The 72089-nt window shown below is 39.6% G+C and overlaps 1 protein-coding gene across 1 annotated transcript; it reads right to left on the minus strand.

Moving 5' to 3' along the window:
• Window positions 1-3151: 3151 nt before the first annotated feature.
• Window positions 3152-13545, minus strand: LOC139740779 (histamine N-methyltransferase-like). The gene is made up of 3 exons (XM_071651353.1): window positions 13341-13545; window positions 4069-4398; window positions 3152-3516 (listed from the first exon to the last, which is right to left on the minus strand). The coding sequence occupies exons 1-3, from the start codon at window positions 13543-13545 to the stop codon at window positions 3152-3154; spliced, it is 900 nt and encodes a 299-aa protein (XP_071507454.1).
• Window positions 13546-72089: the final 58544 nt, after the last annotated feature.

Genomic DNA, 72089 nt, shown 5'->3' on the forward strand with positions numbered 1-72089 from the left:
ATGCCAGGTTTCTTGTGGATACCTCCAACGGTTCATGAGTTACGCTGTCGACAAATCGATTACGCACGGAAGAACGAACGGACAGAAGAACGGACAACCCGAAAACATAGTGCCTCCGGCGACACATCGTGGCGAACGCATAATCATCAGAGGTAATAATCTAAAAAAGGTAAAATTGACATGGGTTAAAATTGTCACAGGTCAAATGGGCCTATACTAAAAAAACAAAAAACAAAACTGAAATAATAGTTTGATCTAAAGATTTGCATTAAGATGTGAATTCAGACATGACAGAAAACCCAGTCATATAGGCCGGGGGGGGGGGGGGGGCCTCCGAGGGCCCCCCCCCCCCCCGACGTTCCGCGCGATGTATCGCAATCACAAAAAGATATCGCCGCGACGTTTCATGACTTTTTTCTTTCGAGTCTCCGGCATCTTTTGACACCAAATTTGCGACGCCCGGGCGCGCGGTTCCGAAGTTACGCATGTCAGACCAAAAATTGCTCAAAAACGTGAATTCGTGTACAATTTCAATGCAAACTGTGCTTGCAGGCAAATTTCATAAAAGCATGATTATTTTGGTGTTTTATTGATTAAAATCAATGAATAACATATTTTCTTGTTCAGAGCGATGTTGCGAACAAATTTCATTGAAAAAACAATGAAAAACATAAAGTCGAAAAAAAACAAAGAAATACATAAGAAATTCAAAAAACAATAAAATACTGATATCACAATTTTTTAAATTACATTTGCTAAGGACACTAAAAAGAATATTTTAAAAAAAATGTGCCTGTTTTGAGCTTTATTTTGTGATTTATACCAAATAGTCTGATTTCATGCATCATTAGGCATAAATTAGCATAATTTAGCATAAATGATAATTTTTTGAAAAATTAACTTCATGGTATTTTAGATTACATCATAGGCAATGTGTGTGCCAATTTTCGTCGCGATCGCACGGTCGACGGCCGAGATCTGGAGGGGGGCCTGGGAGGCCCCCCCCCCCCCCCGGCTCTATTAACTACCAAAATAGCCCGGCCTAGTTAGGGTTAAGTGAGTTTTTCATGATGGATACATGTAAATAAAAAAATTGCATTGAATTGAAATGAGTTTGAAGTGTTCGATGAAATAACGATAAAAATCAGACGTAGAAGGGCATGACTATTGCTCGTATGGGAATTCGACATTTGAATTCTATTATCAGATTATGTCCATCAATGACGATGTGATTTTTGATGAAGATTATCATGTTAGGTTACTGGTGGATTACTGAACTCATTTTTAAAATCCCATCTTCGATTTCCTTCAATAGTACAGATGATATTTTCATCAACCCCGCCCCTCAAAACAACATATTATGCAATGTATGCATATCTGCATGAACATCGAATGATTCTCCGGCGTGAAGTGAAAAGGCAAGTTACTTATGAGCTACATAGTCTTATTACTAATTGCCTATTAGAAAAACGAAACAAAGTATCATAGGGTTATCTTACACTGCAAACGCGTGCAAATATCATTGCCATTTGTTTCTATATAGTTGAAAAGACAGGGTAAAAGAAGAAGAAGAAAAAAAAGAGTAGTCTTTTCGTACTCTATAAAAGATTATATGCTTAACTGACATGCATTCCGATTAATCATTTGGTGCAGAATAAAATTCCAACTTACAAGGTACCTGCAATATGATTGGAATTTGTAATCTCCCATCGAACGTTACTCTTCCTTGACTGAAAAATTAAGAAAACGTGAAAAATCGATTCATCGATTCATCTTTGGGCGGTCGAACACCTCATTTGAAAATCGGTAACATTTACCATTTCCAAATCCTTGCACTCCGATACACTGTTCCAATCACCGACTTTCCTTTGGCTTATTTCGTAAAGGTGCCCTTCTCATAAGATGTCGCCACGCCTGGCAAGAATTCCATAAAACGCTTTATGGATACCATGGCTCTGCTTGGATACGCATATTCAAGATAGTATTTGTATAACATTGAAAACCTTGGTGAGGCGACACACGAACTGTGTCAGTGCAATCAATTTGTGCTATTCAACACAATATTCATGTGTACACTCGTACCACTCTCTCTCATGCGTCAACTCCACTGGCTGCCATGCAGTCAAGTCGAGGACATCCTTCAAACTTCTCGAATTTTGGTTTACAAAGCAGTACATTGGGGAGTGTCTGCTACGACATTTTCACTCTAGGCGCAGTCGTTTTTCTTCATCTCAGTTATTCACTCATCCATGCTCCAACAAACTAAAGCTAGCGATGCAGCCTTGTCATCTACTGGGATAGGCTCCCTCTTCTTCTGAAATCATCACCAACACTTGATCACTAATTCTAACAAAATTTGATGCCTATTGTTTGTATGCACTGGACTCGTACTGTCGCTGCCTGGTAATTCGTATATATTTGAACTTCTATGGCGACCAGAGATGACATCTCATAGCGCTTTGTGTCCAGTGGAAAAGGCGCTCTAAAAATATCAATTATTATCATTATCATTATATTAATAACGATAACAACGAAAAAAGAACCCGATAGTGCTGATACAAAAGTGTTATGGTATTTCAAGCCCCGTAAAAGATATACACTTATTAAACTAACATGCTACCAGCTGAGTCGACATCATTGTGTACAGTGGTGATAATAATACGCAAATGAGTGAGCTATGTCATAACCTCACAATTTTCCATTGATTGTGCAGGAAAAATGACAAAAATTCTATGTCTCTGTCATCGAGGTCTGAGACATGATGTTATTTCTTGTTGAATAGCTTTAGAATAGTGATCAGTTGGATATACCAGGATTTGAGCCCCGGGCATAATTGCGTTTGAATGAAAAAAAGAAATGGAAATTTCAAAATTTTATGTACCAACTATATCGCAAGTTGTGAGGGGATAACATGCTCACTTTGCCTTTTGCATGTTCATTTGACCGTTAAAGAACTGTTTCCTGAAAAAATAAATAGTGAAATATTAAAATGTCGTAACTTCCTTATTTTTCACCCGATTTCAATCAAAATGTTACCGTTGTACTCGTACAAGATTTTATTCTCTCTTATCAGACTAACTAATATTTCGTCTGGATTCCCCCTTTAAAGGCAAACAAGAACCCCCACTTCAGAACAACAAAAATAGTGACTTTAGATATGCCCTGTCCCCTTCTGCGCAATAAAGGCGTTCCAGTCATTGTCGAAAAGCACGGTGCCGTCTCCTTTCCTCTCTGAGCACTCAGCGGAACCCATGTAATTCAGGACTTCCCGACAGAGCTCCGGGGCCGCACAGCCGCGGAAGTCGCAGACATGAGAAAGGAAATCAACCAGGAGGTTGCCCTCGTCGGACTCGGGATCGAAGCAGCTGGTGACATCAACACGCGACTCCTGTCTCACGACTGTGAACGGGATGGCGTTGGCGGTGAAGGCGTCGCGCAGGTTCTGCCTACACATTTTGCTGTTACCATCCTGGAAATGGGAGTAGCGTTGCCACAGTTGCCACAACCCACTCGAATCTATAACAGTGTAAGCCAATTTACAGCAATTGAAATAGATTATATGCAGAAAATCAATATTCATTCAAAACGACGGAAACGGTTATTCACACCTACGTAGAGAAATTGAATCACAGGCACCTGTAGTGGTGATTACGTGTATGTTTGGGTCGAAATCGTTTCTAGGAGTCCTGCTGAAAGTGGTAGGGCCTTCAAATTACACACACATGAGAAAATGCATTGTTTAACATTGATACATGCACTATAATTGCATAACTTGAGCAAAGATTTATTCATGTTCAACATTCTGTTTTAGATACAGATAGTTATTTTTTTTCATTTATATTTCATGAGATTTTACGTTAATAACATGAAGAACATGTACAATTACGCATCTTTTGTGCTATTTTCTACCTCGCTACCTTTACGTCAGTTTGGGATGCAAATATTTGTGGCCTACTCATCACATAATGGCGTTATATCTATGTACCTCTCTCTCTCAGTCAGTTCATCTGTTAATCTATCTATCCAATGCATTCTAAATGGCTATCTTATGTTCCTCCGCGTTTTTACCTGCCAGAGCAATGACCAACAGGATTCCACCCTCCTCCAGACAGTCGTGTAGATATCGAATAGTATCGTTCAAATCGTCCACGTAGTAAAGTGAGTGAATGGCACTGATGAAGTGGTACTTCGGATGCACTCCCATTTCACTCTGCTTCTGTCGATAAACCTCTAGCGTCTCCTGGCGAAGATCGAAGTCGATCCCGGCGAATCCTTCCTTTCCGTTGGCAATCAGCTCACGATACATATCAAGCTGGCTGGCAGCGGGTTCGATCACGACGTTTCGAACGGACTGGAAACAATCTCGGATCTTGGCGGCCATTTGGCTATCCATCTCTCCTAAATAGGATTGTTAGATATGTCACGTGATTGATGTTGGTATAGGAAACTAAACAAAACTGTGAAAGCAAGATATTATTCAGAACACTCAAAAAGAAAAACAAACTTAGGAAGAAAGACAAACGTATCCACACAAGACGTGCTATAGCCGGATTCCCGCACTTTTGTCAGGAGCCCTGTAAACCGCCACCCTGCGGAAACACGCTGGACAAAAACAAGGCATGAAAACTTTAATTTTGTATGATACCCTGTTTAGAGTCCCACTGTCTAGGAGGACCACAGGAGGACTTCCGGAGGACATGTCAGACGAAAAAAAAGACATTTTTTTTTTTATACTAACTCAGCGAGCGGGGGGGGGGGGGGGGGGACCTTCCGTTTATTTAGATAGAGTCCCCTGGCCGTCTACCATGTTGTAATAGTGGACAGATTCAATGCTGAACAAAACAAAAAGTTGCAACTGATTGACAAATTGCCCTGCATCGACGTGAGTAAGCACTGAATTGATCAGTGTTTTAGTAGTAGCCATGATAAAAAAAAAAAAAAATCATGGGTGTACATACTCGAGCGGGATTCGAACCCACGACCTCCTGATCACCGGACAGGCGTCATCTCCACTAGACCACCGAGCTTTCGCCCGACAGCAAGTGTTGGTTTTAATCCTTACAGCATGCAGCGGGTACTGCGTAATGTATTATTCAAATTCATGAAATTCTTCCGTCGAGATGCTTTCACTGCAACCGATTGACAAATTGCCCTGCATTGACGTAAATAAGCACTGAATTGATCAGTGTTTTAGTAGTAGCCATGACAAAAAAAAAAAAAAAAATCATGGGCGTACATAATACTCGAGCGGGATTCGAACCCACGACCTCCTGATCACCGGACAGGCGTCATCTCCACTAGACCACCGAACTTTCGCCCGACAGCAAGTGTTGGTTCTCATCCTTACAGCATGCAGCGGTTACTGCGTAATTATTAAAAAAAAGTCGTTTAAAGATTAATTTGTAACAACTTTTATTCACAAGTACAAACACTGACCGTATCACTCAACAATAGAATACGTGCGATAAATGTAGCGCGCTCAGGATACAACACCCCCTCCTTCTGAAAAGATATAATGGCGAATATATTTTAACTACATAATACTGTATGGGCACGTTGTTCACATTGATCCTCCAATTATTATGAATGTGAATCTCTGACACAGAATACTGAAAATGTAAAAATCTTGTGTGAGACCTGCATAGAGACGTTGAATTAGACATTTTATAAACAGGCAGGTACATGAAATCTGTTCTACATGAAACAGCTGGTGTCATTAATGTAACGACTCAAAAACTCCTTTCATCAGTACGATACAGATTTTACATTTATGATGTATGATATATATTCTGAACAAATCTCGACATATCTCGCATCGAAAGATAAGACGAATAAATCAACAATCTTTTTTCTCTTTTTTCCTTTTTTTCCCCTTCCCAAGTATATTGATTTCATGTGAGTTGACATCGGTTCGTTTTATCTTGTTTTGTATTGCTGTCTTGTGTATTTTTTGAGGGTCCCATATCGTACAAGCTTTGCTTCTGACCCTCCATTTCCATCCCCATCCATAGTTAACTTGTATTATACGCTTTATGTATATATTAACAAAGATATAACTGCGTTGTTGTTTTTTTTATCTGTCACTCATTTTCATAATTTAGATATGTACACTGTAAAATAACATTCTGCAATTATTACAAATATCCTGTACATATGCATTGTATAGAATTTCTTATTTGATGGAAGTGAAGACAAATTTGAATCTTGAATCTTAAAAACCTATTTAAATTAATTGTCAGAAATGCATGCAGTTTAACACTAGCATATTTACAACTAGAGAGGGGCCGTCAAAGGCGGCAGACCCACGCCTAAGTACAAAGTCGGGGTAAACATAATGTGCATTCGGTCATCTACCAGAATTCGGCCACTTAATTGCCAGTGTGCTTTATCACCAGCCAGTGAGTTCTACCAAAGATCGTACACTGAAGTGTACGATCTTTGGTTCTACAGTCACATCACACGCAAATCACATCATTACACATACGGTATTAACACTCATTCACGTACAGGAAAGTCTTTAAGTCTCCTCCAAAAATCCATCGAAAATCCCAAATTCCACCGTCAAAAGTGCAGAATCGGAACTTTTCCAAGCGCGCGCGAATTAAGTCCAGTTTTAAGAGTATTGTCTACGCGACGGGTCGCGGAAAAAGCGCTAAAAATCGAGAAATACGCCGTTTTCTTGCGGGATATTTTGATTATAGCAAGCCGAGAGTGTGATGATATCAAAGGTCGTATGAGTGTACGATCTTTGATGGTATCCACAAAAGCAAAAAAGAAAAACAAAATTTACGTACCCACTAGGCAATTACCCCTATGATTAGTGTCTACGGGAATTATTCAATGCAAGGGTTGAATGCAAATGTCTACTGCACCAGTATTCGGCCACCAACGAGCGCCGCAACGTCCCCGGTGCAATTTTGCACCAACAGTGTAGAGCGCGATGCATTTTCAGCGGCCTTGCACACGCATTGACATTGAGCACGCATATCGTGCAGTGTGACTGCGACCGAGCAAAATGCTCCTCCAACGAAAAAAACAATCAATGTTAATTTGAAAAATCATCAAATATCAAAGGTCGTATGAGTGTACGATCTTTGATGGTATCCACAAAAGCAAAAAAGAAAAACAAAATTTACGTACCCCCTAGGCAATTACCCCTATGATTAGTGTCTACGGGAATTATTCAATGCAAGGGTTGAATGCAAATGTCTACTGCACCAGTATTCGGCCACCAACGAGCGCCGCAACGTCCCTGGTGCAATTTTGCACCAACAGTGTAGAGCGCGATGCATTTTCAGCGGCCTTGCACACGCATTGACATTGAGCACGCATATCGTGCAGTGTGACTGCGACCGAGCAAAATGCTCCTCCAACGAAAAAAACAATCAATGTTAGTTTGAAAAATCATCAAAATACGGGCCAGTTTGTGATGACGGAGAACGAACTTTCATAAATCTAGAAGGACATAGTCCCTCAAATAGGCCTAAACGTAAATTTCGGAATTCTTACGAACATTTGAGCAGCGAAGTCGGATCGTTGGGGAGTTTATGTGTTCGTATGGTAGCGGAAAATCGCAAAGTGAGAAACGGGAAATTTTCGGAATGGTCACTATACCATGGGGTCAAAACTTCAAGGTCACACAGAATTTGCAAGGGTCAACCGATTATCACCAAAATCTAATCGATTCTTTCCTGTCATTATCCAAACATTCCCTGAACATTTCGTGCAAATCCGTTTACCCGTTCTCTTGTTATCTTGTACACAAACAAACAAACAAACAAACAAACAAACAAACAAACTAGAGAGGGGCCGTCAAAGGCGGCAGACCCACGCCTAAGTACAAAGTCGGGGTAAACATAATGTGCATTCGGTCATCTACCAGAATTCGGCCACTTAATTGCCAGTGTGCTTTATCACCAGCCACTGAGTTCTACCAAAGATCGTACACTGAAGTGTACGATCTTTGGTTCTACAGTCACATCACACGCAAATCACATAATTACACATACGGTATTAACACTCATTCACGTACAGGAAAGTCCTTAAGTCTCCTCCAAAAATCCATCGAAAATCCCAAATTCCACCGTCAAAAGTGCAGAATCGGAACTTTTCCAAGCGCGCGCGAATTAAGTCCAGTTTTAAGAGTATTGTCTACGCGACGGGTCGCGGAAAAAGCGCTAAAAATCGAGAAATACGCCGTTTTCTTGCGGGATATTTTGATTATATCAAGCCGAGAGTGTGATGATATCAAAGGTCGTATGAGTGTACGATCTTTGATGGTATCCACAAAAGCAAAAAAGAAAAACAAAATTTACGTACCCCCTAGGCAATTACCCCTATGATTAGTGTCTACGGGAATTATTCAATGAAAGGGTTGAATGCAAATGTCTACTGCACCAGTATTCGGCCACCAACGAGCGCCGCAACGTCCCCGGTGCAATTTTGCACCAACAGTGTAGAGCGCGATGCATTTTCAGCGGCCTTGCACACGCATTGACATTGAGCACGCATATCGTGCAGTGTGACTGCGACCGAGCAAAATGCTCCTCCAACGAAAAAAACAATCAATGTTAATTTGAAAAATCATCAAAATACGGGCCAGTTTGTGATGACGGAGAACGAAGTTTCATAAATCTAGAAGGACATAGTCCCTCAAATAGGCCTAAACGTAAATTTCGGAATTCTTACGAACATTTGAGCAGCGAAGTCGGATCGTTGGGGAGTTTATGTCTTCGTATGGTAGCGGAAAATCGCAAAGTGAGAAACGGGAAATTTTCGGAATGGTCACTATACCATGGGGTCAAAACTTCAAGGTCACACAGAATTTGCAAGGGTCAACCGATTATCACCAAAATCTAATCGATTCTTTCCTGTCATTATCCAAACATTCCCTGAACATTTCGTGCAAATCCGTTTACCCGTTCTCTTGTTATCTTGTACACAAACAAACAAACAAACAAACAAACAAACAAACAAACATACGGAACCCTTTACATAACCCCCTGCCGATTTTCATCGGCGTGGGTAACAAACAAACAAACAAACAAAAAAACAAACAAACAAACAAACAAACAAACAAACTAGAGAGGGGCCGTCAAAGGCGGCAGACCCACGCCTAAGTACAAAGTCGGGGTAAACATAATGTGCATTCGGTCATCTACCAGAATTCGGCCACTTAATTGCCAGTGTGCTTTATCACCAGCCAGTGAGTTCTACCAAAGATCGTACACTGAAGTGTACGATCTTTGGTTCTACAGTCACATCACACGCAAATCACATAATTACACATACGGTATTAACACTCATTCACGTACAGGAAAGTCCTTAAGTCTCCTCCAAAAATCCATCGAAAATCCCAAATTCCACCGTCAAAAGTGCAGAATCGGAACTTTTCCAAGCGCGCGCGAATTAAGTCCAGTTTAGTAAGAGTATTGTCTACGCGACGGGTCGCGGAAAAAGCGCTAAAAATCGAGAAATACGCCGTTTTCTTGCGGGATATTTTGATTATAGCAAGCCGAGAGTGTGATGATATCAAAGGTCGTATGAGTGTACGATCTTTGATGGTATCCACAAAAGCGCAAAAGAAAAACAAAATTTACGTACCCCCCTAGGCAATTACCCCTATGATTAGTGTCTACGGGAATTATTCAATGCAAGGGTTGAATGCAAATGTCTACTGCACCAGTATTCGGCCACCAACGAGCGCCGCAACGTCCCCGGTGCAATTTTGCACCAACAGTGTAGAGCGCGATGCATTTTCAGCGGCCTTGCACACGCATTGACATTGAGCACGCATATCGTGCAGTGTGACTGCGACCGAGCAAAATGCTCCTCCAACGAAAAAAACAATCAATGTTAATTTGAAAAATCATCAAATATCAAAGGTCGTATGAGTGTACGATCTTTGATGGTATCCACAAAAGCAAAAAAGAAAAACAAAATTTACGTACCCCCTAGGCAATTACCCCTATGATTAGTGTCTACGGGAATTATTCAATGCAAGGGTTGAATGCAAATGTCTACTGCACCAGTATTCGGCCACCAACGAGCGCCGCAACGTCCCCGGTGCAATTTTGCACCAACAGTGTAGAGCGCGATGCATTTTCAGCGGCCTTGCACACGCATTGACATTGAGCACGCATATCGTGCAGTGTGACTGCGACCGAGCAAAATGCTCCTCCAACGAAAAAAACAATCAATGTTAATTTGAAAAATCATCAAATATCAAAGGTCGTATGAGTGTACGATATTTGATGGTATCCACAAAAGCAAAAAAGAAAAACAAAATTTACGTACCCCCTAGGCAATTACCCCTATGATTAGTATCTACGGGAATTATTCAATGCAAGGGTTGAATGCAAATGTCTACTGCACCAGTATTCGGCCACCAACGAGCGCCGCAACGTCCCATGTGCAATTTTGCACCAACAGTGTAGAGCGCGATGCATTTTCAGCGGCCTTGCACACGCATTGACATTGAGCACGCATATCGTGCAGTGTGACTGCGACCGAGCAAAATGCTCCTCCAACGAAAAAAACAATCAATGTTAATTTGAAAAATCATCAAAATACGGGCCAGTTTGTGATGACGGAGAACGAACTTTCATAAATCTAGAAGGACATAGTCCCTCAAATAGGCCTAAACGTAAATTTCGGAATTCTTACGAATTCTTACGAACATTTGAGCAGCGAAGTCGGATCGTTGGGGAGTTTATGTCTTCGTATGGTAGCGGAAAATCGCAAAGTGAGAAACGGGAAATTTTCGGAATGGTCACTATACCATGGGGTCAAAACTTCAAGGTCACACAGAATTTGCAAGGGTCAACCGATTATCACCAAAATCTAATCGATTCTTTCCTGTCATTATCCAAACATTCCCTGAACATTTCGTGCAAATCCGTTTACCCGTTCTCTTGTTATCTTGTACACAAACAAACAAACAAACAAAAAAACAAAAAAACAAAAAAACAAACAAACAAACAAACAAACAAACAAACAAACATACGGAACCCTTTACATAACCCCCTGCCGATTTTCATCGGCGTGGGTAACAAACAAACATACGGAACCCTTAACATAACCCCCTGCCGATTTTCATCGGCGTGGGTAATAACTTTACGTACGTCTTAATGACAGCTTTAGAAATATAAGGCAGGAACAATTATATTTATACGAAATACTATACAAACATAGCAATTTAGCCTTTGAGTTTGTACTCAGATTATCATAAACACAGGTAACAATCTATATGCTTGTCTTTTTAGTGAACAACTACATCATAGTTTCACTGCACAAGTGTGATTAACAGTTATACATGTATAAAAATATAGCATGCAGTAAACATTTTGATAATGCAGCATAATTATAATCATTATGGTTCCTAACTTAAATTTCAAATATTGTCTTGAGAAATAAAACGATGTACGTATCACTTGGTTACACAAATGATTTGCATTAAGGAAATATAATGACAGTAAACATAATGAATGAACATATATCTTTTAAATCAACTGTCGACAAATACATTTACAAGAACTATTATTTACACTGGCAATGCTGCTAGTTTACCATCCAGCATGGTATTATTCTTATTACCGCGATGGGGGACTGGCTTCACGTCCATATCGCGTTATGTACCGGGTAGTGTCTGATTTCCTATCAGATTGTCCTTGTCTTCTGTTTTGACGTTTTTTTCCTTTCTTCACTCCTGCCGTCGTCTTCGAAATGTTCTTGTTTTAGAACTATTGGCTTGGTTCCATTTGGCATCTCTCTCAGGTGAGATCTATTTCTCCTCAAGGTGCTACTGCTAGGAGTTGCTACTTCGTAGGATCTTTCCTGATGCACTTTGCTCTAAGAGATTGTTATCGTGAAAATTACTCGATGTTACATATCATATTAAAAAGTTGGTGGTTTGTATATTTTTTGTTCACCAAACTTGTGATAAATTGGTAAAGACAATAACGTTTTTGCTGCAATTGTACAATAAGGAGGGTCATCAGTTGATGCACGTTTGCTTTAAACAGTGCACTCGAGGAGGACTTGATTCTTAAGAGGGGGCAGACTAGTGTAACGGGTTGGTGGTTTGCTGTCGCCTCACGTTGGGAGATTGCTGATGGGCAAGGGCAAGCGAATGAAGCAGAGATTCCCCAGTAGTAATCCGAATATATAAATCTACAGGAATTTGTTTTATGCATAGAGAGCTGATTGTGACGATTGAATGATTTAGTACATGGCATAAATGGTGATCATTGGCCTGCATTGAATCATTGCATGTAAATCCCGTGAATGACTGGGGACGGCATGCTTCGCATGTTCTGACTGGTGGTGTACGGTGAAGAGAGGTGTGGTGTGATCAACGGTCGTGACAATACACTGGAGTACCCGGCCTGCGTATCAACGGTCTTTTTAAGCACCGCCACGAGGGCTGATGAACGGCGACGCCGCGATTTCGACGCGGCATGTGATCTTCTAATGTGCCTTATACACACTCGTATGAATACACACAGACAGATCCCATTCTGAGAGTGAATGTATGAGTGTACAAAACACGTTGTTAAGTACACACCAATGAAAAAAAAATAGAAGAATGATTAGAAAAAAGAAAGAAAGAAGAGAAACCAGAGTTTGAAAGAGCATGGAGCAAAATTCACGAAACCTGCTGTGTGATTGGGTTACTCCAAGAACGAGAGAAGGGCCCAAAAGAAGCAAACACACAAACATAAACACTCAATAACGGTTATAAGACTAATTTTCAGGTATCTTTTGCTTATTTTGTTCCTGTTAGGCTTATGATATGCGCTACTATATCAGTGCTTCAACTCACTGTTTCTTTTTTTAAAAGTTACTTGGTTTCTGTAAAAAGGGGGCACAAAAGATCAATACAGTGCACAGAGTTCACTTTCTATGGAAGTTAGATGTACACTACAGAAGCACATAATTTCCATTACTGTAAATATTATAGTATACAGTACTATACTGATGTTTTGGTTACGGGTTTTGATTAATGGTTGTCTCCGAGTATATTGCATTTCAATTTATGTGCGGGCTTCTGAATATACTTAACACTTAAATGAATTTGCCAGCTGCCGTGATTTTTGCCATGTCGGATAGGAGTTTAGCAAGCTTCTGGTTGTCGCAGAGAATGTAAGAAAAAAAAAAGTATAGGAACGTAGAATATGCTTAAAAAGCGATGATTGAGTGCACCATTTTTCTCACAAATTACAAATTACGACAATGTGTTCGTGCTTTTCGTTGAATGAAAGCTTAGCTGAATATTTCAAACACATTTAGAACTAACTTGCATGAGAAAGATCATAGTAACTGGAGGTTAAAGTTCTCACCCGAGCCGCTGCCGATTCCCAGCATTGATATTGTGGAGTCTGTGGGAAAGCGCTCTACGAGCCTTTCAACCACATGTTGAGGAAAAACTGTATCTCTCCATTTGGCTAGGACCTGGAACTTGGCGGATCGCTTGGCGAAAACATGGAAAGTCTTTGCGTAGTAGTCCGGGTCGTACATAAGGGGTTTCAACTTGGCTTGCTCCATCGTCGGTCTCGATGCAAATTGACAGTGAGACTAATGCCTAACACCTAACGCATGTGCTGAACACGTACTTTTGACGTGATGTGGATCACAGTGACACGACCGCCAAATTTAGCTTTTGAAGTCATGATCACCGAGTTATTTGTGTAGCACTCACGCATAGACAACCAAACAAGAAAAATGAATAATGTACTTTTATTCTATGAATTCGTTTGAAATATACAAGCAAAAATGTGAAGTAATGCCTCGTTAGCCTCACGTTAGTCCAACGTTATGCTCATCGGGTAGGCCAACTTGAAAAAACATGATGTTGGCCCAACATCAGTTTGGCTGTTGGACAAACATTGGCGCCACACTGAAAGCCTGAAGTTGGAGCGACGTTGGTAAATTTTGTCAGACCAACGTTATATCAGCTATTTTCATCTTGAATACTACGTTGCACCAACGTTAATCCATCGTCATGCGCGTGCGTTCTAGGCCAAGCATCAGAAACATAACGTTGCCGAACGTCATATGGCCGTCGAGCTAACATTGGCTCAAAGTGAAAGCTTGACGTAATTACACCAACTTTTTATCAACCACTCTTCTACCCAAATTGCATTGATGGCTGATCATGATCTGCAACCAATATTGCCAATGATATATGAGATGGTCGTTAATTGCCACAAATATGCGACTTTTGTGTACATTACAGAGCTGAGAAAACAGAGACAGAAAGAGAGAGAGAGAGAGAGGAAGAACATTGAATGATTGGTTTCGAATGGAAGGACAGGGAGATGACGGGTTGGAAAAGTGGGAAAATAATTTCCGCTTACCAACAAAGCTCTTAAGGATGGATTATGATTGAATCGAAGATAGATATACACTGCAAAAAGTCCGGTGTTAAATAGTGAACACCGAGCTGGTGTTAAATTTTCGGTGCTCATTTCTGGTGTTAAATTAACACCTCCGGGTGTCATTTCCAAATTTTAAACTGTTTTTTGAAGAGTTTCTTAGTAACTGCACTTCTTGTTGATTTTTAATTTAAACAAGACGATCAAGAATTTTACATTAAAATACTAGATTTTTGAAAACATGTGAAAATAAATTTACACCAAAGTAACACCAGCCGGTGTGGTCTCTTATTGAAGCTGGACGGGTGTTAAACCATTGATATTAACACCAACAAAGATCAAATCAACACCATGTGGTGTCATTTTTGAATTAACACCAGCACAGTGTCAAAATAACACCAGGTACAGTGTCAAATTAACACCACGAAGTGTCAGGTGAACACTTTTCAACACCATCACAGTGCATTTTTAACACCTGTGGGTGTGGTCCTTTATTGAAGTTTGATCGGTGTTAGATTTAACACCCGTGGTGTTAAATCTAACACCGATGTTTTCACAGTGTATTTTTATAGACACATGCACACAAACACACACACACACACAACACACACACACAATATATACTCGAGATGAATAATTTGACAGCCAATATCATGAATGTAGTCTCAACTTACTCAAAGGTTGTTGAATTAATGCAAATGGTGATCATAATAGACAGGCTCATTGATAACAACGCTTAAAACAGGACGCCTTTTAATGACACTTAGATTTTAAATTGATTAGCTTTTCACACTAAAAACATTTCCATGATAATTGTGTTCAAATAAGAAAAAGCATGGACAGAATTATGATATCTTGTACTCGTTTCCGTACATTTTACTGAAGTGCAACCACATGCCAAAATTATTCATGAGTCCTAAACTGATCTTGAAGTGCCACAAACATACTCTCACTCGCAAAGATTTTAACCGAGCTAACATTTGGACGTTTTCTAAACGTTCTTGAAACGTTCCAAGTTCGTTATTTGAACGTTCTATCAAAACTTTTTCAGAACGTCATGTTGTGGAAGGTTTTCGACGTATTTAGAACTTTTCAAATGGACGTTATAAAAAACCTTTTTAAACGTTTAAAAAAAACCAATAAAAACCTTTCGGAATTTTTAAGGACCTGTAGAAAACCTTTTTGGACGTTATAGACGTTATAGACGTTAGTGATAGGCCTAAAAGTCTGAATGACGTATATGTATCCCTGGGTTGTTATATAAAAGACTGCGGTAATTAATGTTAAGACATGCACATCTTGTGGCAAAAATCTTTCAAAAAAATCATCATAAAAGTTGAAGCTTCCCTTTCCAGGGTTTAGTTACACATCTGCTCTTTTGTTTGAGACGGAGACAGATTTGCAAATGCGCATTTCTGGACATGTTGTCATATAGTCGATTGAGTAACTTTAACTGCAACGAAACTGATTATTGTTCGGTGTGTTGTACCATCCATTAGCTCGTGGTACATGCTATGAATAAACTCACACGTATATACAGAAACGTTGATCCATTAGTATGTGCATACATACAGGGTCGGCAGAGCGTTATAAAAAGTAGGGGGGGGGGAGGGAGGGCACTTCCGGATTTCATGAGCCAACAATCAAAACAAAAAATATATAAGGTAGCAACTCGTTTTGATGAAAGCAGTTTTTTGCGTGGACGCTATGAGGGGAAAACTTGAAGGAGAAAATGAATTCCACTCTAGTACCAGGTTCGATGCTCAGTATGGGGACAAATTCGTGGATTAATGCTGACGATTCTCTATCAGTATCCCGTTTAATCCTTGTGTTCTTCATTCTCGTGATTAAATGTGCTTTGAACACGACAATCGTAGTTGTTCTGTCCTGTTCCGATGAACAAGGGACCACCGAGATCGATATATTTCTTTACAAGACACTCGTCATACACGACTTTATGTCCTCGTTTATGTTTACATCGTTCTTCGTCTGTATCATACTGTCCGGTCGGATATCTCTGGGCATGATTCGAGTAAGTTGTCAACTTTCTGCTTGTGTGATGAGCGTCATGTTTAATACTTCTGGATGGCTGCTAAGTGGAATTGCGATCAACAAATACGTGTATGTGTCGTCGCCCCTGAAGTACTTCCAGCGGGTCACACTGCCGAGGGTGAAAGGGTGCATGTGCCTCGCCCTTGTCGTGTCTCTCAACGCCCTCGTCATGCTGCCAGTGGAAAATTTTCCGTTTTCCAGCCCAGCGGAATGTTCAATCCAAGGGCTTTTGCAGCAAACCCACACTGACCCAAAGCCGTACCTCCTGATGATGCTGATTTTCATTACATTTCCTATCACCGTCGCTGTCTACTTCAACGTCGCTCTAATCCGCCTCGCGGCCAGGCAGTCTCGAGCAATTAATGCAGCCGCGCTCAACCCTCCTCGCGCATTTATCCATCGGGACAAAGAACATGTCAACTTCTGCATTCGACCAGTGAATGGTGGAGTGAGGAATGTTATCGCTGTGAGTTCTGTGGCCATTATCACACTAGCAATTGTGAGCTCAGTAATAATATCTTCTGCTCTCTTACCGAACACTCCCAAACTGGACGAACTGTATGTCCTCCTTGATGTCGCAATGCTCTTGTGGGACTGCAAGATGATAATACTAGTTGCGAGCGACCCACATCTAAGAAAAGAATTTTGGAAGCTTTATCAAAGATCGTGTTTGAAAGCGCGTGCAAAATATTAGTGCTTTACAAGCATATACATATCAATTCGACCATAATATTCATAGAAGGACTTGGCATACAAGTAGATATTTAATTCATTTCCACTAAGAGACAGTTTGTCATTTCCAAAAAAAAAAAAGTATTAACAAGATTATCTTTGGACCTGCCATCTCACGAGTCCTGCACATAAAATCATTGCAAACCCATGTTCAAATCACCCAGGATACGTCCTTTATCCGTGTTATTATTTGTGCGCAATTATGGAAATTCAATACATTTTCATCCGAAGTTCTCCGTTAGCCTGATTGGAAAAATATTATATTCCTTTGATTCCGTGCTTTTCATTGAATTAAAAATAAATTGTACAGCCACTTCTCACTTCCTTTTATAATCTAGTTCTACTGGGGTAATGATACTTACTTTAATTTCGAAAGTAACGTTTCATTTAGTTGTACTATACCCATCAAAATTAATCCTTTTGTTCACACCATGACACAGTCTTTCATATTTCACGCGATATCCATGTAATCAATACTTCAACGTCTGATGAAACGGTTATATATACGCCTACAATATACGAGTACGTGTATTCTAAAAACCTCAACTAACATATCAAAAGGCGTTTTCCCCCTTTTCCTAGGAAGGGGGCTCAGCAATTCTATGAGAGCTTTGCCTCTATAAATTTTCAAAGCGGATAATTGTACTAAAGATTAAAACTACTTTTCTATGTATAGATTATTAATTGATGCGGTATCGTTGAAGTAAAAGGATCATATCACATATAAAAAGGCACCGGTTTTTACCTCGTCAATTTACAAACTTATGAATTACAAAGGCAAAAATCTCCTTGTCTTAAGTCTTTCTCAGTATGCAAAATACCCGGCAGATTTACCCTTATTGAAAACAAAACTAAAAAACGTTATTCCGTCATATGTTTAGATACTGATACATCTACAAAATGATAGGCAAAATGATAGGAACGCAATACTTTTAGCAGAAAAAAAAAAAACCCGGCAAAAAACAAGAAACACGGAATCCAAAGTCTATTGACATTGACAAACCAGAAATACAATTTGTTGATGATGGTGTCAAACGTTGACATATAATCTAGAAACGTATTTGAGATATGATTTATTTCAAAGTGAATTATCATGGCATAAGGTCATATTGCAAGATTTGTGTAAATCGGTAATTTATTCATATGTATTTTTTTATAACTTAATCTAATACTTTTTCAAGCCTTTTACCTGGAAACGAGTCCATTATCGTAAAGTCGAGCAACAAATATATTATGTATATATATATATACATATATATTAATATATGTATATATATATACATATATATTAATATATGGATTATATATATGTCTATATAATATGATATATATATGTATATATATAAGAAGCAAAACTGGAAGAAAGTACATGCTTTTTTGCACCAACGGTTTATTTCTTCTCACAAATTTTACAGCGCCTCACCGCCCTTTCTCAAGTGTTGGTACTGAGAGAACAATAACCAAATTAAGCCATAGCAATATTGCAACCGTGTTACCAAGGATGCGCGATTTTGTAAAGCACGCATCCTTGGTAACACGGTTGCAATATTGTTATGGCTTGTACCAAGCCGTATAACATCGTAGTATCGTACTGCTTTGATGAATAATGACCAGAATCTAAAGCGTGATTCTTCGAATGTTGATCTGTCACAAAGGTCCCTCATAAAGATTATGTATACTTATAATGTATGTATGATTATGTATGTATAAGTAAATGAAGAGCTTGCTTCCAAAAGGCGCTAAATCCCTTGAAAATAATGGATTTAGCGCCTTTTGAAGCAAATACTTATATATATATGTATATATACATATAAATGTATATGTGTATATAGATATACGTGTCTGTGTGTGTGTGTGTGTGTGTGTGTGTGTGTGTGTGTGTCTGTGTGTGTATGTGACTGAACATCATGTTGTAATGTACGATGTATATCTCGGGTTTTATTATTAGAGAGATAATGTAAGCAATTAAATCCGTCATCACGACTAGACCTTAAAGCAGCTGTCGGAGTATTTCATCTCTCTGATTAATTTTAGTCTTCGAATGGACTTAGCACGCATAAACACCCACGCACCCCCCCCCTCCCCTTACAGACACATACACGCAAACACCCCAGCGGTATTTACTATTCGATTGCCCATATTTCCAATCCAGGCATAATACGGCCTCTTTTCATGACCAATTGCACTCGGATATCATTTACTGCATAGTACAATAACAACACAAATAGACTAGAGTATATTTTTCTTCTAGAATAGAAATTTATATGCAATGATAAGAATACAACGCACTTTCATTTACCGAGCAGAAGTACAAAGCCCTTTATGTAAATGAGCAAGAAGACAGAAATTGATCTAAAATAACGAGAGTGCTAATTAACTAAGATTACGTGCTGATTTAAGCAGTTAAGAGAATTGGTGGGTGAATTTCCTGCTAAAGGGGCAAATATCTACTAATATGATAGGCTTCTAAATACGCATTTCAGAAATCTGGTGAAATACTCTTTTACGTCTTCATTCTTTATGAATTTCATTCTCATGTTGCCTCACACGAAGTCTACGAAGATATTAGTTCCGTAATTACTACTGTTGTGAATATATTTCATTTCATTTCAATTTATTTTCATATTTCTCACATATATCACAATAAAGTATATAAATACGAAAATTATACAAAACATAATTCAGATGAGACTTCATCAGAATGTACAGAAGTTTGATTTGGTATAAACACGAGGTCTGTATGCATGCGAATTACACTGTGGTCATAATGCGAAAAAAATATGATGGGGCCTGCGTAAAAGCATTAGCTTGTACAGCCGCAGGTCCCGTGAGTAATCAGATTAGGGGAAGTTTAAAGTACGGATGTTTTTTAAGACCAACTATATCTGGGGAAACCGATTAAAACAAACAAAACAAAAAATCCAATTAAATATATATCACTAAATAAAAATACAGAAAAACAGAAAGCTGAAAGCTGAAAGGTCACATGTTGCAGCAGTGAACAACAACTGCAGAGATTCAAGGGGTGTGTTGCAGAGTATAGAAAATGGCGTAACTGTATGTCATAAATACATAAGTAGAAGGTGGGATAATGAGATTTGTCGTGAATGTAAACAATACCGAAAGCTCAGGAGTAACATTCCAGCATGGGTCCTAAAACCAAGCATTCCGTGTGACCATAGTAACCGACAGCTGTCACGCGCGAGAGTTTCGATAACCGAGTGGAACAATAGGTGCATGAACAGCGCAATAGGCAGACTGTTCAAAAATAGTGTTCATGGTTAGGATCCCGCCGGACTAAGGTGGGATAAACAAGGGGTAACAGTAAAGAGCAACAAAAACTATACACTATGCATGCCGTACAATGTAGCTGCTAAGAAGATATTGCTTCAGTTTTCGTTTGAATGAGGTTACAGTGGTACAACTTACAAGTTCCATAGGGAGTTCGTTCCAATATTTGGGCCCAGCGGACATAATGGTTTTTTTCGCGAAAATTGTTCGGGTACGTGGAAGGTGATATGCGTAACGTTGACGAGTTGGATAATCATGAACTGTATAATTTCTTGTAAACATTTGGGAAAATACGTCTGGTAATTGGCCAGTTGAAAATTGAAACATAAACAGGCCGACGTTGTAATAAAATAACTCGGGAATTTTCAAAATTTTATTACTTACAAAAAGTTCGTTCGTGTGGGATAAATATCCAGTGTGGTTAACAATTCTAACAGCTCGTTTTTGTACAAGAAATAACGAATCGATAAGGTTTTTAGAAGCATTTCCCCACGCCAGAATCCCATAGTTGAGATAGGGAGATATCAAAGTTGAATATATGCTCTGTAGAATATTACTTGGAAAATAATAGCTAAGTTTGTTAAGAACCCCGGTATTTCTAGCAATAATTCTGCTTACATAATTAACATGGGTTCTCCAAGATAAATCACTATCGATATGAAGACCCAAAAATTTTGTATTGTTGACCTGTGACAGATCAATGTTGTTTATCTTGACAGAGAGAGGTAACACAGGTAGCGAATTACTGAATAACATATACTGAGTTTTATCAATGTTTAAGGATAATTTGTTCGCAAAAATCCAAGATTGGACAGAAACAAGTTCTTTATTTATTATGTTTATAAGCGCATCAGGATTTTGATGAGAGAAGAACAAATTTGTATCATCTGCAAAGCAAACGAAGGAGAGAATCTTAGAGGAGTTCTGGATATCATTAATATATAAAATAAAAAGAAGTGGGCCTAACAAGGAACCCTGTGGAACACCACAAGAAATCAGTTTTGGTTGGGAATCGTGACCGTGAATACTTACAAATTGTTTTCTATTCGTTAAATAATCAGTGAACCATTCTAGCGCCCTTCCCCGAATTCCGTAATGATTTAACTTATAAAGTAAAATGTCATGGTCTATTGTATCAAATGCCTTGGAGAAGTCAAGGAAAACACCGACAGTGTGAGAAACATCATCTATAGCATGAGCTATCTTATCAATAAACTTGAGTAATGCGTGAGTTGTACTATGTTTTTTCCGAAATCCAAATTGAGATTCAGTAAATATTTTTGCCTGAAGAAAAAAATTAAGGGTGCGTTTATACACAAGTCTTTCGAGTATCTTTGAAAAAGAAGTTAAAAGAGAAATGGGGCGATAATTATTGACACGGTCTTTTCGCCCTTTTTTAAAAATGGGAACAACTCTGGCTACTTTCATTTTTTGAGGAACTTTACCAGTAGACAAAGATTGATTGAAAATATAAGTAAGAGGCGAGATTATTTCATGAATCACATTTTTTACCAAGAAGTTTGTGATTCCATCATATCCCGAACTTTTTTTATTATTTAACTTATCAACAATCTTTATTATTTCATCTTCGACAATTGGGACAAAAAATAAAGATTCCATTTTCCTACTACCCAGGAAAGAGTGAAATTCTCGCTGTGCTTCAGGAATTCTATCAGCCAGATTTGGCCCAATGTTTACAAAAAAATCATTAAAAACTTCAGCTATATCTATGGGGTCATCAATACGAACATCATCCTCTTGAATATAACTAGGCACGTTATTATCAGTATTACGTTTCAACGCTCGGTTTATCACCCTCCACGTACCCTTCATATCAAATTTACATTTGTCGAATTGATTCATAAAATACATCCGTTTGGCTGACCGTAATGCAGAAGTGAGGATATTACGATACTGAGTATATCTGGACTTGTTTGTAACTGTGGGTACTTTGCGATATTTATGATAAAGTTTATTTTTCTTATTGATTGATTTTAAAAGTGATTTTGTAACCCATGGCTGCCGGGGTACTTTTTTATGATTTGAGTTAGAGAATTTACGACAAGGGATAGCAATATTAAGCTGAGTTATCAAAATATCTATAAAAATATCAAAAGATAGATTTACGTCATTTTGATTATATACAATCGACCAATCAACGAGTTTCAACCTTTCTCTAAAACTATTCAGGTTCGAGTCTGACATAACACGAAAACCGGATTTTTTTTGCACACTGTCAGCAAGAGGGTGGATACTACCAATAAGTGCATACACAGGAAAATGATCAGAGATATCCGTAACAACAATACCAGATGAAATATCAGAAAATGACTTGTTAACAAATATATTATCTATTAAAGTAGAAGAGAGGTCGGTGATTCTTGTAGGTCTCCTTATGAGAGGAATAAAAGACTTAGACAACAGTTGATTAAGAAACTCTTGGCAATTATGATTATCATAATTTAAAAGATTTAAATTAAAATCACCCATAAGAAAACATAATTTATTCTTGACATAGTTATTCGACAAAATACCGTGTATTAATTCACCGAATTCAGTAAAATTAGAGTTTGGTGGCCTATAAATTTCTCCAACAATTACATTTCCTTTATTTGGTACTTTTATCTCAATGAAAATACTTTCAAAAAATTCTGTCATAAAACTGAACTCTTCTAATAACCGATGGTTTAAATTTTCTGTTACATAAAAACCAACTCCACCCCCTTTCTTGCACGGTCTATTATTTGTAATCAGTTTGAATCTATCAATATGAAACAATGAAGAAGGAGACACCTCCTGTAACCATGTTTCACTGAGGCCGATGACACCAAATGTGAATCGTAATTCATCAATGAATGAGCGAAGTTGATCAAAATGTTGGTTTAAACTCCTAATATTAAAATGAGAAAAAAAGATTTGATTTGGGTCCGAATTGGATAATGTAATGACATCTTTTTCTAAGCAGTAACTTGTAGAAAACATGTGAGGTGGAATATCATTAGGATCAAAATCAAGTTTTAATTCATCGGTTTCTGTGATTGAAAAAAATTTTAAGTCAGAATTATCACCGTTCTCATTATTTGTAATGGTTACAGAACTTTCACCTTCCAATGACCGAACATCTACAAAAGCATTACTCATATTCATTGTGATAAAACTCAAAGCAATTCATCCTATTTTCGTTGGGAAATGTAACAGAATGTACAGCAATGTTGGGCAAGCCATATTGCCGTTGACCTGGACACAAAATGGTAGAAGACACGTAAACATGTTTGTCTTTGAGACATACATGCACCTGGACAGTTGATGCCGACATTGGAAAAACATGTTTATGCAAGAAGGAGGAAAAATACACCAGCGTGAATGCATGGAATTCGGAAATGCGAATAACAAGTGAACAATTAAGAAGTACTGGGGCACTGCAAATGCGAATGGAATGTGACACTAGGTGGGATAATGTATGAAACAATTTTCCATAGGTAAATATGAGAACATAGGGATGCATAGGTTCAACCTGTGCGGGTGACACTTCGGTACGTTCAATTAAAAATTGTAAACATGTGACCTTCCTTAAGGGCAAATGTGCACATTTGGCGTTGCCAATGAATACAAGGATGAAACATTTAAACATCAATGCAGAGACAAACGAAAAAATAAGCATGTACATCACTAGCTCTACCTTAGAGCACTTCACTAATGATAGTAGAGTGACAAAAAATATCAAACTACACATTTCTTTCGAAGATATCGACAGCCAACCCACCCTCCTCTCTTAATCCATTATATAAAATAAATTTTTAAAATCTAATTATCCAGGTTTATGGTAAGATTCATTATGTAGTACATAGCGGTATCAAAAGAAATATCACAACCCCCTCCAAAAGAGGGACTCATGTGAATACATTATACCTTGTGCATGTCACACGAGTTTAAAACAAGGAGGGAATATACTCCGGTAGCCGTGGAAGAAAAATGTACTATACCAATGCATGCCTTGAACATGCAAGTTATGGGAGACTTTCCTTTCCAAAAGGAGCAAAAACAGACAACGAATCACCCGAAAGGCTCCCGAAAGGCTCCTGACCTACACACACAATACATGGAGTCGCAGCTAGGCCGCCAAACTCGCAACCCCCGCAAGCAAAGCCTGGTTCTAAAACAACATGGCGGTCGGTCTACTTCTCCGACCCGTAACCGATGCACATATCGGTAAAATATCAAAATACAATTTATCAATACAAAGTTGTGAGTCATTTCTTTTCACTATTGTAACAGTAATAATGTGGGTATCATCATCACCTTTGTATACAATTATAGCCAGAAAGCATAAAACACTAATACGGTGTATTGTTAAGAACTCAGAAATGGCAGAGGTTAAGTGCAAAATGCGTGAATGAAAAAGACGAAATAAATGAAAGGATATCACTCATGATATAAATTCCAGTCCGACGCAGCTTTTTCTTTCCATTTTAACACAACCTTGATTCATTATGTAGTACATAGCGGTATCAAAAAGAAATATCACAACCCCCTCCAGAAAAGGGACTCATTACATTATACCTTGTGCATGTCACATGAGTTTAAAACATGGAGGGAATATACTCCGGTAGGCGTGGAAGAAAAATGTACTATACAAATGCATGCCTTGAACATGTAAGTTATGGGAGTCTTTCCTTTCTAAGAGGAGCAAAAACAGACAACGAATACATAATGCAAATAACTTGAAGTTATTAAACCTTCAGTTAATCGTTGCTTAAATCACCCGAAGGCTCCAGCTAGAGTTAATGTAGGTTTAAAACATGGAGGGAATATACTCCGGTAGGCGTGAAAGAAAAATGTACTATACAAATGCATGCCTTGAACATGCAAGTTATGGGAGTCTTTCCTTTCTAAGAGGAGTAAAAACAGACAACGAATAGATAATGCTAATAACTTGCAGTTATTAAACCTTCAGTTAATCGTTGCTTAAATCACCCGAAAGGCTCCAGACCTACACACACAATACATGGAGTCTTCTCCGACCCGTAACCGATGCACATATCGGTAAAATATCAAAATACAATTTATCAATACAAAGTTGTGAGTCATTTCTTTTCCCTATTGTAACAGTAATAATGTGGGTATCATCATCACCTTTGTATACAATTATAGCCAGAGAGTATAAAACACTAACACGGTGTATTGTTATAAGAACTCAGAACTGGCAGAGTTTAAGTGCAGAATGCATGAATGAAAAAGACGAAATAAATGAAAGGATATTACTCATGATATAGATTCCAGTCCGACGCAGCTTTTTCTTTCCATTTTAGCACAACCTTGGTTCCAGCGAGAAGTATTTTTGTAGAGACACCTTTCTGCTTTCGTAGGTCGTAGGCAATCTTCGCGAGCTCACCTCTCCGAGCTTTTAGACTGGGAGGCAGGTCGGTACGCACGGTAATTCTGCGGTTGGAGAGTCCTGGGTCATCGCCAGCCCGCGGTTGACGCTGCCGTGTCTCGAACGCGTTGAGAACGAGGTTCCTGTCACGCATGAACACAAATCTGGCGATGATAGCTCTCGGGGGAGGGTCGCGGGATGGGCCTCCAGAGGCCTGGTTGGAACCAAAGTCGCGGCGAGGAAGCCGGTGGGCATTGGCTAGCTGGATGCCATCAGCATCGGTCGCGCTGAACCCAAGATGAATGAAGGCGTCACGAAGAACCCGGTCAATTTGTTCGTTCGGTGTTTCCGTTACTCCGTAGAATAGGAGGTTACTCCGTCGGCCATGAATTTCCATGGCGGTCAGCTTATCGTTGAGTTTGGAGATCTCGTCCGCCATCTTGTTCACGATATCTGGAAGCTTCCTCTGTTCAATTTCGATTATTTTATCGGAGTTCATTGAAACCGAGGCTTCCAGTTCCGTGAGCTTGCCATTAATTGCAGTAACTTCTAGCTTTAGGGCGTCCAGTTTTTCGCAGACTGAAGCGGATGAGCGGGAAATAGACCGTTGAATGTCAGCTAGAGTTAGGTTAGAAGCGTCACATGGCGTTTCAGTGGTATCATTGTGAGAGCTGCTATCACTTGCGGGCGGGGCGGGTTGGTTGGCATGTGGTGCCCTAGACTTCTCCTTCGGGCGTGTAGAACGGGTAGGCATGCGGTCTGGGCGGTCAGCCATGTTGGGAGTAAACGTAACAAAATGTTCAAATAAATGAACGAAAATTTGCAGAAGTGATGAGTTCTTCGTTATATGGACTATCAAAATCAGCAGATGACAGAAATGCAGTTCTGTTAATCCATGTTACGTTGCCAGTAGAGTAGTGCCTGCATTCCAAGCGTAAAACGAAGGGCGGTGGCCGTCGGTCGGAGAGCGCTACGAATAAACGTCCTCCCCCATTGGAGTCGATGAATGAAAATGAGTGCGTGTGTGTGTGTGTGTGTGTGTGAGTAGCGAGTGTGGCGACAGTCAGCGCTTGACAATAAGCAGAAATCTTTGTGTAACAAAAAAAAGTTCCTTTAATCTCCGTCGAAGAAATGCGTTCTCTTTAAACATCTTTTTTAAAAACATTTAGCATAACAAAGAATGATTACAAAGTCAAAGATTTTGGGAAAAGTTGTGTACTTATAACAAAAAGAAATTTCCGCGGTTTAATTGCCCCGTTTTCATCAAAGGGTATATATATATCTAAAGAGTATAGGCTTGATTGAAAATGAGAAAACATAATTTTATTTTTCCTCGATGGATTATTCTTCACCTTTCACTGGTGAATTTAAACTATTGAAACTTGGCGACAGACATGATTCAAAATTCAGGTCTTAGAGTTCTTCTTTCGACGCTCTATTCTTTGTATTTTGGAACGAAGAGTGACCACACAAAGGGGATGCCACGTCTTTTATTAAATAATGTCGAAATTTCATTTTTCCCGGGTAGATATGCAATGTGTTTCTGTCATTAAAAAGAACTTCTTATGTTTATCGTCAATTCACATTATCTTTTCGAAATATCTTGGTCATGTTAGTGGCATGAGTGGTGGTTATACAAACTGACTCAAATTTAATGAATGAGGCATTTTTAAGATAACGCCCGCCTTCTGTTCGTTAGAAATTGAAACTTCGCCAACAGTTGCGTTTTTATTTGATTAATTCTAGGATACTACCACAGAGCGCCTGAACACAATCCATGATATTTATGTGAGATTTCTCATACAGAGGGCACTTTTTCCTGGCTACATACACAAACTTTCGTCGTCAAGGTATTTGAACCCGCCACTTAGATTTAATCTAAAATGTATGAGAAGCGTGATCATTCACAATAGGGCATTTTTTCATTCATGAATAAATGACATCCTTTAATTGATGCTGCAGAATGGCAGCCACGGGCTCTGTTGGAGGTTCTGGTCAGGTACGTGACAATGTCCGTCATGTATTTTTTTTCACCTTGCAAAGATAGAACGTTTTGTATTTTGGTATTACAACAATGACCACCTTTCGAGAATTCTTTGCCGGTGATGTCCAAATAACAAATTGAGTCTCACCTAGGGTAGTTATCAACGTTTACGTGTTTCCATATTGAGTGACACCTATAGTAATATTACTGATAACAGAAGTGGGAGGCTCCCGTTTTCAATAATCTATGTGGTTGGGCACCTGCTATTTTGTTTGAGCTGGAAACAGATTTCTGAACACCGTTTCCAAGAGTGATTAATACGCTGTAGTTCACTGTCGTTGGCAGCTTACGTTATAGAGTAAGATCCATTACCTTGTCTTATAAAGGTTTTGGCACCACGCTATAAGGCACCAACTCTTGTTTGATGCAAGCATTGGAAATAAAGTCGAGAGGATACCCGTGTCGCACAAAATGAATATCACCATGCTACAAGGTTCAACGATTGATCCGGTGACAGATTCGTGGACTACTTCTGATGGTTCACTGTCAGTCAGTACTATGATCATAGTGGTTTTTAATCTTGTGATTAAATGTTCTTTGAACTCATTAATTGCGGTCGTGCTATCCAGAGTCGATGTAAACGGAGTCACCGAGATCGATACATTCCTTTACAAGTCACTGGTCGCACAAGATATTACGTCGTCCTGTATGTTCACATCGTTTTTCGTCTGTGTCATCTTGTCCGAACGGATACCTCTCGGAACGATTCGAGTGAGTTGTCAACTTTCTGCCTGTTTGATATGCATATTGTTCAACGTTTCTGGATGGTTGCTAAGTGCAGTCGCGATCAACAAATACGTGTATGTGTCGTCACCTCTGAAGTACTTCCAGCGGGTCACACTGCCGAGGGTGAAAGGATGCATCTGCCTCGCCCTTGTCGTGTCTCTCAACGCGCTCGTCATGCTGCCGGTGGAAGATTTTCCGTTTTCCAGCCCAGCAGAATGTTCAATCCAAGGGCTTTTGCAGCAAACACACACTAATCCGAAGCCATATATTACAATGATTCTGATTTTCATTGCATTTCCTATCATCGTCGCTGTCTACTTTAATGTCGCTCTAATCCGCATCGCGGTTAGGCAGTCACGAGCAATTGGCGCTGCTTTGATCGATCCTCCTAGTGGCAGTATCCGTCGAAATCACGAACAGAACAAACAATCGGCGAACAGTGGTGTGAGAAATGTCATCGTTGTGATTTCTGTGGCCCTTGTCACACTAACAATTGTAAGCACGATAACAATAACCTCTGCTCTCTTGCCAAAGTCCCGTAATCTGGAAGCAGTCGATCTCCTCCTCGATATAACGATGCTCTTGTGGGACTGCAAGATGATAATTCTAGTTGCAAGCGACTCGAACTTCAGAAAAGAATTCCGCAAGCTCTTTCAAAATTGCGGTTTGAAGGCTCGTGCTACATTCTAGTCCATTTCTTACCAAACAGCGACAAGCTTTGCACACAGTTCGTCTGCTTCTTCTCCCAATGTGGCACCAAATTCACGCTTGATAACTTACCGTTGCTTGCCATCTATGGTCGACCACGAGGGGTCGTTTTCTCCCGACATTTTTTTTTTTTTCCGGCGCGTTTTTGGCCTAACACTCCACAAGGTTGACTCATTTCTCTTAGCGATGAATTAAGGGACACACAGGAAACAATATCCTTCAGGCGTGTGGGTTTTGTCTCTGTCACATGCAAGGATGTCCAATTGATGCCTTATCAGAGAGACAGACTGCTTTGCTCTTAGAATACTAGAAGGAACGGCATGATACTCCCCTTCATTGTTTAGTAATGGACAGTGAGACACGAACCCGAGACACTTGATTGCAAACCTCGCCGCCCAATCGTTAACGATTAGCATCTATTTCTACTGATTAATTCAATGATTACTAAACGTCGATTTAGGGCAATTTGTCATTGAGTTACGCTGGCATCTGTTTTTTTTTCTTCTTCCAAGACGTGAAACGTTCAAAAATGGCATTTAATAATGTCACACATATAGATATGAAGCACGTGCTCGGATGGCGAAATATGAGATATGTAAACAAATGAATCAACTTTCGTAGTCACTTTTGACAATAAAGTTTATCATGAAAGAAGTTATAGCCGACTTAACTGTAGGATATAGGCCTATACCAGTTAAAGTTCATTTTGTCTGCAGTGCCGCTATTTATGCATGCCATAAGTTTTGTTCTGGATAGAAAGGGAAATCGAAGAGAGGCGCCTTGTTATTTGCTGATCGGATACCTTTTTTTCCTTCCAAGGTCGAAGAAAATTGATTGGACAGTATAAAGATATTGGTACCTGTAAAGTCACGAAGATGCTGATCATGGTTTGACGATGAGCACCAAGGCAGCACCTTAGGAATGAAAGCCAATTATTGAGGTGTGGGAACTTAGGTCGATCAATCTTCAAGTGGTTGTGCCGCGGCAAAGCACACCGAGCCTTCGTTTCGCAGCGCTCTTAAATTTGGTGCTCCAAGAAATGAGAATGAGCGATTTCACGTGCCAGATCATATGGAAGATAGCAGTCGTGAAGAGCACGAGCATTGCGTCCGGAGCGTTTTGAAGGGAAACGACAAGTATCGCGGTCCCTGTAATCAGAATCAGCATAAAAACGAGCACCGTCAGGCGAACAATCGGGGATATCACATTAGGTCCGAAACGATGTCTTTGGTCACCGCCGTTTTCCAGGCGTCTTTCTTGGGCGCGTTGTACTGGCTGTACGGCTGCTTTCCGGTACCTTCGACCTTGCGTGACCCCAACAAAGATGACATAGCAGTTCAAGAATATAGTGACAGCACCTGGCGCTCCTAGGCTAAGTCCTATCACGGGTAGAAGTCGGATAATGTCCTCAGAAGAAAACGTGACGGCAATGGCGTTGACCGAGCAATCGTCGAGGTCGTGAAATGGAAAATTAGGAATGGGCAAGAATAAAATACTGCTCAGTGACACAATGTAACCAAAAAGGAGAAGGAACTGCAGTCTTTTCCGAGTGACTATTGCGTAGTACCTTAGTGGCTTGGTGATGTATATAAATTTGTTAACACTGAGAGTCAGTGTCATCCACAAAGAACAAATGAAAGCGAAAGCGTTAAAAAACATGATAGATAAGCAAAACTTGACGTTTAGATGCACAGATAAGCTGGTGGAAAAATAGGCGACACCCAAGTTCAAGAAAAACGCAGCTATCGTGTCTTGAACTGCAAGAAGTTTGTAGAGATACATGTCTGCGTCGGGAAAATCGAAGTCGTATTTCGAAGAGAGCGTAGAATACACGAATAAGTTAACCACAGCTGCTACAACGAAAGCAGCAAGTGAAATCGCCATTGCAGCGTAAGCACGAGAATCTATGAGCACGTTCTTATTTTCGTTTGATGGTAACAAAGTAGTCCCGTTGAATGCCATATTTTCTTCAAAAAAAAGGAAACCCGTACCTCTCAAAATAAGCTTTTCTGAATAGAGTCAGTGACATACGTGAATTTTTATGATGAAAACTGTGAATTGTGCACTGATGAAAAGATGCACTTCTTGTCCTGTTTGGTGCTATATTAGGCCATGTCATTGCGGTCAGTCTTGTACCGTTGTCTGAGCTGCCCGTAGCAACTAATTCATGTCTTTGCTCTCAGATATGTCTCCAGGTGCCACTTTGTCAGCTATTGTAGTTCAGTTTCGTTTTATGACTACTTAATGAACCATCAAGCAGCATGAAGTTCGGTGATGTTTTAAGTGTAATTATCCATGCTAATTCGTATACTTTCAAAGAGCAGGAGGTTCCAATAACGTTTTAACCGAAATGAGTCCGTAATGCTTCAGTGTGACTGTCTTCAGGCCTTGATGGTTTTTATCTCGAGATGTTCGGGGATGCTTCTCTTCTGATGGTCGGTAGAATCAATTGCACAAAGAAGAGCTGAAGATGATTTATCACGATCATCAATCTAGGTGATATTACTTCCAATCTTATACTGAAATCGCCTCTGAATGGTGGCTGTCGCTTATTGAAATAGAACTGCTCATTTTCTAGCGTTATCAACAGCGACATGAAGGCTCCCTGACTTCGATTTATAGCGCAAACCTTGAGGCGAAAGAGAAATAGAGGTAGAGAGCAAACATATTGTTGTAAATGATTGGTTTTGGAAGAGAAAGAGAGAGAGAGAGATGGAGGGAGAGACAGGGGCTTAATATCCCCTTTCCAGCAAAACTGCCAAGACTGGATTACGACTAAATCAACGAAGATGTACATTAATGTACATCTATGTCGACAAACTGATTAGTTAATAATGATGTCTAAGAGCTTTTCATTATCAAATCTCTTGATCATTTTCTATGCTGTGCAGGTGACATAGTTTGACGGCCGATTCAATAATCTAAATTTACTCGTATGCCATCAGCTTTGCACAAATGCTGATCATCATGACAGGTAGAGGTCAGCAACGTTTAACGTACCAGAAGCTCATCAGGAAGCTAAGTTCTCGTCGTTACCAATGCCATTCGCCTCTGAAAGTTGGTTGTCGGTTATTGCAATGGAACTGCTCATTTTCTAGCGTTGTCAACAGTGACATGAAGTAGGCTACCTGATGACTTCGATTTATGGCGCAGAGCTTAAGGAGAAAGAGAAATAGAGGAAGAGAGCAAACATATGGTTTTGAACGATGGGGTTTGAAAGAGAAAGAAAGAGAGAGAGAGAGAGAGAAGGGGGGGGGGGGGAGACGGAGCCCCTTTCCAGCAAAGCTGCCAAGAACTGATTACGACTATACAAAATCAACGAAGACATATACATTTGTACCACATACATTAGATAATAATGAGGTCTAAAAGTTTTTCATTATAAAACCTCTAAATCATTTCCCATGTTGTGCTAATGACATAGTTTGACGGCCGACTAAACTTTAATAATCATATGCCATGCATCAGCTTTGTACAAATGTTGACTATCATGACAGGTACGACTGCAACGTTTAGCGTAACAAGTACCCATCAGGAAGCTAGGTTCTCGTCGTTACCATGGCAATTGCCATTCCAGCAAGAATTACTATCCTTGCAACTTTTTTTTTTTTTTAATTGGGCCCTGGATATCACAGACTATTATAATTTTGCTCAATTAACGGACGCTCCGCAAAGAATTACATATACAGTAGTACTGCTAAAACTTTTGGCTTGATGATTACAAATGGAATGAAAAGATTGATCAATCAGACATTTTACTTTTAAGTTTCTGTGATGGCATACGATATATTGCACATGGGGTAAAGAGTGTGTCGCTGTCAGAAGAATTTTAATGAATTAAAATTGATACACAATTAAAGATTAGGTTCTCGTCGTTACCGTGGAAACTGCCATTGCCGCGAGAATTGCTATCGTGGAAAAGTTGTTTGAAATGGGACTCTGGATATCACAGATAATTACACTTGGCTCAATTAGTGGACACTCCGCCAAGAATTACATATGCTGCTAAAACTTTTGGCTTGATCATTACAAATGGAATGATAAGATTAATCAATTAGGCATCTTACTTTTAAGTTTCTGTGATTCCATCTAATATATTGCATACTGGGTAAAGTGTGTGGCGCCATCAGAAGAATTTTTATGAATGAAAATTGATACACAAAGATTAGGTTCTCGTCGCTACCATGGAAACTGTCCTTACAGCGAGAATTGCTATCCTAGCATTTTTTTTTTTTTTTTTTGTAATGGGACCCTGGATATCACAGATAATTACACTTTGGCTCAATTAATGGACACTCCGCCAAGAATTACATATAGTACCGCTAAAACTTTTGGCTTGATAATTACAAATGAAACGAAAAGATTGATCAATCAGACATTTTACTTTTAAAGGACAAGTTCACCTTCATAAACATAAGGATTGAGAGAATGTAGCAATATTAGTAGAACACATCATTGAAAGTTTGAGGAAAATCGGACAATCCGTTCAAAAGTTATGAATTTTTGAAGTTTTTGTGCAGTAACTGCTGGATGAGAAGACTACTGCAGTGTGTGAATAACTTAGATGTCACATGCGTACAACAATATAAGGAAAATATAAAGAGAATTTCACAAAATTTCATCTTATGAAAAAAGTTCACAGTCCCCCGACTCGTTACCGACAAATGTTATGGGTAATATTATTCCCCCTGCCTTTAGAAAGAGTCAAGTCAAGTGCTCTTTTATCATGTGAAAAAAGTGAAAATATGTTGAATTTTCTTTATATTTTCTTTATACTGTTGTACGCATATTATGACTCACAAGCTGTAGTAGTCTCCTCATCCAGCGGTTCCAACACAAAAATTTTAAAAATTCATAACTTTTGCATCGATTGTCCAATTTTCCTCAAACTTTCACTGATGTGTTCTACTAACATTGTTGCATTCTCTCAATCCTTATGTTTATGAAGGTGAACTTGTCCTTTAAGTTTCTGTGATGGCATCCGGTATATTGCACATGGGGCGAAGAGTGTGCCGCTATCAGAAAAATTTTCATAAATAAAAATGAATACACAATTAAAGATTACATTAATGTATACATTTTATATAAATACAGTCTCAGTGGAATGCTAAAGATTAATGATGATATACATAGTGCATACCGTTACGAAATAGTCGATTGAAATAATACTTACAACAGAAGCACACCTAAAGGCCAAACAAAAAGAGACATTAGAGAAAACGCCTCAACTTAGATGACAAAAGATATTTTTGACTTGATTCAAATAACAAATTCAAATGAAGACAAATGAAATTAAAACAAGCTATACCCTGATCAACTGGAATGCAGCCGTTTGAAATACGCGTTATGTTCATTGTGCCAAAGGTCCGAAAATGAAATAAGGTTCGTTATTCTGAACGTTAGTTAATCCAAAGTGTATGTGGAAACACGTGTGGAAACGATATCTTGTCTGTACCATTATCAAAACATGCAGTTTATTAAGTACTATTGGAAAATCTTTATTGCTAATGATAAATCTGTCAATTAAAACATTTGAAGTGTCATTCAAATGATAATCATCATGAGAACAGTTGAAATTGGAAAAACGGGCAGAAAACACCAAGTACATAAATTGTGGATAACAATATACATACTACCGCACACAGCGAAAAAAAAACATTAAAAAAAGAAAATCTTTAAACACATTGACTTTAAAACCGAGAATGGAGACCTCATTCTCTCTTTCCAAAGGAGAACTAAAACACTTTCTTTTTTATCCAGTGTTTTAGTTTTTTTTTTTTCAATCGTTGCTCTTTCCAAAGGAATCAATGTAAACGGACGCGTCACCTTTCTGCGCCAGGAGTGTCAGTGTGTGACAGACATGGCGCATTTTCTACTGTTCATGGGGAGCGCCACTGACAGGGGTCGAACCTAGGATCGTTATTGTTCATTCTTCATATTATAGACATCCTCAGGGATTGTCTTTAGAAATGTGTTACGTAATTATACGCAAATGATGCTTGCAATGCTTGCATACATCATTCAGGTAAACATTAGGGACATATAGAGTAGAGTAAATAATGATTTGATAAATATGTCTCGGTGTCTTGTCATATAATTGCTTGTCAATAACCGCAAAGAAACATGAAGCTATGGGATAAGTTCTCAAAAAAAGGAGGAAAACGTAAAACTAGTAATGTTATGTTGATAATGATAGAATGAAACATGTAACTAATTGTAAATATCTTGGTGTATATACTCCCAGTTATCTAAGCTGCGATAAACATGTTGAACATATCGGTAACTTTGTTGTGAAGAAACCCACATTACATCAAAAGCAGGCATTCCTCATTTATAATTGCACTACAGCCAAACTGGATTATTGCGATGTGGTGTGGAATAATGAAAATAAAATGAAAATGCCCCCAAATTGCAGTTTTCACGAAAAAGATTACGTAGTGTCCTAGCAGTACAAACCAGATATCCAATTAATACAATTCTTAAAACTTTGTCTTTGAGACAATGTCATAAAGACGAGAGAAACGCAAAATTACATTTAAGGGATACACACACACACACACACGCACACACAAATTTATCAAGGCAGTAGAGGAGTTTTATACCTCCCCACATTTGACAAAGAAAGTATGGTGAGTACAATGATTGAAGATGCCTTTTGTCAACATGTCAGTTACTATAAGAAAGTCAACTGAAACATTTAGCAGTGTTTAGGTGCGGTTTCGTTTGTCAACCATTTGTATTTTAGATGGATCCTGTTAAGACCCTATTAACAGTGAGAATTTTGATTTCAAAGCGTTTAAAACTACTTTAGTCTCTCTCCGGCTTAGATATGATCACACTTTCCACCAGATCTCGGGATGATTCTTGGGTTTTTACGAAATTGAACCTGACATTAATATTGATTTTTCCTAAAATATCTCAACTGATGGATGCTGAGCTGACACACTTCCATAAACTCCCAGTTTTTATTTCAAATTATCGGTACACGTGGATCGTACTATACAAGACAGAGAGCACGTAACTTCTTTGATGTCGTCAGCTGATGACGGTGATCTGTTTCCTAGACTAAAACATCGGGTAAGGCCACAAGCAAAGGTGCCCGTTTGTAACAAAATTTTACTATTCTAGTATATCTCATTACAGTTTCATTACAGATACAGTATATATCTATATCTATCTAAACAATGATCTATACATGTATATATATATATGTAGATATATATATATAGATTGATATAGATATATATATATATGCATGTATATATATATATATATATATATAAAGATAAGTAACAAAGCTGCAACAAAGTTCATGCTGTATTCACCAACGGTTTATTTCTTCACACACATTTTCGAGCGTCTCGCCGCCCTTTCTCAAGTGTTGATACTGAGAGAACAATGACAAAATTAAAGTGAAAACTAAGTTTCGGTTAGTGCCTGAGAACCCGTCTAGCAACATTTCATTTTTTCTTGCAATATGTCGAAAGAGTCCACTAAGAAACTTACCTGGCTGACGCGGTTTGCCGGAATGATGAGTCAGTTTGTAGTATTTTGAGAAAAATAATAGTAGGAAAACCGACTTTTATTCCAGAAGGCTCCAGACTAACTCGGTCTCGGGAAAAAATCGACCCTACTTCAGACAACTCACACGCAGTTCGTGATCGCCACATTCTACTGGCCACTGCATAATACCAAATGAGGCCTATAACTGAATGGACAGGAAAGTGCGTGCTAACGTAATCCTGTACAAAACAAAACAAAAATGACAGCGCGCGGTCCTCAGTTGCTGAGACGCGCGGTCTTTGGAGTTTTTGTTGTTGTTTATCATGCGCCTTTGATTGTTTTAGAGGTGCTTGATAGGCGCACACTAATTTTGCATGCGCGCAAAAGAGGTTTTTGATGCGCGCGTTGTAACAACTCGGACCATTACTGCGAGTAGCCAGAACACGAAGCGCTAGTTTATACAGGCCGCTCCCATAGGACAACACTGTACAATCAGAGGGACAACCATTACAACTCATTATCCCGCCGTCAGAGCGAAGCCGAGTTATCCCCGAGTCCGAGTCTAGGCCCATTCTCAGTAAAAGCGTTCAAATACGGAATTTTGGTGTCGCCGACATTCCATGACAGTTTGCGGTTCCCTGAAACCTATTAGATACTATTTAAATGTTTATAATATATCACGAGGACTTTATTTGTTAAAAATAAACGCGATCAAATGCGGTTGTCTGCCTTTTTGTATAAAATTTTGCTGTTAAACTTCGTTAAGACCCCCAAAACGCAGTGTCGCCGGCTATTTCAGAATTATGTTTTATTGCTCCTCTCCGTCCACAAACATACTTTCCAAATATCATCTTCATGGACGATGAGCATATCATATGTGCTAATCACAATACTCAAAAAGTTCCAAAATTTTATTGACTTCTTTTTTTATAGCCTTTTGAAACCTGTCGCCAAATTCACCGCCAGATACGTTACCAGTTTCTTTAATGTTACAGCATTGCGAAAATAACAAGACATGCAATGACCCTGTGTATATGAAACCCTGAGGATATACTTCATACACTGCAAGTACTTAGATTTTTTGTGCAACAGCTCTTTATTGAGAATACGGTACAATGTTTGAAATATCGGTTTTCTACACTTTTATTTGGACAGATACGTTACATACTTTTCACGCCACCCACTGCGACAGATATTGCAATGTCAGACAAATTGTATATTATACATTACTTCTCGGAATGACGCATCGATTCAACATTAAAGTTTAGTACAAGTGAGAAATATTTGGTAGATATCGCTCTCATAATAATATGATCGACCATATACGTTACCACAGATACGTTACCCCAGATACGTTACCGAATTTTGCTTGTTGGTCTTGTGCTTTCTGGGGATCAAATCTGGTCAAAATTCATCCCTACACATTACATGCTTCGTTTTGTTGGATCTCAGGATTATATTCTTACACCAAAAGGACAGAGAGGTGAAAAAGAGCAACACTTCCACATGATTTTTCTTTGTGCGTCAGTGTCTCACAACTTAATGCCAAGTTTTTCGACAGATACGTTACCACATAATCAAAATGCTGAAGAGAAATTGTAAATGTTTTTACAAACAAATCGTTGTGTGTTCATAAACTCCAAAGTTCTATTCTATAAAACCCAGCCACTTTCATATTCTATGCAACAACTTTGAACGTTTATTTTACATGACGAAGCTAAGATTCAGCATATCAGTTTTTTGCTTTTCAGATTTAGCAGATACGTTACGTATAATTCAGGGCACCCACGGTGACAAATAATGTTATGTAAAATAAAGTGTTCATAAAACAATTCTGCATAGAATGACGCTTCCATGAAAAATTAAAGTTATGTTCAAATGAAGAATATTCAGTAGAAATTGCTCTGTAACTTCACCGACAGATTCATTTACGGTACGCCAGATACGTTACCAAACTTTGAAAGAGTGAAAAGTAGTTTATGAAACGCTTCCGAGAAAAGTTTCATTGCTTTGTTGCATATTTATTCTAGTGTTTTTCAACATATGAAGAAGTGCTCAAGATTCATTGATAAGTTGAACAATTATTTATTCATTTTCATTAAAAGGGATGAGCCAGATACGTTACCATAGGTCAAACAACTGTTTAGCATATCGAGTTCATAGAGACTGTACCTACTTCCTTCTAAGTGCCTGCAAAAATATATTTTTTAAACCTTGTTTGCATTATCCATCAAAACTTAATGAATATTTATAGTCAGATGGATAAATACATTCAGACGTAAGATGAGAATATTCTGTGAATGAAGAACTCAGCTTTCACATTTAGGGCTCTTTTCCACTACATTTCATAGTTTAAATATTACGTACAATGTTTAAAATGGTTAATTTGGGCTTACATCATTCATTTTTACATCAATTCATGAGGTAAATGATTAAACAGGTGATATTTATTAATTCATACACAACTAAAATTATTAATTATATTTTACCAGATACGTTACCAAAGGTGATTCAATGTTTTTCAATGGTTATTTCCCCAGGAAAGCAATTCATATTTGTTTCCTGTGGAAATTCCAGATCGGATCGTTCCCTTTGCATGATTTGTGGGATTCGAAACTTTATTTGTAAGCGAAATTTACTAAAAATACAAAGTGAATCTTAAGGTTATATTTCATTTCAGCAAAAAACATATTTCAACCTACCACACAGAAATAATTTCTATCAATTAGCAAGGGATGACAACATCTTTACCTCTTGAAAAACCCCAATATCTTTAGAGGGGACAGATGTCTTTTCCTGAACAGAAATTGGATCAAAACAATAAATTTAATTTAGAGTTAGGAGTCCATTACAACATGTAAATTTGCGGTAACGTATCTGATTGGTGATCAAAAATCATATATGATGCTCTATTTCAATTCATTTTTACTCAATGAATGGCCATCATTTAGAATGTTCCACTTTTTGTTTCGTATTTGACCGGTTTTGAAGTTTCCGAAAACACATCTTTGAATGTATTACTTTGTGGTTGATTTTTCGGTTTTACTCACATGGAATTGAACACTTAATCTGAGAATGGCCCTCTAGCCAGACCCCGTTCGGGTAAGTTCTGAGACTGAACGTTTTTGGTTAATATTTCGCATTTTCGTCGTTACCCATCGAATATGTTGTTATAACATCGTTATCCTGCACATTTCCTTAGCATACGTTCACATTTGGGAGCGAAAGTTGACAACTTTTGCTGGCGTACCAGGTGGGCGTTTCATAAAGCTGTTCGTAAAGTTACGAACGACTTACGAGCGACTGGTGATCAGTTCTTGTGCTGAATTATGGAAATTCTGATAAGTATAGCACATCAGAACTGATCACCAGTCGCTCGTAAGTTGTTCGTAACTTTACGAACAGCTTCATGAAACACCCCCCAGAACTTTGTTTGGGCTTTAAGCCATAACAATATATTGCAACCGTGTTACCAAGGATGCGCGCTTTAACGCATCAATGCTAGGCATCCTAACACCCAGTGCGCATCCTGGCAACAGTGCAATGTTACGTCATAATGAAATGACAATGAGTATAAACATTAAAAAACTTGGCACGACTGGAGAAGTAATTCCTCTAAATATGCAGCTGCGGTGGTAATGTAAAAGCAGTGCATTATTTCTTTCAAAATGAACTTTAATTCTAGTGTATAGATAATCTTTCCATAATCTGAAATTATCATGATTAATATAAACATTCGATTTTTTAAATCAAACTGAATCGTCACACTGATGGTTATGCAAAATTGTCCACCAAATTGTCAAGCTGACCAATGACATCGAAGACAGCTTTGAGAAAAATCACAAAGCTGGCGCCATCTTTGTCGACCTTACTGCAGCCTACGACACTGTGTGGCACCAGGGTCTGACTCTGAAATTATTAAAGACAATCCCTGATCGCCACATGGTGAGGTTCCTCTGCAACATTCTAGCCAACAGGAGGTTCGTTCTGAAGACTAGTGATGGACAGTCCAGCAGACCACGCCAACTGCGGAATGGAGTTCCTCAAGGCTCTGTACTATCCCCCTTGCTCTTCAACATATACATCAGTGACATCCCCTTCACAACCTCACGACAGTATGGCTATGCAGATGACCTTGCCCTTCTTCACTCTGACAGAGCCTGGTCAAATGTAGAGAATACCCTCACTGCAGATATGTCGCAAATCGCGAAGTACTTCAGGATCTGGAGACTCAAGATTAGCATGTCCAAGACAACGGTAACAGCCTTCCAACTGAACACCAAGGAGGCTAATCGGCAACTCAGTGTCATTCTTGATGGAACACCTCTTCCATACAATGCTACACCAACCTACCTTGGAGTGAAGTTGGATAGGCAGCTGACCTACAAGGAACAACTCAAGGCCATATTTAGTGCAAAAGTGTCTTCAAGGAACAACCTCCTTCACCGACTTGCAGGCTCAAAATGGGGTGCCAGTGCAACCACTCTCCGCACTAGTGCGCTAGCACTGGTATACAGTGCCGCGGAATACGCCTCCCCTGCGTGGTGTAGGAGCTCTCACACAAAGAAACTTGACTCAGTTCTGAATGACACCATGAGATTGATAACAGAATGTCTCCGGCCTACACCAACATAATTCCTACCTGTTCTCTCAGGCATCGCCCCTGCCCCCATGCGCCGAGAACATCACACACATAGGCTGGTAACCAAGGCCTCCAGCAACCCGGACGACCTCCTCCACGACGTAGTTGAGGGCTCTGTAACTCTGGGTCAGCGGCATCAGCGACTGAAGTCTCGCCGCCCTTTCTCTCGCCATGCAGCAACGCTGAGAGGATCAGACTTCAACATCTGCCAGACACGGAGAACAAGCTGGGAAGACACCCAACGACCTGCCCAACTCGTTGTCACGCCCAATACATCTGTCCCCACAGGAGCAAACCTCCCAAGGAGGGAGTGGGTGTCTCTAAATCGGATTCGAACGGGAGTTGGGCGTTTCAATGCAGCCATGCATCGTTGGGGGCTACGCCCGTCCTCAGCTTGCCAGTGTGGTGCACCAGAACAGACTGCTCAACACATCTTGAGTGAGTGCCCTGATCTCCGCCCTCCTGACAACATGGACCTGACACACCCTACTCCACAGACTGTAACTTGGCTACAACATTTGAGGGACATTACCTAGCTGCTGCTGCCCCATAAGCAAGAAGATGCGCAAAATATGTGCAAGTAGTTTACTATTCCTTTCAAACTTCAGCATACGCATACATTAACTTCCAAATTCTGGTGAGTAGATAGTCTTTAAATAATCTGAGACTATAGCATGACTATGAAATATGTGAAAAATCATATTTTTCTTCTTTTGATTAAACAGATACGTCACAATACGTCTCGGAGTGAAAACAAGACTGGTTCCAAGAAATGGTTAAAAAGAGAGCGTCAGCATTATATCACTCAAGCAATATAATGATAAGACCTATTGCAGCGGGGTAAACGGGAGAACATACAACAGTAAGCGGCGCACCTACTTGTAAAAAGTGTAGTTCGCGAGCCATGATAGATCTACGTTCATGCCCTGTCCTTGGAAGCTCCGTGTGCGGATGATTGTTTTTAGTTCTTTCACGTGTCTTTCTTCAAATGCTTCCATGTCCTTGTATAAAATGCAACATTGCAGATCTGTTAGTGTGTGATTTGTTTTGTTGAAGTGTTGTGCGACTGGATGTTGTGTTTGACTTCTAATTATGGTGCTTTTGTGATTGTTGAATCGTTGTCTGAAGTTTGTAGTTTCTCCGATGTAGACAGCCAGGGGTACAAAATTTCCGGGTTGGAGGCCTTGGTTACCAGCCTATGTGTGTGATGTTCTCGGGCACGTCACCTGAGACGCGCTGTCTTGACACTTCATAAACAACAGCAGCGGCTTCAGGGACAGCGCGTCTCAGGTGATGGGCGTCTTTGCCTGAGACGCGCTGTCTTTGAAGATGTTGTTGTTTATCAAGCGTCTTTGATCGTGAGATCATGTTGTTGCCAAATTTTTACCTCCACGAAATAATCCTTATTACGTTAAAATCCCGTTCTTCAAAATAATACCCCTAATCGAAAAAAAGCTACGACTATAATTTTTAAATCTTTTTAAGATAATAAAAATACAACTACCTTCGGAAATAATTGATGTTTCTGGATAGGTGTACTGAGTTTGTACTTAGCTCTCTTTTGTATCGTCATGTAGGGTAGCCATTTTGTGTCCATTGTTATCGCGCGCCTTCGTATCTTGTTATCTCTACTATCTTTGATGCCTAGCATTGATGCGTTAAAGCGCGCATCCTTGGTAACACGGATGCAATATATTGTCATGGCTTAATTTTGTTATTGTTCTCTCAGTATCAACACTTGAGAAAGGGCGGCGAGACGCTAGAAAATTTGTGTGAAGAAATAAACCGTTGGTGAATACAGCATGAACTTTGTTGCAGGTTTGTTACTTATCTTTTTATCTTGCCAACACGTGGACTACCTTATCAACACACACACACACACACACACACACATATATATATATATATATATATATGTATATATATATATATATATATATGTTTGTGTGTGTCTGTGTGAGTGCATGAATCTGCAGATTTATCATTATTAGTGAACCCCCTCAACATTAAGTCAGCGTTTTTTGGACGATCATTCTCAGTGTACTTCTGGTATTTGTAACACTATAGCCAGGACTACACTTTTTTTTTTAAATATCAGCTTCTTACTGGTACTTTGTTAAGGGTAATATAATTTCCTCTGCTTTCTGAAAGAAGTAAATCAAGTTCTCCTTAATAATGGTAGAAGAGTGAAATTACGTTCAAATTTCTTTCCAGTTTCTTTATATCGTTGTCCATACATGACGTCAAGAACTGTTTTCTTATCCAACAATGACGACACTGAAACTGCAAAATTTCATAACCTTGGAATCGATTGCCTGATTTCCCTCACATTCTCAATAATGTGTTGTGTTGATATTGCTACTTTCACTCAATCTAAATTTCTATTTTGCTTTACTTTGACTGACATACATCACTTGGCTGCTGTGAGTTCGAGAGCACTTGATTATCAAGCTTAATGTCAAAAACTTTCGCTTACGAAATGAACACATCGTGAACCCTTTTTGTTTTTGGACATTTTTATTGAGAGACTGTAATATGCTCATCATAATTGTATATTATAACATTCTGAACTAATTACATACATGATTTTATGTTAAAAGTTGAGTCAGGAGGCCGGAAAATTCACTCTGTCCTATGTATATAAAGTACATATATTTATGTGTATAGCGCATAGACACACACACACACACACACACGCACACACACAGATACTCGTCCTTTTGATTGAGTCATCTCTCTTTTTTTACCACTGTATATGACCAACGTACATTGCGGAGATCAACTTAATCTGTGATTCATCGGCCTTATCTCTTTTTATTCAACTGTTCTCGTTTCAGACAACATGATGCATTATCATAATTATTATCATTATTAGCAGTGGTAGTAGTAGCAGCAGCAGTAGTAGTACCATTATCATTATCATAATTATCATCATCATCATCATCACCGTGTTGCAAAGTGAATAAGACCCCGACTCCTTAGAGGAGGACTAGAGTTCGATTCCCCCGCCCAGTGCTTAACTCACCAACTACATCATCGACTCGGGTGTATAAATGGTTACCTTTCTCAAGACCCGCTGGTAGACCAATGACAACACTGAAGAGGCTACCCTTGATAAAGGAGAGCTTATCATCATTATTACAGTGTTGCATCATTTTTTTCCTCAATACACACTTTCCAGAGTGTGCGTATTCTTCCCAATATCTAGTTAGGTTAAGAGAGTCCATTTGAATTGAATTTTATATCATTTTAAAGCTTAGAGTCTGCTCTTTTAAAATCTGTTCTTAGCTTGGTGATTTTAAGTTTGTTTTGAGATGCAGGGTCACATATACAGCCCAAATGAATGATAATATTGACCAATCTTCAACAACCACTGCGAGGAGGGTTACACAAATATAGGCTAACTCAAAAGGAAATGTGCTATTTAGCTCATAATGCTACTCAGCTGATTCGACATTTCGGGTAAATAGGCAAAGATATTTCCTCACATGTCGTTGCATGAACGGGTTAGAAAGTAGCACAACTGCTCCTTTGGAACTCCACAGTAGAATCGCAATGTCATTCACGATGAAAATGAAAGTATAGTCAATCACTTCTTCCTGATAAAACCGCATACAGGAGGATCCTGCTATAATAGTCACAAATACCAGCGATATGAAAGTGCCAAGCACAACAAAGTTTCTGAGTCCGCGGAGATTTATCCCATTCGGTCTCTGAACATCTTGCTCTGCGCGGGTGCGTCCGTGCTGTAAGGGTAACACCGCGAGTCTTCGGAGTCTACGCGAGTATCGAATGCCGATGACGATGAGAGAAAAGTTTATGATGATGGTGCAGAAAATAGGAATTGCTCCCACAAGAGCAGTCGCAAGCAAAAACGGGTATGCGTCGGGTGAAGTCAGCCCATCGATGGAGTTGAAGGAGCACTGGGAAATGGTTTTCATAGGAAAACCATCAAACGGGAGCAGGACGATCGTGTTCAGCGATACAGTCAAAATACCAACAACACCAATTTTTATGCGTTGCCTCGTAATTATGGTGTGATACGTCAATGGCTTTACGACGTAGGCCAATGTGTCGAAGGCGATGCCGCACAGAAGCCACGCGGTTACTTGAAATGAAAACATGAACATGAAGTACATAAAACTGCACGTGGTGATGTTCTCGTCAACGTTTTGTTGGGTGAAAAGAAAACCAAGCACAACAGAACAAATTGACGTGAGCACGTCTATACAGCAGACCAGTTTGCATAACAGCCCATATTCGTCTGTGACGGGAAGATGTTGCTCTCTTGATACGAGAATTAACACGAAAATGTTCAGAGAGGTAACGGCGAGTCCGCCGACAGTTGTCAAAATCTGCGACAAGAGTCGTCCACTCTTAGACAGATACACAGTACTGTGATGGGTCTCCGCCGATATGTAGCCGTAGGTGCTATTGAGTTCCATATTGTGCGAAGTCCTGATCACTGTTTGATGTTATTGTTACGGCGACGGAGATCTACCGATGATAGCGCTCTGCTAAATTTCTGCTTAATTTTGCGACCTACAAATTGACGTTAGATGTACTTCAAAAAACGCATTATACGATGTGAACTTCTAGTACTTGCGTCGCTTTACAGGTCAATCTGTCCACGGCCCTGTCAGTATAAAAGAGCAATTAAGGAAAATTTGAAAAGCATCTCTGGTTCAGATTAGTTCAAGCATCTAATTTTTTAAAAGCATAGAAGTCAATTTGATCGCTGCCGCTGTTTATGTTTTTACCACCAGTATGTAATGCTACTAAAGTCAATAGGTGCGTGATGAAAGCCCGTTTAACAATCGCGAATGTAAATTAACAGTAAACCACCCGGCGCGGCAGTGTCGCTAAATGGAAAAATCAAACAGTAAAGCCAAGGGTATGCTGACAATGACTTTTGCCGAAGTGTTCGGGGTGGGCAAGTGCATGAGGGACATGAATTTTCACCTCCTATTTTAATACAATAGTGTATATCGAGAAATTGTCATTACTATTAATGTTTTGAAATCAGATCATTCTAATGACATACAAACGCATTAGGTTCACTATGCATTGTTATGACGTTTATCCCGGCTAAATATCAATAAAACGCTCACCAAAGAAAACAGTTACACCTTTGAACCTGTGCATTGTCTATTGGACGTAATATGCTTTTGTTTGCATTAGGAATTATTAGGAATGTTCGGCGAGTTTCCGTAGGTTTTCAAAATAGAACGGAGATTGGTATCATCCGCGCTTAATGTTGAACAAATCCTTTCCTTGAGGTTGGAAATTGTTACCCGGAACTGGCTTTAACTCTGTTTGCAATTTCATGAACTATCATTTATATTCAATATCTTTGAATGGGCAGTTGATGGTATCAATTGTAATGGAATTTTGGTTCCATGTGCTAAGCTTCTTGATAATTGTGAGCAACAGATAATGTAGAAAATCAGTAAGGTGTTTAAATGCAACATTGAAGTCGTTACCTTCGCGTACGTGCGTCCCTGTTTTACATTAGAACTGGCCGTCCCCGGATGTTGTACCAAGCTTTTTAAGCCCGCAGCAAGACATCATAAAACTCCAGATCGTAGACAGCTTCCGACTAGCCGCTCGTCTAAAAGGAGCATCGCTGATCAGGAGAACTGCTAATTTTCCGTTCCAAAACCACATTGAAGTTTCTATCCCGAGGTAAAACCATGTAGGTCCACCGGCGTCAGTCTTTTCAGGCTCTACACGTACGATAAGATTTCCAAGAAAAGACATGAGTGGGGCGACCAGCATCACAGTGATCACAAGCAGAACGTTTTTCACACCTCGTGTGTTCACCCCACCAACTCTCCTTTCATCCTGTTCTCCTGCGGTGCGTGGTTGGATACCAGGGGGTGCGACACCAAGGCGAACCATGCGCCTCGACTGTTTCAAAGCAACCACAAGCAATGTGCAATTCAAGGCTACGGTAGAAACAACAGGGATCAGGAAACTGACTAGCATCACCACGAGAAAGGGATAAGTCTTCTGGGTGACAAAGCTTCCAATATTGCTGAGATTGCACTGAATTTCACTTGTAAAAGGGAAATCCCTTAGTGGCAGTACACTTGATACAGCAATAAGCGTTACGATGATTGAGACGATAATACAGTATTTGACACGTCTTACTGATAACACGCGTTGATAGGTGAGCGGCCACATCACAAAGATAACCTTATGCAACGCTAAAATAGACACAAGCCAGGCAGACATATTCATTACAAACCAACATATGAAGGTAACAATGAGGCAGAGTTCAGTGCTGACCGAAGCAGCTGATCCAACGAATAAGATGGTGAAGTACAAGGCCAATTTGAGAGAAAATAAGATGTCAAAAACAGCTATAATTTTGAATAGAAAATAATCGACGTCGGGAAATTCTAAATCGTGTGATAGTAGCATGACAATCAGGACGAACACATTGATAGCAGTATCTAGAAAGAAGCCCGCGTAAGGTATCACTACCGTTCCGATTTCAATTCCGCTGTATATGTGCACCGATGGACCATCAACCGTGAAATTCGAGGTAATATTCTCAAGGGACATCTTGATTATTCTTTTCCTTTCTCAATTTAGTTTTTCATGGGTGTAAAATTTAGTGCACCCTGCGTTTTTCAAACTTAAAAAATGAGATTTATTAAGACTCTCAAAAGGTGGAGCGTTCAATGATGACCCAATTTTCAGAGAATGCGCTTTATGTGCACATGCTCATTTATACGTTGTAGATTTTCCCCCGAACGATTGATGACAGCAATATCCGGATTAGTTGCATGGAATGGAGATGAAACTGACAAGATTTGTCTCAAAGGGAACAGCTGCATGTCGTCAAAGTCGGAATTTTTCTGACCGATCTGATATGTAATGTCAACAAGAAATTTGATACATGTTTGCTCCGAATGACGCATATCACCCTCCATTTTGCAATTAGAATGATCAGTTGCTTAGGTCTCTGTTAGGTCTTCTCTTAGATCTTCCTCACGTGTCGTTGCTAGGAGATAAGGGCGTTGAGTTGGCTCGATCAGTCGGTAGCGCGTCTCCCTCACGATCCGAGGGGCCCGGGTTCGAACACGAGTCTGGACTGAGCAATGTTGTGTTGAATCGTCCCTCTAGCGAGAGCAAGAGGCATTTACACCCTGTTCGTCGGATAGGACATAAAATGGAGGTCCCGTGTATGGTAGATTCACAACTCATGTACTTAAGAGATCCCGCTTCATTCATTCATCGCAAAGAGCAGGGTGTAATAACCAGGTGAAGTGGTCCCACTTCACATCTATTACTGGACCCCATGGAAGACCAGCTTAGCGTAGCTGAATATGGGTTTTCCAGCCATCTCCTCCGATGGAAACGAACAAACAAACCGGTAAGAAAATAGCACAACTGCTCCTTTGGAACTCCACAGTAGAATCGCAATGTCATTCGCGATGAAAATGAAAGTATAGTCAATCACTTCTTCCTGATAAAACCGCATACAAGAGGATCCTGCTATAATAGTCACAAATACCAGCGATATGAATGTTCCGAGCACAACAGAGTTTCTGAGTCCGCTGAGATTTACCCCATTCGGTCTCTGATTCTCTTGCTCAGCGCGAGCGTTTTCGTGCTGTAAGGGTAACACCGCGAGTCTTCGGAGTCTACGCGAGTATCGAATGCCGATGACGATGAGAGAAAAGTTTATGATGATGGTGCAGAAAATAGGAATTGCTCCCACAAGAATAGCCGCAAGCAAAAAAGCAAAAACGGGTATATGTCAGGTGAAGTCAGCCCATCGCTGGAGTTGAAGGAGCACTGAGAAAGGGTTTTCATAGAAAAATCATCAAACGGGAGCAGGACGATCGTGCTCAGCGGTACAAACAAAATACCAGCAACACCAATTCTTATTCGTTGCTTTGTAATTATGATGTCATACGTCAACGGTTTTATGACGGAGACCAATTTGTCGAAGGCAATGCTGCACAGAAGCGGTTACTTGAAATGATAACATGAACATGAAATACATGAAACTGCACGTGGTGATGTTCTCGTCAACGTTTTGTTCGGCTGAAAGATAACCAAGCACAAAAGTGCAAATCGACGTGAACACATCCGTACAGTAGGCCAGTTTGCACAATAGACCGTATTCGTCGGTAATGGGCAGATGTTGTTCTTTTGATATGAGAGCGAGTACGAAAATGTTCAGAGAGATAATTGGAAGTCCGCCGACAGTGGTCAAAATCCGCGACAAGAGTTGTCTACTTATAGACAGATACACGTTACTGTGATGGGACTCAAGTCGATATGTAGCTTTAGGTGCTATTGAGTTCCATATTGTGCGGAGTCCTGAGCACTATTTGGTGTTCATGTTACGGCGATGGGAGAACTGTCGATGACGGCGCTCTGCAATTAGAATTTCTGCTTAAATTTGCGACCTAGAAATCGACATCAAATTCACTTTAAAAAATCACATTATGCGACGTGAGCGTCTGGTAATTGCGTCCGTTTACATGCCGATCTGTCCACGGACCTGTCAGAATAAAAGAGCAATTAAGGAAAATTTTAAAAGCATCTCTGGTGCAGATTAGTTGAAGATTCTAATTTGTTAAAAGCTTAGACGTCATTTTGATCGTTACCTCTGTGTTATTACCACCAGTGTCTGACGGTCTATAAACGGGTGATGAAAATCCGTCAAACAATTGTGAATGTGAATGAAGGGCAAACCTCCCGGCGCGGCAGTATCGATGAATGGATAAATCAAAGAGTAGCAAGGCCAAGTGAATGCTGACAATAACTTTTGCTAAAGTGTTCGCGAGTGCATGAGATACATGGAATTACACCTATTTTTTTGGAAAGATTATCGTTACTGTTGATGTTTTTAAAATAGACCATTCAAATGATATCAAAAGCATTAAAGTAACTTTGCATTGGTATGATATTTATCCCGGCTAAATATCAATAAAACGCTCACCAGGGAGCAGCTACACATTTGAGCTAGTGCATTAGCTGCAGGACGTACGTTATATACTGCTTTTGCTTGTTCATCGCGCTGGTTCGTCTCAATAACGTTATATATATCAGACGTGTTTGGTGAGTTTCGGTAGGTTTTCAAAATAGAACGGAGAATGGTATTTTCCTCGCTTTGTGTTGCCCAAATCTTTAAGTGATGTAGGAAATTGTAGTAACTGGGGCGGCCTTAAACTCTGTTTGCAATTTCATGAAATATCATTTATGATTAATATCTTTAAAAGGGCAGTTATCAAATTCTATTGTTGTTATGGTTCGATGTCAGGCTTATAGCTTCTTACAAACTGAGCAAGAGACAGTCCAAAATCCGTAAGGTGTTGTCTTATCCTGAAAAGTTGGAGTCGTTACCGTAATTATGTTCCACCTCCCTGGTTTCATTATGACTGGCCGTCCCCGGGTGTTGTACGGAGCTTTTTAAGTCCGCCGCAAGACATCATCAAACTCTAGATCGGCAGTTTCCGTCTAGCCGCTCGTCTGAAAGGAGCATCGCTGATCAGGAGAACGGCTAGTTTGCCGTTCCAAAACCACATTGAAGTTTCTATCACGAGGAATACTTTACCGGCATCTGTCTTTTCAGGTCCTACACGTATGATAAGAGTTCCAAGAAAAGATACGAGGGGGCGATCAACATTACGGTGATCACACGTAGAACGTTTTTCACACCTCGTGTGTTCACTCCACCAACTTGTCTTTCATCCCGTTCTCCTGCGGTGCGAGGTTGGATAGCCGGGGGTGCGGCACCAAGGCGAACCATGCGCCTCGACTGTTTCAATGCAACTAAAAGCAATGCGCAGTTGAAGGCTACGGTAGAACAGGGATGAGGAAAGTTACAAGGAACACTACGACGTAATAATACGTTTTCTGGTTGAAGAAACTTCCAATCTTGCTAAATTCGCCCTGAACTTCACTGGTGAAGGGGGAATCCCGCAGGGGTAGTACAGTTGATACAGCACTTGTCGTTACGATGATCGAAGCGATGATGCAGTATTTGATACGTCTTACCGATAAAACGCGTTGATAAGTAAGCGGCCACATCACAAAGATGACCTTATGTAACGATTTGTCTACACAGGTAGAGACACGTGTATAGTCTTAAATGATCAAGGCTTTCGTGTTTTTTTTTTCAATTTATCTTGCCTGGGTATGTATGCTATTTTATATAACACATAATGCATGACATATTTTCGCACTATAACAAGTACCAACACTGACCAAGCACCTCCAAATTCTGAATTTGCCCTCTGGCAGTTATATTCAATTCGGCCTGCGGCCTCATTGAATATAACTGACCTTCGGGGCAAATTCAGAATTTGTCGGTGCTTATTATACAAATGATGCACAGGATAGAGTGCGTTAGTGGAGATGTAGCGCTCGAGGGTATTTACAATTGTGAAAAATGCACGGGGCGAAGCCGAGTGCATGTTGCACTACATTGTAAATACCCGAGAGTGAGCTGCATCTCCACTAACACCACGAAATAATCCTGTGCATCATTTGTTTTATAAAATTGGTCGAAAACTAACAGCATTTTCACGTACCTTTGTGGGTCAATACCAATACCAGTCAAAGAGTCAAGATGTCCGAAGATGTTCGTTCCAAACATATACGCACGTCGCACTCGGAAATCCCGCACATATAAGTACTGTACGTATAAGAGTATACGTACGCCACACATTATGGACTAGAAGTTTGGGGATGTACGTACCACTCATATCTTCAATCCATATTCTTGTTACAAAAGAAATTAGTGCGTGCATTCTGTTTCAAAGGACCTAAGGAGCATACTGGCCATTTATTTCATCGTTTACAAATGCGAGATGTTTTAGACTATACCAATTTGTAATTGGAACTGTAATGTTTGACCTAATCCATCATACTTTACCGCACGATGTCTCCGATTGATGTTTAAAAATTGAGCATGACTATGATACAAGATTTTAAAATAATATGAATTATAAACCAACAAAATCAGATCTTAAACTGGTAAATACGCCTTGTCATATGAAGGCTGTATAATATGGAGAGGATTTCCGCAGAATGGAAAAAAAAAAAGATAAACACCCGTAATGCTTTTCGGAAATCATTACGAAAGTATCTGCTATCAATAGTATAAATGATCCCCTATGAAAACATTTAAATGTGTAAATATAATTTTTTTCTGTGAATATTGTAAATACTGTGACGAACTCGTCTTCGTGTCGTGATTGTGAGAGTATTCGACTGTCTGTTGCAGTCTACAACGATCCCTTTAATTAATCAAACTACTGTGTCTGTGTCTTATGTTGTATAAGAAGCAGCTCACCAACATAAGCGTCACTCATACCATGTTCAGCATCACTCCCAAGTCACTCCCAAGCGTCACTTGTAGATGGTGTTAAATTGGTACACCTAATTTTGTTACCAACTTTTGTTACCACCTTTTGCTACCAACTTAGTCACGCTCACGTGGTACACATTTGATAACCATGTGGTGGCACAAGTATCGTTGGTGGGTACGGGGTAGAGTGCTAAATCGCACCGTTACCAACTTCTCCTACCTCTTCTGGAACTTGGATTGGGCACGGGGCATATGTGACAAGTCACATTACCAACTTCTCCCGAAATCCAAAGGTGACGACTGGAACTTGGATTGGGCACGGGGGATATGTGACGAGTAACGTTACCACTACTCCCGAATTCCAACGGTGACGACTGGAACTTGGATTGGGCAGGAGGCATATGTGACAAGTCACATTACCACTACTCCCGAAATCCAATGACTTGCTAGTTGTCTCCTCAGGAACGGTCGTCTAGTTCTGGAACAAGTGCCACCACTATGCAAACTGTTGATAACAGGATACTCACAAGAAGACATCGTACAGTAATAGAGTGCGTTTATCAACTCCTTTTCTCGGCAGAAACACGTTTTCCAAACAGCTTTCAAGGAATTTTTGCGAGTTGATAAACGCAAAGCTGTTTTGAAAGCCCTTTCGGAAAGCCTTTTCGAAAGGGTGCGTTTATCAACTCTCCTTTTCTCGTCAGAAACAGGTTTTCCAAACAGCTTTCAAGGAATCTTTACTGGTTGATAAACGCAAAGCTGTTTTGAAAGCCCTTTCGAAAAGCCTTTTCGAAAGCCGCAAATTTGTGGCTTTCCAAGCAGTTTTCCAAAACAGGTTTTCAGAAACCTGTTTGTAAAAGCCTTTTGAAGTTGATAAACGCAAAGCTGTTTTGAAACGGCTTTGTAGTATTGTACTGCAGTTACGAACAATGCACGCCTTACATGACCTCTTCTCCTCGGGTCGAATTGCGCAATGCAGCTGTGCAGTGACAGGCCAGTTATCGTGTTCGCGAAGAGTTGATAAACGAAAACGCAACTATTTTGGAAGCCGTGTCTAAAGCGCTCTGGAAACGGCTTTCGAAAGGGTTTTGGAAACGGCTTTTGAAAGCCGTTTAAACAGGGGAAAGTTGATAAACGCAGCCAAAGTCTCATGCCGCTACTCAGAAATATTTGAAGTATGTGCTAAACTGGAGCTGCCTCACAGATAGGAAGACAATTGATTCATGTGGCATTGCATCATGACTCGTCACTCTCAAAGGAAGATATGTCTTTATGATGGTAAGTGCTTTTCGCCGTCCCTTCTTAGAAAACAAGCGGCACATTAATTGTTAATTAATTATTATAGTACAGGGCTTTGGAAAGGCCAGGGCTTTGGAAAGCCGTTTAAACAGGGGAGAGTTGATAAACGCAGCCCTTGATTGAGTAACATTTAATGTAGAGTTACTAGACCCAGAAGCGAACATGTGCAGTACACATGATATGTCATACACGGACTACTAACATCAGACAAAGTCATACAGCAGGCACATTATATGCCTCCCCTCCTATTGCGGATTGAGGAAACAATCTTGTAAGGCAATGTTCACTGTTAAAAGTTACTGTGTCATAGAAGCCGAAATTATTCAAAATTATTTATAATATTGACGTGGCTATAAATTCGTACAACGATTTATAATGCATTTTAGCAGTATCGCTTGTACCCGGTTACTAAAATTCGGCATGTATCATTGGTTCAAACTGGAGTTGGCATCAAAATAATTCAAACTTGTCCACGACAAACAAGTACCCACATAATCAATAATAAATGTTTAAACTCATAATAACGCACTACCACATTAAAACGTTTGCCCAACGTTTCGATAGTACGCCCCTTTCTATGCTACAGGCACAATCGATTATGACAAATTATAATCGAACGTTTAATCGAATCGGTTCCACCGAATTTCGTTACAGTACGTTTTTCTTATTATAATCTATATCATTGAAAGGACTGTCCTCGACTAGCCTGAGGGTTCCTTTTTGCCAAACCGTGTTTCAACTATTGATTATTGTGACTATGTTAACGATGTTTGTTTAGCAAGTAAATTTCATTTCATTTCATTTTATTATTGTTCTAATCTTTGTTAAAGAGGTTTCGCTAATGCTATTGCAAATCATAAGTTTAGCTAGTCCAATCTCAATTGCTTTTCGTTCACAGGAGTTCTCTCTGCTCATCTTGCTTTCTTCTTCTGGCCCTCAAATGTTTATTCTATGCTCTCACCACTTTGACATTAAGTTGGCTCACGTGTTCTTCTGACCTTCACATATCCATTCTGTGCTTTTCTCGCTTTGACCTTGCTCTCACTTCAATACTTTTGCTCTGTCCCTTCTCACTTTGACATTGTCTGGTCTTTCGGAACTCTGCCTTTCTCTCCTATAAGTTCAACTTTGTCTTGACTGTCAGAGTCCTTGCCCTTACCCTTCTCCCTTACCTCTCATTGTCCTTCATCCTTTTCGGTTTGCTCCCTTTGCCCATAACTCTCACTGTCCTTCAGCCCTTTCTGCTTGCTTCTTATCCAGTTATCTTGACTTTCTCCTATCCTTGTATCATCTCCTTCCCTATGACTTTGAGCTCCTTATTCATGTGTTCAAAGACGTCCTTCTGCTATATACTCCGCAGCGCAAAAAACGTCATTCTCGTGACCTTCATGACTGGTCCTCTCTATCTCTCTCAAAGAAAAGGAACTTGTTTGAAAGGGGTATATAAGACAGACCTTATGCCTAACTTGGGAGAAGCTATCAAGAGGAGATGGAGTGGAGAATTTGTCAGCTAAGAGAGGAGGCTTGGACGCTGTTGAGAGCTAGCTATCCCGTGATAACCGTGTTTCAACATAGAGAGAGAGAGAGAGAGAGAGAGAGAGAGAGGGAGGGAGAGAGAGAGAGAGAGAGGGAGAGAGAGAGAGAGAGAGAGAGAGAGAGAGAGAGTCAACCAGTCCAGAGACTGTCCCCAGTCATGTTAGCATGTTGTATTAGCCAGTTATAATCCTTCACCGTATTGCACCTCTCATGCTGGGCGAGACATTCTCATTATCAATCGCTGTGTTTGAATAATTCTCCGTAATAAACTTCTTGATTTCTGCCTGATGAGCGTTATTTCTCCCTGACTTTCGGCTTCCGTTGGCAATAAACTTGGACATATAACGGGACTCTTTATTTTTGGGATTTTCACGGAATTAGGAATATATTCCGCCCATTATTGACAAATACACGTCGCCGTTACAATAGGGAAGACATTCATAGGTGGAGCTTCAATGCTTTGGTGTTTGATGACACAAAAAAATCAATCCCTCCAACTAAACATTTGCGTCGATCTTTGCAGCAGTCTTCATGAGCATGCAAAAAAAGAAAAGAAAGATAATCATCAGCTTTGTGATAATGTATAACATGGTTTACTAGTTTTTATATTACATTCGAATATTTAAGTTGGATTGAAATATCAAATATTTGAGTTTAATCATGCAACTTAGGATTTCGAGCGTACTTTTCCCTTAATATTCCTATCAAGATTTTTTCTGTCTGAATTCGACACTGGAATTTACGTAGAGGTTACAATTTTTAAACTGAATCAATTGAATCTAAGTTTGATACAGCAATGATGCCAACATCTCGGTAATGCAACCTTTTTTGTCCCCGCCGAACGAGTTCGAGCAGGGGACTATGAAACGGGCTCCGTACGTGTGTGTGTCCGTGTGTCCGTGTGTCCATCTGTCCGTCCGTGCGTCCGTGTGTGATCAAAATGTTCAAAATGCTACTCCTTCGCCATTTCTAACCCGATTTTGATTCCGTTTGCTTTATATGATAGCACTACATAAGAGCTTTGAAACTTCTATACAAAATTTCAGTTGTGACCTTTGACCTTTGACCTATATTGTACATTTTCTTCAAAATGCTACTCCTTCGCCATTTCTAACCCGATTTTGATTCCGTTTGCTTTATATGATGGCACTCGGTGAGGGCTTCAAAACTTCTACACAGAATTTTGACCTTTGACCTCTTTGACCTTTGACCTTGATTTTTGACCTATATTGTACATTTTGCTACAAAATGCTACTCCTTCGCCATTTGTAACCCGATTTCAATTCCGTTTGCTTTAAGTGATGGCACTAGGTGAGGGCTTCAAAACTTCTACACAGAATTTTGACCTTTGACTTCTTTGACCTTTGACCTTGATCTTTTTACCTATATTGTACATTTTGCTACTAAATGCTACTTCCGGCGGGGACATATATTACGCACCGCGTAATTTCTACTTTGCCTTGTTCTCCATTCATTTGACCATTACATGATTACTCTCCAATACTTGTATTGGCTGCAGCTGATGAAAGTTCGGCCAACCAGGTTATGATCATTTTGGCTGCGGACAGGTCAAAATACCTCTTGTATTTTTTCTTTAAATTTGTCGATTGAGTGAAAGCAAACAATTTAGTACATGTAGTTCGTTTTGTTGAAAGTTAGAGATAAAGCAATGAAAATGTGTCGTTATCGCTGAGAAATATGGAGAGAATTTGAAAAAATCATAAAAATTGCTCTCATGAATGTACACTTAGATACGGTTTTCTTGATTGAATTGACCAGATCAGTGGGGAAGCTTCTATTTGTTTAAGCTATAATGCATGCATGTAAGAGGAAATAGCACACATAGTCCAGATTGTTCTAGGTAGTGCATACATGAACATAATGTGTTTGGATACTGCTGCAATGCAGTCGAAGATGCCAAAAGTGCATTGTCTGTTTAAGTACAACACTCCTGAGGGAGAATTCATGCATATGTTTTTGTTTATAACAATCCCTATATAGCATTTGTTGCATGTATGTGTATGATACACAAGTGTTGTATGTCAATACATACGATTAGAGTTGATTGTATTGCATTAGCCAGGTTACCTTTCATTTTATTTTTATTATAGAAATGATGTCACGCCCGAATGATACATTTCTTTACAAGTCACTTGTCGCACAAGACTTCATGTCTTCGTGTATTTTCACATGGTTTTTCATCTGTGTCATATTGTCCGGGCGGATACCTTTCGGAACGATTCAAGCGAGTTGTCAACTTTCAGCCTGTTTGATATGCAAAAAAAAATTATTGTTCAAAGTTTCTGGATGGTTGTTCAGTGCAGTCGCGATAAACAAATACATGTATGTGTCGTCGCCCCTGAAGTACTTCCAGCGGGTCACACTGCTGAGGGTGAAAGGATGCATCTGCCTCGCCCTTGTCGTGTCTCTCAACCCGCTCGTCATGCTGCGTGTGGAAGATTTTCATTTTTCCAGTACAGCAGGATGTTCCATCAAAGGGCTTGTGCAGCAAACCCACACTAACCCAATGCCATTATCACAATGATTCTGATTTTCATTGCATTTCCTATCGTCGTTGTTGTCTACTTCAACGTCGCTCTAATCTGCATCGCGGCCAGGCAGTCACGAGCAATTGGCGCTGCTTTGATCCATCCTCCTAGTCGCATTATCCGTGGAGAACACGAACAGAATTCGGCAGTCGGCGAACAGTGGTGTGAGAAATGTCATCGCTGTGATTTCTGTGGCCCTTATAACACTAACAATTGTAAGCACAATAACAATAATCTCTGCTCTCTTGCCGAAGACCCGTAATCTGGAAGCGGTTGATCTCCTCCTCGATATAACGATGCTCTTGTGGAACTGCAATATGATAATTCTAGTCGCAAGCGACTCGTACTTCCGAAAGAATTCCGAAAGCTCTTTCAAAATTGCGGTTTGAAGGCTCGTGCAACATTCTAGTCCATTTCTTGCCAAGCAGCGACAAGCTTTGCACACAGTTCGTCTGCTTCTTCTTCCAATGTGGCATCACGTGCTTGATATCGTCAACTCACCATTGCTTGTCACCTATGGCTAACCACGAGGGGTTGTCATCTCCCGCCTTTTTTCTGTCGTATTTTTGTCCGAGCACTCCACAAGATTGATTGGTTTCTCTTAGCGATGAATAATGAATAAAGGCAAACACAGGAAACGATATCCTTCATGCGTGTGGGTTTTGATCCTGTCACATGCAAGGACCTCCAAGAAGTCGAAGAAAAAGTGATAAGACAATATGTAGGTACCTGACCTCATTAGACCCTAGGAATGAAAGCCGACTGTTAAGGTGTGGGAACCTGGGTCCATCAATCTTCAAGTGGTTGTGCCGCGGCAAAGCACACCGAGCCTTCGTTTTGCAGCGCTCTTGAATTTGGTGCTCCAGGATATGAGAATGAGCGATTTCACGTGCCAGATCATATAGGAGATAGCAGTTGTGAAGAGCACGAGCATTGCGTCGGGAGCATTTTGAAGGGATACGACAACTACCGTGGTCCCTATAATGAGAATCAGCATCAAAATTAGCACCGTCAGCCGAACAATCGGGGATATCACATTAGGTCCGAATCGATGTCTTTGGTCACCATCGTTTTCCCGGCGTCTTTCTTGGGCGTGTTCCACTGGCTGTACGGCTGGTTTCCGGTGCCTTTGCCCTTGCGTGACCCCAACAAAGATGACATAGCAGTTCAAGAATACAGTGGCAGCACCTGGCGCCCCAAGGCTAAGTCCTATCACGGGTAAAAATCGGATACTGTCTTCAGTAGAAAACGTGACGGCAATGGCGTTGACCGAGCAATCGTCGAGGTCGTACAATGGAAAATTAGGAATGGGCAAGTACAAAATACTGTTCAGTGACACAATGCAACCAAAAAGGAGAAGTAACTGCAGTCTCTTCCGAGTGACTATTGCATAGTACCTTAGTGGCTTTGTGATGTAAATGAATTTATTAACAGAGAGAGTCAGTGTCATCCACAAAGAACAATTGAAAGCGAAAGCGTTCAAAAACATAAGAGATAAGCAAAATATTATGTTTAGAGCCACAGACAAGCTGGTGGAAAAATAGGCGACACCCAAGTTTAAGAAAAACGCAGCTATCGTGTCTTGAACCGCAAGAAGTTTGTAGAGGTACATGTCTGCGTCGGGAAAATCGAAGTCGTATTTCGAAGAGAGCGTAGAATACACGAAGGAGTTAACCACAGCTACTACAGCGAATGCAACAAGTGAAATTGCCATCGCAGTGTAAGCGCGAGAATCTATGAACACATTCTTATATTCGTTTGATGGTAACAATGTAGTACCGTTGAATGCCATATTATTTCCTGCAGAGCTAAAATCGTACCTCTAAATAAGCTTTGCTATATATGGTCAGTGACATACGTGGGTTTTTATGATGAAAGCTGTGAATTGTGCACTGATATCAAGACGGATGTCTTGTCCTGTTTGGTTGGTGCGATATAAGGCCACGTCATTGAGGTCAGTCGGGTACCGTCGTCTGGGCTGACCATAGCAACTATGTCTATGCTCTCAGCAGATATATATCTCCAGGCGACACTTTGTCAACTATTGTAATTCAGTTTCGTTTTATGACTACTTAAGGGACCATGAAACAGCATAAAGTTCGGTGATATTTTAAGTCTAAATATTCATGCTATATCGTAAACGTTCCAAGAACAGGAGATTCCGAGAACGTTTTAACCGAAATGAGTCCGTAATGCTTCAGTTTGACTGTCTGCAGGCCTTGATGTTCTCTATCTCGAGACGTTCGGGGATCCTTAACATCTGACGTTCGGTAGAATCACTTTCACAAAGAAGCGCTGAAGATGATTTATCACGATCATCAATCCAGGTGATATAACTTCCACTGATATACTGGGATACGTCTGTGGATTTTGGTTGTCGGTTATTGAAATGGAACTGTCTATTTTCTAGCGTTGTCAACAGCGACATGAAGTTGGCTACGTGACTTTGGTTTATGGCGCAAAGCTCGAGAAGAAAGAGAAAAAGAGGGAGAGAGCAAACATAAGGTTTTGAATGATTGGTCTTAAAAGAGGGAGAGAGAGAGAGGGGGGGGGGGGTTAGAGGGAGAGACGGAGGCTTAATTTCCCCTTTCCTGCAAAGCTGCCATTTCGATTGGATCGCGACTAAATCAACGAAGACATATACCACACGCATTAAATAATAATGAGGTCTAAAAGCTTTTCATTATAAAACCTCTAAATCATTTCCCATACTGTGCTGGTGACATAGTTTGACGGCCGATTTAATAATCTAAACTCGTATGTCATCAGCTTTGCACTAATGCTAATTATCATGACAGGTACGAGAGCAACGTTTAACGTAACAAGATCTCATCGGGAAATTGTGTTCTCGTTGTTATCATGGCAATTGCCATTCTGGAGAGAATTGCTATCGCAGCAACTTTTTATGAAATCGGGGCCTTGGATATCACAGACAATTGAGTACCTGAATATAAGAACGACCCAAGTCCAAATTTGGCTATCGCGTTTGAAAGCCATTTACGTAGTCATGCAAATACAGATAATCATTCAAGTGACTATTTTATATTCAAATTTGAATTAATAACACCCCAATAACCGAAAGCTTTTAAGGGAGTAGGGAATTTTTTTATTAATTTTCATTTTTCCTAAATTTTCTCTAATGGACTTGGGTCGTTCTTATACTCATATACTCAATTATAATTTGGCTCAACTAGTGGACACTCCGCCAAGAATTACATACAGTACTGCTAAAAATGTTTGGTTTGATAATTACAAATGAAATGAAAAGATTGAACAATTAGGCATCTTACTTTTAAGTTTCTGTGATGGCATCCGATATATTGCACATTGGGTAAAGGGTCTGTCGCTATCAGAAGAATTTTCATAAATAAAATTAAGTACACAATTAAAGATTACATTAATGTATACATTCTATTTAAATACATTCTCAGTGGAATTTTAAGAAATAATGATGACGTACAAAGTGCATACTGTTATACAAAAATCAATGGAAATAATACTTACAAGCACACACCTAAAGGCCAAACAAAAACAGACATCAAAGAAAACGACTCAACTTTGATGACAAAAGATATTTTTGACTTGATTCAAATAATGAATTTAAACGAAGACAGGTGAAATTAAAACAAGCTTTACCCTGATCAGCTGGAATACAGCCGTTTGAAATACGTGCTATGTTTATTATGCTAAAGGTTTCGAAATTGAAATAAGGTTCGTTATTCTGAAGGTTAGTTAATCCGAAGTGAATGTGGAAACACGTGTGGAAACGATATCTTGTCTGTACGATTATTAAAACGTGTGAAAATTTATTGTAAATTTTTTTATTGCTAATGATTAATCTATCAATTAAAACTTTTGAAGTGTCATTCAAACGAATATCATCATGACAACAGTTGAAATTGGAAAAACGGAGAGAAAACATCAAATACATAAATTGTATGGCAAAATATGAATACTACCGGACACAGCGAACCCCCCCCCCCCCAAAAAAAAAGACAAAAACAAAAACAACAACAAACAACTACCAAACAACCAACGAACCAAACAAACAAACCTAACCAAACTAAAGCAAAACAAAAACCTTATCTCCAGTCAGTTGAATGCTTATTTTATTGACAGTAAAATATCTAATGTTAACCAAACTGGGTTCAGACCACGCAGGTCTTTCCATTTTCAGTGCTCCATTGAACGTCATGGAAGAAGAGTTGACAATGGTTGACACAATCCGAGTAAAGAGAATATAATTGACATTGTCACTATCGGGTTTTTTTTTTTCAGAAAATATTCGACATTCTTGACAACTCGATACTTTTGGATGAAATGCGATTGACATGAGTTAGAAACATGCCTGTAATGACAATAGTTTGAAAGCTTTTTACAGTGTGGTGAACGAGACGTTAAAATCAAGAAAATCATATAAAAGAAGGTGTCAAAGTAGAGTGAAATGTCTCTCAAAATAGATTTTTAATGTGACTTATTAAAAGATATTCGCACCACTGAGAAATCGCGGGTTAAAACTGACTGATTTCCTTCACCGATTCTCGCTCCGGAACAGCCGTCTTTTTCGAGCCCTAAAATATGACGTCACGAAATGAGCAAAACCCTTTACGAGTGCATGCAGCGGGACATCGAGGCAGCCATTCATGAAGCACGTATTTCTTGGTGAGCGGATGCAATATCTGACCTGTCTTTAGTCGCATCTGCTTTCTCGGCTGAAACATTGACTAACAAGAGGTGGAATATAACATTTGAGATCCTCGCGGGAAGTTATATTTTTGTCGAGGAAAAATACAGTATTCCGAGACAAAAATGTAACTTCCCGAGGGAAATGAAATGTTATATTCCCACCGAAGGAAAAATCAATATCTGTTATATTATGACCTACAGTACAAGAAATAATCTGCTGAATAAAGCAACGCGACTTCTCGTGAACGCACGTAATAACAGCTCGCTGGTGGTATTCAATCGAGTCATACATAGATCTAACTACGATGGCTTTCGCGTGCGCGCACCGGTAATTCGTTCTTCCGTGGCCGTGCATGCGCAGGATCTGGAGCACAACAGCCTCCTGCTGCACTATCACCATTCCTAGAACAGTCATTATTCAATCGTACGTACAAGGGCCTAGTTTCGTAGCGGTAGAGCTAGATTTTGTAATGATAGTTGTAAAAATGCAATGTACAACTGCCGCTTTTGGTCTAAAGCAAGCTTGTCGAGATAACATTTGTTTGTGATGATGTGTGAGAATGTGAACTTTCTTACAATGTAGGGCCTTATCTCTTCTGTCTGCGGTCACTGTTAAAAGTGCTGTAGACTACGGACCTCGCCGGGGGGGGGGGGGGGGGGTTGTTTCATAAAGCTGTTCGTAAAGTTACGAGCGACTTACGAGCGACTGATGATCAGTTCTTGTGCTAAATTATGGAAATTCTGATAAGTGTAGCACATCAGAACTAATCACCAGTCGCTCGGAAGTTGTTCGTAACTTTACGAACAGTTTTATGAAAGAGGGCCCTGGTCCAGGGGGTGTTTCACAAAGCTGTTCTTAAAGCTATACGAAGGAATAAGAACGACCGGTGATCAGTTCTTGAGCTGAATTATTGAGATTCTGATAACTATAGCACATAAGAACTGATCACCAGTCGTTCTTAAGTCCTTCTTAACTTTAAGAACGGCTTTGTGAAACAATCCCCTCCCCCACCCCTGGTCCTGCGCTAGTAGTAGTAGCATAGAACTATCAATTTTTAAAGAAACTTACTCAGTTCAGGCGCTGGTAATGTAATGGGAAATCCTTTGTTGGCTTCAGCCCTGTCACCAATGTCTAAACATTATTACTGGACTAGTAGGCTCTATAGCTTCCAGCGAAGCGCAGCACTCATCAAACCTGCCGCATACCAGTTGCAACAGTTTGACAAAAAAAAAAAAAAACTTTTGCAATTTCGCAATTCTCGCTAGTATGTAGCGCGTGTAACGTTAGTGCTGTACATGTGTGAAGCTCATACCGCTTGTGCGCAGCTGTACTACTGTGGTACATAAAAGTGGTCACGATGGCATTTGTGTGTGCAAAGCGTCTCTACCTGTTTACGAGTATGTTGCGCGCATCATAACAATTGGTTTTTGATTACGTCACCCCTCTAGACTGACATAACGCCATTTGTTTAACCCTATTAAGCCCAAGCTATTTTGATCCTTCGCAGGCCCAAGGGGGGGGGGGGGTATTGTGCCCCCCATATAACTTTTTTATTATTTGATGTATCATCGTCAATATTTGCCACGTGGCTAGAGTAACTCATACTCTATATGACCGTACATTTGAATTTTCACAAGGTCACCCATGGAGGGCGCTATTTACCAAGATATAAAGAAACACATAGGAAATATGCTAAAAACATGATTTTTCTGTATAATTTCTTTATCCCCATTATATATGTCATATTATACACCAATCATTTTCATATTTGCCACAAATGATAAGCAAGTGGTATTTAATTATTTGTTATCAACATAGTGATACATTATGACACCTGAGATGAAATGTTTGGGATGGGTACATGTATAGTTATGACATTTCATATTTGCATAATACTGGAATTTTGAGATTGCACATTGATAATATGATAAACTAATGATATTAGAGGCATAACTGTGGTGAAGGAATCAAAATAACTCAAAATATAAGGGCAATTTTTAGAAAGTATCGTTGTTTTCAATTATCTCTATTATATCTATTGTTTTATGCCTTTGTCACATAAAAACAGAGGAAATAATAAGAAAAACTTTCCAGGACCATAATTACTTCGAATTTTGCTCCTTCAACAAATTGCAGTCAAGAAACACCCATTTCATACACTGTAATGCTGTTAAATGAAATGGGAACAGAAAAAAGATGTAAAATCTGACTGACATGGTTGTCAGTTTATGGTTGCCATGGCACCCAGCAACATCAAGTATAGCTAAATTATATATCAAAATGTTGCAATAAGATTTTAGGAAAAGTCACCAAATTTGGTTGGAATCGGATTAAGGGCGAAGGAGTGGCAAATGAAAATCTGGTGGGGGGGGGGGGTGGCACAATGTGCCCCCCCCCCTTGGGCTTTATAGGGTTAACATAGTCGCTGTTATGTTCCATGGTTGTACGTAATTTACGTCATGTTATGAAAATATAACGCTTCTCATTCTTGTGACCATGGTCACGTGACAGCATGTTGACCAATCACATATTGGTATCTATATAGGTCATATTTACCTTATATTGTACGGAGAGACTTTGAGTTTGACATCGAGAGTGAATTGAGTGATGGCAGTGACAATGACACTGATATAGTGCCAGTGGCAAAGTCGGGGTGGTAGAAGAAGCGAGGGAGAGGCGACGGATATGGAAGGCCGCTGCGGACAAAACTCGCTCGGGGCATATGTATGGAAACGGCCATACGTATGCAACTGCCTCTCCATACGTATGCCCCAAACGAACCACGTCCGCAACGGCCCTACATGGACAGAGCCCACTGTATGGATGGAGTGCGTAGCACAGCGCATCAGCGCATGCTGGGCTGATTCGTTCATTTTGTGACGTCATAATTTTGGTCACCAAAATTTCACCGTTAGATCGGGTTCAGGTGGTCTAAAAACACCATCTCTCCATCGTTCTAGAGACGTCTTTACCTTCTGAAAGTTAATTATTCATATTCCTAGAGACTTAAGCTTTCCAGAAATGTATAATCACCTTGTTTATGAATGTCGTCCTTTTTTTTTCTTGTTCACCATACTTGACGTGAACCGTCACAGTGCACTTTTGTAAAAGGATTCTTTAGACATGCCAAAACCTGGGTGTTGTCATTGATACAGGTATGATTGTCGATGACGACATTTTTACTGTTCACAGAGGAGTGAGATTTCATTTATAAAAAAATGCCGCACAACCCTATCTCTCTCCTAGGATAACTAAATGCTTGGATCATTCTCTCATTATCTTCTCGTCTTGACTCTACGGGGTCCTGATAAACCAACCTGGTTACCAAATACATCGCCACCAGCTGCTCCATGACGCTGGTGCTAGATTAGCAACTCTCACGAGGAAAACTCCACACAGCTCTCATGCCTTCTGTAAATTACACTGGCTCTGGTTCACAAGCGAATTCTCTATTACAAGATCCTGATCCTGGGTATTCGTTATTTACACGGCACAGTCTCAATCTACCATTGGGAACTTTTCCATACGTACAAACCAGCTAAATTTCCTCTTTCATCCATTGCTCATGCATATACACTTCGAGTTGTCCGCACGCATCATTCATGGAGCAATAAAGTTTTCACCCAGTCTGGTTCTTTTCTCTGGAATTCATTGCCTTTGAATTCCAATGTTTTAGGTGTGTTTGTGTGTGTGTGTGTGTGTGTCTGTGTGTGTGCGTGTGTTTCAATCGTTGCTCTTTCCAAAGGAATCAATGTAAACGGAAGTGTCACCTTTCTGCTCCAGGAGTGTCAGTGTGTGACAAACATGGCGCATTTTCTAGTGTTCATGGGGAGCGCCACTGACGGGGGTCGAGCCTAGGATCGCTATTGTTCATGCTCCATAAAGACAACCTCCAGAATATTCGTTAGAAATTACTTACGAAATTTTACGCAAACGATGCTTGCACGTATCTTTCAGTAAACATTACGGACATTAAGAGCAGAGCAAATAATGGTTTGATAAATATATCTCGGTGTCTTGACGTGTAATTGCTTGTCAGTAACCACAAAGAAATATGAAGCTAGGTGAATAAGTGCTCAAAAAAGAAGAAAAAAATAAAAGTATTAATGTTATGTATATAATGTTGGAATGAAACTTGCAACTGACTGTAGAATACCTTGGTGTATATATTTTCAGTTAAGTTGGGATGAACCTGTCGAATATATTGGTAACTTTGTTCCTCCCCCCCCCCAAGAAAAAAAAGCAGTCTATAGTATTTCAAAAGCAGTCATTCACTATTGCACTGGGCAAACCGTATTATTACAGCATTGTTTGGAGTAATGATAATTTAAAAAAAGTCAAAATATTTTTTTTTAATAGATTACCCAAAGGTGTCCCAATGTAGATATCAAACTAATCCCATTTATAAAACTTTACAAAGACGAGAGAAACAGATATCACTATTACCGCTTAAATGATTTTTTTTTTTGTATATTCATTTTATATATCAATTTGTAACATTATTTCATTTGCTCTTATGTCAATATAGCAATCCCCTCCATTTCCGACTTTTTTTCTTTGATACGATTCGATTACATTTTGTCCATGCATTTCTTCATCTAAAGTATGTTTTTTTTTCTCATTGTAAACAAATGACGTGCATTTAAATCTCATTTGAATATACAAAAGTAACATTGTACTTTACTCTGTTTGTATTATGCAAATGTCATACTGTATACTTTCGTGGCAAACGAAATAAGATGAATGAGTTAAATGAATATAAACATTTGTTTTGATACAGAAATGACATAACAAGCATTTATGCGTAAAAGGAGGTGCTCCGCTGTTTGCAAGACTCTCAAAAGACCATTGTATCAAAGATCTCACCCTTCAGGGCGTCACGATATATTATGAATTAATTCATTTTTTAAACAGTCTTAGATTTATCACTCGATCCAAAAAATTTCATTTAATTTTTTGTACATTTACGAGATGTACAATATATTTTGGGAAGAGGTGTCCCATAATGACTCTTCAGAGAGGAAAAATAGTTCTGTATTTTGAACACACACACACACACACACACACACACACACACACAAATGTACTTTGTGTGCAAGGCAGTAGATGAGTTTTATACCTATCCATATATATATATATATATATATATATATATAGAGAGAGAGAGAGAGATAGAGAGAGATAGAGAGAGAGAGAGCACAATGGTTGAAAATGCCTTTGACACTATGTCAGTTACCATAAGAAAGTCAATTCAAACATTCAGTTGCGTTTTCATTTATCAACCATGTCTATTTATATGGCTCCTGTTAAGCTTCCTATTTGAGCAATTTGACGCCATAAGTATATGCATAAGGACAAAAATTTGTTTGTTTGCCCTTAATTGTCAAAACCCAAGAGGGTTGGTAGGTCGTTTTTGCTTTTGTTTGTTTTTGTTTTTTGTTTTTTTAACCCGTGTAATTTTGTAACTTTGGCTGGGCATCTCGTACACTCATTCTTCTTCGAGTTCTAGTTCAACTTTGTACAGGATGTGGCGCAAGTTTAATGCACTCAAAACTCCAAGGGATTCATTCAAATTTACATCTTGCCAGGGCCCGTCAGGCAAGGCAGAAACACTCACTGACATACACTTATAACGTTCATCTTTGGGTGCATTATCAATTCTGTTTCTCGGCAGAAACAGGTTTTCCAAACGGCTTTCAAGGAATTTACTCGTTTCCAAACGGCTTTCAAGGAATTTTTACGAGTTGATAAACACAAAGCTGTTTTGATTATGGGGTTCGGAAAGCCTTTTCGAAAGCCGCAAATTTGTGCTTTCAGAAACAGGTTTCCCAACAGGTTTCCAGAAACCTGTTTCTAGAAGCCCTTTGAAGCAAGATAAACTCAAAGCTCTTTTGAGACGGCTTTCATACTGCGGTTACAGTATATGACTCCTTCTCCTCTAAGTCAAATTGCGCAATGCAGTTGCGAAGTGACAAGGCCAGTTTTCGTGTTCGCGATGATTTTATAAACGCAACTATAATCAAAACAGCCGTTTCTCATTAAAGGGCTTTGAAAACGCCTTTCGAAAGGGCTTTGGAAACGGCTTTTGAAAGCCGTTTCAAACGTGGGAAAGATGATAAACACAGCCTTTGTTAAATTATGCAAACAGCTCCAATAAAGTACCTTCCTGTGAGATGCTGGCAACTGCACTCCAAACAGTTTTGGTGCCATGACAGCTGGTAACGGATCCGATGCTGCAAAAGTAGACATCTTGGCAGTCGCGCTGCGCTGCGGCGCGCGCCGGTACGGTAGCTAGCTAGCGAACTACCTATGCACGTGAGCCAAAAAGGCAGCTAGCATGCAATGCATGCTATAAAACGTAGCCTGCGGCCCCGTGCGGCCCGAACACGATTACGACGGGTCGATTAGATGAAAAAAAAAATATTTTTAGACTTTTTTTTTTCATTATTTCTTTAGCTTAAAATTGATAATTTTGGGTTTAAAACCGTTCACAAATTAGGTGAAGAAGAAATTTGTGGAAAAAGATAAACTTGAAAGAGAGAAAAAAAAGAACAAAACAAAAAACTAAAAAACCCGACCCGAAATTTCCGTGATTTTCGGTCGGTCGCGAAGGGCAAACAAACCATTTTTTTTTTTGCCTAGTAATATACATATATATAGTATACAATATACAATATGTATATATCTTGCGTGCACTAGTCACGTAGAACGTTGGGTTACTTTTCGAGAAGTGACTGGGGAAAAGCAAAATTCTGGAGCTTGTGCATGGCCTTATTTTCATTGCAAACTTCTCGTATTGTGGATGTTGTCGCGGAGCAAGGGAAGGGCGCAAGTGTGTTCAACTCCTGTCTGTCTACGCAATTGTGAGTGCCAGCTAGATGTGTAATGTTCTTTTTCATGTGGCAAGTCGGTACGTGTACATGTGTTTTCATGTTTAATCACTCCCCAAACGATCGGTCTTCTTTGCAAATTAAGCAGAGAATGCGATTAGCCGTGGAAAATTTGACATGCATGATTTCTTAAAGTGTTATACATGTATCTGCGAGAAGAAGTTGGTGGAAAGTAGATTAGAAGAAAAATATTTACCCATTTATGCGGAGAGACAACCCGATTATCAGGTAATTTTGATGTGCATTGGAACTGACTCTGACATTACTACCCAATTAAACGGAGTACCCGTTTAAGCGATACCCGATTACGCGAAGAGTACTGTATAAGGTAAATTTTACAAACATGATGTATGTAGAATTGTTCATTACGTGTCACCTGTTTTTATTCCGTAAAAGCCGTACAGTTAGGCCATTGACTTCTAAACATTGGAAACTATAATTAAAGTCTCCGGCTTAGATATAATCAAACTTTCCACCAGATCTCTGGATGATTCTTGAGTGCACACGAAGTTGAACCTGACGTTACTTGTGATTTTCCCCAAAATATCTCCACTGATGGATGCTGAGCTGACATACCTCCATAAGCTCCAGTTTTTATTTCTAATTTTGGATACACGTGGACTGTTACTCTCAAACAGCGAGCACTTAACTTCCTTGATGTCGTCAGTTGATACCATTTTTTTTTTTGCTTCCAAGACGAAAACATCGGGTAAGGCCACAAGCCAACGTGCCCGTTTGTTACTAAATGTTAGTATTCTGATATATCTCATTACAGTTTCATTACAGATACAATATATCTATATATCTTTATCTACCTATATGATGCTTTATATGTATATATATATATATATATATATATATATATATGAAGTGTTTGTTCGCAAAAACCGATAAGTTCATATTTGCCAAATGGAGATATTTGCGATTAAAGGTCAAGAAAAATAAAGTAATAAGAATTTTTTTGCTTCTTTTGACCATAACTTTAAAAATGTACCTTTATATGTAGTGACCAATATATCATTTAAAAGGTATTATTTTGTACTTTATGACAGAGACCGTACTTCAAAATCTTCAAAAATGGACTTATCGGTTTTTGCGAACAAACTCTTCATATATATATATATATATATATATATATATATATATACATATATATGCAGTACCCCCGGAAACTTCAGTTGGACTTACATGAAGCTGATATATTGGGGCGAAGTGTGATTCAAGCACCAAGCAGTTTATTACTCCATCAATTAACCCTCACATCTATCTCACAACTATTTAATCTAGTCAAACATACTAGCACACACGTACAGGAATCGATGCTGTTCAATCGTGTTTACACTTCTTCTTCAGCCATTGATATGCACATTTTTTTCATACCTTCTATTTGTAAATGTATAGTTCTATCTCGTGGGGCAAGAATGACCAATTAAGATTTCGCCGAACAGATAAAAGTGGTGTGATATTTTTCAGTGTTCTCATCTCTAGAAAATCGATCAAGGGCTTTATCTCAAACATCCAGTAATTTGGCCCAGAGTGTCAGATAACTAAATTACTCGATTAATAACTTTTATGCTCTAAATGTTTGTTTGTTTGTTTGTTTGTTCATTTTCCATCTGAGAAGATGGCTGGATAGCCCATATTCAGCTACATAGCTGGTCTTCCATGGGGTCCAGTTGGATGTGAGGTGGGACCACTTCACCGGATCAAACACCCTGCTCTTTGCGATGAATGAATGAAGTGGGATCTTTTACGTGCATGTGTTGTTACTCTCTCATACACGGGACCTCCATTTTATGTCCTATCCGAGGGACAGAGTGTTTTGCCTCTTGCTAGAGGGAACGGTATGCTTACACACAACATTGCTCAGTCCAGACTCGGGTTCGAACCCGGGCCGTGTGATCGTGAGGCAGACGTGCTACCGACTGAGCCAACTCACCGCCCTCAAATAATCCATTGATCTTTCGGCTGGTCGGATTGCTTACCATTACAACGGAAAACACTGCCATGTGATACAAAAATGTTCAAGAGACACGTTAGTTTTTCTTAGATTGCAAATTCATTCATACCGTTTCTAGAGGTTTCACACCAAACCAATTTCAGTTCAGAAACACTAACCGGGTTCACACGTACAAAATAGCGGGATGACGATCCCGATCCATATCTCGAGTTTTTTTTTTTTTTTTTTTTTTGCGAGCGTCCACACGTACCAAATTAGCAGGATAGCGATCGCGATCGGTATCCGCTAATTTGGCGAGCGTCCACACGTACCGAATTATCCCGCTAATTGCCGATAGAGGTAACAGCAAAGCCTGCAAACTGCGTCACACAGCGCCCTTCTCT

The sequence above is a fragment of the Diadema antillarum genome, unplaced genomic scaffold (genome assembly GCF_040938485.1).
Source record: "Diadema antillarum isolate AM-2024a unplaced genomic scaffold, OU_Dant_1.0 seq00000881_RagTag, whole genome shotgun sequence".
Taxonomy (NCBI): Eukaryota; Metazoa; Echinodermata; class Echinoidea; order Diadematoida; family Diadematidae; genus Diadema; species Diadema antillarum.

What these genes read in the sequence shown, in the direction of transcription:
- LOC139740779 (XM_071651353.1), bottom strand. Translation starts at nt 13,545, where the DNA reads ATGGAGCAAGCCAAGTTGAAACCCCTTATGTACGACCCGGACTACTAC. An exon ending in GGGAATCGGCAGCGGCTCGG is followed by an intron (nt 4,399 to 13,340) that starts GTGAGAACTTTA and finishes AATCCTATTTAG; the next exon opens with GAGAGATGGATAGCCAAATG. An exon ending in GTTGGTCATTGCTCTGGCAG is followed by an intron (nt 3,517 to 4,068) that starts GTAAAAACGCGG and finishes ACACTGTTATAG; the next exon opens with ATTCGAGTGGGTTGTGGCAA.